This window comes from Lactuca serriola, chromosome 5 (assembly GCF_051521515.1).
Source record: "Lactuca serriola cultivar US96UC23 chromosome 5, Lser_US96UC23_V15, whole genome shotgun sequence".
NCBI lineage: Eukaryota > Viridiplantae > Streptophyta > Magnoliopsida > Asterales > Asteraceae > Lactuca > Lactuca serriola.
The window spans coordinates 292436278-292508366 of NC_136412.1; the positions used below are offsets into that span (position 1 = coordinate 292436278).

The 72089-nt window shown below is 36.5% G+C and overlaps 1 protein-coding gene across 1 annotated transcript; it reads left to right on the forward strand.

Annotated features, from left to right (window-relative positions):
• Nucleotides 1-47061: 47061 nt before the first annotated feature.
• On the forward strand, nucleotides 47062-51722 carry MKK2 (MAP kinase kinase 2). The gene is made up of 9 exons (XM_079002878.1): nucleotides 47062-47270; nucleotides 47374-47458; nucleotides 48277-48411; nucleotides 48811-49035; nucleotides 49109-49291; nucleotides 50065-50288; nucleotides 50403-50448; nucleotides 50886-50985; nucleotides 51569-51722. Exons 1-8 carry the CDS (start codon nucleotides 47194-47196, stop codon nucleotides 50973-50975), a joined length of 1065 nt encoding a protein of 354 aa, XP_078859004.1. The 5' UTR covers nucleotides 47062-47193; the 3' UTR covers nucleotides 50976-50985; nucleotides 51569-51722.
• The last annotated feature ends 20367 nt before the right edge of the window (nucleotides 51723-72089 follow it).

The window sequence follows — 72089 nt, forward strand, 5'->3', positions numbered from 1 at the left end:
TTTTAAAGTCAGATTGACATAATAGGTTTTTCCAGAGTGTAGTTTAGAGTTTTTTTTACATGGATTTATACTATAATTTGTCAATTTTGGGTTCATATTCAACGACTTATAGTCCCCCGAAGTCCGGATATCAATATGAAAATTTTCAAAGTTCAACCCACTAAGTAGAAAGTTATTACAAAAAAATTTTCAACGACTTACCCGGTTCCACCCTACCCACTTTGATGGTCCCAGGTTTTTAGGTTTTAGACTCACTTTACCTGGAACCAAACCAAAACTGGTTCCTATATATCGTTCTAGTTTCCGGGCGTACAAAATTCCATTAACCGATTTCGGGTTTTTTGGGTTTGGGTCCATCCGGGTTGGGTTTGGACTCACTTTCATCCCTACTTAGCCCTCAACTCATTTTTGAAATCATATTATACCTTCATCTTGAACTACAACACGAATGGTTGGGAAAAACCTGTATTAGAGTTGCATGCGATGTTGAAAACTGCTAAGAAGAACATTCCCATCAAAACTACTCATGTTCTATCAATCAGGGAGTGAGGAACCAAGAAACCCAAGCTAAGAACTCCAAGGCTAAGTTTGTTAAGGGTAAGGGAAAAAAAATTTCCCAAACACCAAAATCTAATAAAAAGAAGGAGAAGGTGACCAAAGAGGACACATGCTTTGAATGTGGTGTCATTGACCATTGGAAAAGGAATTGTCCTACATACCTTGTAGAGTTGAAGAATAAGAAGGCTGAGGTAGGCACTTCAGGTATCTATGTGATATACTTAGAACCAAGGTTTTAAAAGGCATTCAAGGAGTATGCCTCGAGGTGCGCCTCAAGGCGAGGCGGGCAAAAAACGATTATGAGGCTTCGCTTCTTAGGGGGAGAATGTGGCGCACGCCTCAGTCTTGTGAGGCGATAAAAGGCGGTCTGAGGCTGGGCGTTCCGAGGCAAAGGGTACGAGGCATTCTGGGTTTTTTTTTGACTTTTTGACCTTAGAAATCACGTGATATCTTTATTTGACCTAATTTTTCTCTAGCTGTCATTCCTTATTCTCTCATTTCTTCTTTCTTTTCTCTTCTCGTTTCTTCTTACTCCCCCTGTTAACTGTTGTTAGCAAAATCGAACATGGTCATCAACTTGTGAGTTAAAATCGAAGTTGTTCCCCACTTCTGCATCAAAATCCGAAGGTACTGAGTTGAAATTGAAGTTGGACTTCGAAGGTGGCTTGATATTGACTGTTTCAAATCAAAGGTTAGAAAAAAATTGGAAATTCTATCCACTTTACTGTGTTTTAATGAGTTTGTATCTTCTGTTCTTTTGGTAATTACACTCTCCTTTTGGTAATTACACAAATCGAACTAGACAACACAATGTTATCAGTTTGGTAGTTTCTCCCTGTAATGCTTTTGTACACTCACTTTATTATAGAATATTTATTAAGTTTTGGACTTAAAATGGCTTCTAAAGGAGCACGGAATGATCCAACTTGGGAACATAGTGAAGAGGTAGAAGTACCTGGAGAGGGTGCCAAAAAAGGTTACAAATACCTCAAGTGCAACTATTGTAGCAAGGTCATCAAAGGGGAGGTAAAACGAATGAAGGAACATCTTGCTGGATCACGAAAAGATGTTGCACCTTGTTTAAACGTGCCCGACATAGTAAAGGAAGAAATGAAACAATATCACTAACAATGTTATAGGTGCAAATTCCAGTCCTAGTGTTAGCACCAAGGGGGTTAGAGGACCGATAGACCATTATATGGAGATTCCACTTGATGGTGACCAAGGGACAGTAGCGGTTGAGAAGATGACACCAGCGACGGCTAAAGAACACCGCAATAGAGTTTGCTTGGATATTGGGCGATGATTTTATGAGAATGGGATGCCATTTAATATTGCATCGAGTCCGGATTTTATAAATATGGTGCGTTCAATTGGTAATTATGGTCATGACTTAAAACCTCCTTAAGCACACGAGTTGGCCACTTGGGTTTTAAAAGAAGAAGTTAAGACAACCACTACATTTGTTGATGACATAAAAGCTACATGGAAGCAAACAGGAGTTTCATTATTATCAGATGGCTGGTCCAATATTAGAAACATAAGCTTGATCAACTTTCTTGTGAACAATCAATATGGGACAGTCTTTTGAGAACTGTTGACGTGTCAGATTGCACAAAAAAATGCACAAAAGTTCTTTGATCTACTTAATGGTGCTATTGAGGAAATCGGTGAAGATATTGTCATTCAAGTGATCACAGATAATGCAAGCGCGTAAAAAGCTGTTGGTACCTTGTTGATGGAGAAGCGAAAACATTTATATTGGACTTCGTGTGTTGCTCATTGCATAAATTTGATGCTTGAGAAGATTAGAGGGTTGCCACAAAACAAAAATGTTTTGCTTAAGGCGAAAAAAGTAAGCAATTTTATTCATAACCATCAGTGGGTTTTGAGCTTAGCAAGAAAGTTTGCAAAGAAAGATCTACTTCGGTTGGCTGCTACCCGATTTGCCACTGCATTATTAACACTAGAAAGCATGTACGACTTGAAACAACCATTACATCAAATGTTTGTTTCAACTGAGTGGTCAAATTGTGCTTGGGCTAAGAAGTCGGATGGAATAGCTGTCAAGAAGATTATCATGGATGAAGTTTATTTTTGGCCAAGTGTGGTTTATTCAATGAAAACCACAAAGCCTCTGGTTCATGTTTTGAGACTTGTTGATGGTGAAAAAGAACTGGCAATGGCTTATATTTATGGTGCTATGGATGAATGCAAGGAAAAGATTGCCAAAATTTTGATGGGGATGTGGGTTCTTACAAGGAAATATGGGACATTATTGATGAAAAATGGGAGAATCAAATGCACCGTGACTTGCATGTAGCGGATTATTTCTTGAACCCGCGCTATAGGTGGAGTCCCAATGTTTCCCGACATCTCGAAATAAAAATGGGTTGGTATAGGTGCATGGAAAGACTCTTGGTTCAAGAAACTAATGAAAAGGTTGATTCACAGCTCGATGAGTTTAAGTACAAGAGAGGGTTGTTTGGATATAATGCGGCTTTAACATCATACTTTAAACGGCCTCCGGGTATAAACTAGAAGTATAATTTTATATACATTTTTCAGTTATTATTAAATATTATACTAATATGAATTTGGTTTTTCGTTTATTAATGTATTTGAATGATGGCATAACTTTGGAGAGAGTGTGCCCGAGCTCATGATGTTTACAACAAAAATATTGGGTCTAACTTGTTCCGCTTCAGCTTGCGAAAGGAATTGGAGTGCATTTAATCAAGTACACACGAAGAGAAGGAACCGGTTGACTACGAGTAAAATGAATAGCTTGGTGTACATTATGTACAACAAGAAGTTGAAAAGAAAGTTTGTCTCAAAGAAGAAGCTAGGACAGGGTGATGATCCCTTAATTGTTGACGAATTGCCATCTGATGATGAATGGTTAGCCAACCCAAGTATCGAAGACGATGAGAATAGTGAAGAAGTTGGAACCGATGAAGTTGCAAAAGAAGTTGGAACAAGTGCAAGTTCTAGTTCAAAAAGGAGGAAAGGTGTTCAACTAAATCCGGTTGATGAAGATGATGAGCTTGATAGTCAAATGGAAGATGATGATGACCTTCGTTTTTGTTGATTTGGCTTGATTTGAAGACTATTATGCTTTTGTTTTTACTAATTTGGCATGATTTTAAGACTATTATGAATTTTAGTATCTTTTTATTTTTGGGATGATGACATTAAGTAAGAATTTTATGTTTGGAATTGGACTATAGTATGTTTTTTATGATTAATATAATATATTATTATTATTATTTTATTCCGCCTTGAGGCTTACGCCTCGTGAGGCGAGGGGTAAACGCATCGAGGCCCGATTCCGTATTTTAAAACCTTGCTTAGAACTATATACTTTTTTATCTAACACTTGGGTAGTTGATACTGGGTGTGGAACTCATATTTATAACTCGTTACAAAGATTCAAAAGGAGTAGGTAACTAAAGACAGGAGAAATCATATTCCACGTGGGAAATGGAGCAAGAGTTCTTGCTCAACCTTTAAGAGATTATGATTTAATTTTACTTAATGGTCTGTATTTGATATTTAATAATGTTGTTTATGTACCTAGCTTGACTAGGAATATAATTTCAGTTGCATGTTGGAAATGATCTGGTTTTACTTATCATTTTAATGACGATTTTATTTTTGCTTATCAGAATGATATATTTTATTTCGAGGCTAGAACTCTTAAAAGGATATATGAAGTAAACCTAAATAGTTCAATTAATAATAGTTATATATACCATGCCAACACCAAGAAACTTAAACATGATTTGAGTGACTCTTATCTATGGCATTGTCGTCTTGGAAAAATAAACAAGAAACGCATATCCCAACTTCAAAAGAGTGGTATTTTGAAGGCAAAAGATCTTGATTCATTTGATATTTGTGAGTCTTGTTTATGTGGAAAGATGAGTAAATCTCCTTTCACTGGTTCACGTAAAAGAGCTAAGGATTTTTAAGAATCATACACACTGATGTATGCGGTCCTTTTAACACTATGTCTAGAAATGGTGAGAGATACTTCATCGCCTTCACTGACGAATTGAGTCATTATGGTTATGTTTATTTGATGAAACATAAACATGAAGCGTTTGAAATGTTCAAACTGTTTCAATGTGAAGTTGAAAATCAAGTCAATAAAACCATAAAAGTCATTCATTATGGTAGAGGAGGAGAGTATCTAAGTGATGAATTATTAACTCATCTACAGAGTCGTAGGATTATCTCACAACTCACTCCACCCAGAACACCACAACATAATGGTGTGTCTGAAAGGAGGAATTGAACCCTACTTTATATGGTTAGATCTATGATGAGTATAAGCACTCTCCCTTTAACCTTTTGGAGGTATGCCTTGCTAACAGTAGCATGTATCTTGAATATGGCTCCAACCAAGAAAGTAGAGAAAAAACTTTATGATATTTGGCATGGAAATTTTCCATTCGTATCTTACTTAAAAGTGTGGGGATGTGGAGCTTATGTAAGACTAGAAGCTTCTAACAAATTAGATCCTAGATCTACTAATTTCATATTTGTGGGATATCCTAAAGATTGTATATGATATTACTTCTACAATCCTAATGAAAGCAAAGTATTTATTGCTAGGAAGGTTGAATTCTTAGAAAGAAAGTTTTTACTGGATGAAGCCATTAGGAGGCATGTGGAACTTGAGGAAGAACCACAACCTAATGCACAAGAGGTTGGCACTAGTATCCAAAAAAAAGTTGTTGAACCTGAACAAGTCATTGATCGGGAAGTTAATGAAACACAAAGTGTTCACAAATCTGGTAGAGCTCATTTAGAACCAAAGAGATATGGAATTCTCATTGATAAGATTTTTCCTGTGGATTCTGATGATCCCATCCACTACCGGAATGCTATGTCCGATTCCAAATCTGACTAATGGCTTTAAGCCATGAACACTGAGATGCAAACCATGCATGAAAATCAAGTATGGGACTTGATTGATCTTCCTCCTAATAGTAAGAAAATAGGGAGTAATTGGGGTTTAAAGAAGAAAAATGACATGGATGGAAATCTACACACATATAAATCTAGACTTGTGGAGAAAGGTTACACACAAACTTAAGGTATTGACTATGAGGAAACCTTTTCTCTTGTGGTCATGATCAAGTCTATAAGGATACTATTTTCCATAACAACATATTATAACTATAAGATATGGCAAATGGATGTCAAAATGACTTTTTTTATATGGATACTTATCTGAAGATGTCTATATAGCTCAACACAAGGGTTTTGTTGACCCAAAGTATCCAAACAAAGTCTGTAAGCTTAAAAGATCCATTTATGGATTAAAGCAACCATCTCAAAGCTGGAACATTCATTTCAATGTGAAAATCAAAGGGTATGGCTTTATCAGAATCGAAGATGAGTAGTGTGTTTACAAGAAAACTAATGGGAGCATTGTCACATTTTTGGTTCTATATATAGATGACATATTGCTCATTGGAAATGAAATTCCTTTTTTGAAAGGAGTTAAAGCATGACTTGATAAATGTTTCTCAATGAAAGATTTGGGTGAAGAAACTTATATTCTTCGTATATATATATATATATATATATATATATATATATATATATATATATATATATATATATATCAAGACGACTTTTAGGTTTAAGTCTGTAACATCCCAAAAATCATGTATGCTTTATGAACCCTAATCTTTGGGCGGTTTTCTATTTTGGTCCTTGTCAAGGAAAAGAATGGAAGGCGGGTACGCGGGGCGTATTGGGGTGTACGCTCTGCGTACTTGTGCGCGTGTTTGATCGCGGAGGATTTCCCGGTATGCGGGGCATACCAATGTGTACGCAAGGCCTACCCGACCCAAAAATGAAACCCTAATCCCTTGTAAGCCACCTATTTAAAGAACATTATGGCCTCTTTTCTAGCCACCATTCCCAGAGACTTAACCTCCCAAACCCTAAATCTTGTTCTTGTTGCAAGAGTGTGCCTTGGAGAGCTTGTTGGTGTATTCTTGGACATTTGAGGTGAAGAGAAAGCTTTGGAAGAGAAGGAGTTAGAGCTCAAGCTTTTGGATCCGAGATTAGCAGTGGGAAAAGCTTCATTTGGAGGTAAAAAGCTTCAAGCTTTCCTTCTTTTCTGTTTTTGTTTTGTATGGGGATGTTTTAGGGTTTTGTCCCCCAAGTTGATAACTTTATGTGTTGATAAGCTCCAAGGACCCGAGATCTGTCCCATATTAGCTTATTTTGGGTTGCTAGGTCATAAAAACTCAATCTTGGTCATTAAGAGCTGACCATGCTTGAGTTATGGGCTCCTAAAGGTTGGAAATGGAATGATTTGGGTGTTGGTGACTTCTTCAGCCATGCAAAGGCTTAAAGTCACCAAATTTATGGATTAATTGGCTTTAGAATAGTCAGATCTAGAAGTTGAACGTGTGTCTTAACCGTTTAAGACCCAAAATCAAAAGGAGTATGAGACTGGGACTTACGCGGGGCGTAATCCCAGTACGCATGGCATAGGGGTTCGTGTTCCCCGATTCTGTGAAGTTGTCGGGTACGCTCAGCGTACAGATTTGGTATGCGCCGCGTAACCCGAAGGGTTAACTTTTGTTGAGTTTTAGGGTTTAGCCAATGTTTGGACCTTTGAGTCATGGGAGGGGTAAAATGGTCTTTTACCCTTCTGAGAGAACCTAGAGGAACATTAGCCTAGCCTTTGAGAGTCGTATTGATTAGAGTAATTATTCTATGTGGTTAGGCGGAGGCTAGACTAGTATTTTCGAGTTCCAGATTTACCAAGTTACCCGAGGTGAGTCTTCTCACTATACTTTACCTAGAGTGGTGATTAGAGTTATGTGATAGAGTATGTTGTATGTTATTTATGTGATGTGATGCACTGCATTATTTCTATGAGATTTATTCAGTGTGTGCTCCAGAGTTTATAGAGTTAGGATCGGAAGGTCCACAGAGTTAGGACCAGAGGGTCCACAGAGTTAGGACCAAAGGGTCCATAGAGTTATAGCCTTGACCGGCTAATATGTATTGTATTTGGTATTTTGGGGAACTCACTAAGCATTTATGCTTACTGTGTTATGTGTCATGTGTTTTAGGTACCAGTGAGGATCGCGGGAAGGCGCCGACATGATCAGTACACACTTCTAGAGTCTATATGTATTGGGATCTTGGGGTTTGTTTTAGTTGGATAATATGTAAAACATTGATTTGAGAATTTCTTATGAATGAAATTATGTTTTTAAAATGAAAAATTGTTTCGAAAATTTACGTCGTTACAAAGTCAAAGTGCATACATTGACAAAATCTTAAAGAGGTCCAAGATGGAGAGTTCTAAAAGATGATTCTTTCCAATACCACATGGAACTATATTGAGCTCGTCTCAATGCCCTAGTACAAAAGATGAGCTAGAAAGAATGAATGGTATCCAATATTCTTCTACAATTGGATCCATCATGTATGCCATGTTATGCACCAGACCGAATATATCGTATGCTTTGATCATGACGAGTAGATACCAACAAAATCTGGGAGAAGGTAATAGGATTGTTGTTAGAACATTCTAAAGTACTTATGACGAACAAAATAAATGTTCCTCCTCTATGGAGGTGTGGAAGAAGATCTTAATGTAAAGTGTTACACTGATGTTAGTTTCCAAACATGCATAGATGATTCTAAATCACAATCTGGGTTTGTCCTCATTATGAATGGTGGGGCGGTTTCTAGGAAGAGCACCAAGCAAAGCGTGGTCACACAATCTAATATAGAATCAAAATACATTGTCGCTTCAGAATTAGCGCACGAAGAAGCCTGGATGAAGAAATTCATTGAAGATCTATGGGTTGTCCCTTCCATTCAAGATCCCCTAGAGATATTTTATGATAATGAAGGTGTCATCGCTTTAGCTAAGGAACCCAGGTAAAATAAGAAAACCAAGCACATCCAATGAGTATTCAACTATATTCAAAATATAGTTGAATAGGGGGATGTTTGTATTCACAAATTTCATACATATCAAAACATGGCAGACTCATTCATGAAGCCACTACTACAAGCCAAGCATGAGCATCACACTAGATCTATGGGCCTTCGTATTTTTAAGTGGTTAGGTAGGACGATGTGTACAACCAAAGATTAGGCTGGTAAGGTATTTTGAAGATATTGAAGAATTTTATCTTGGTTTAGTATGCCCGAATTTCACCCGAGCCATGCTTAGATTCTCACCACCTATTTAAGATAGGTAGTTTTTTAGGGTCTAGAGTAGATAGTTAGATAGGTTTTGTTCAATTTATCTTACATTGATTAACTATAAGGTGGTTCCTCTAATTCATATTTTTGGGACCACAACTTTTTAGTAACACCATTTTTTAGTCATATCCCACCGTTTTATAGTAGATCTTGACTCATTATCAATCACCATTAGGTGTTCATGTTAGCCTCTATCTATTACTCCTTTTTCATATTATTGGAGTGTTATGTTTAATGGTGAAATTCCTTAGACCTTCAAAGAAGAAAGACAAGAAGAAAACAAACAAAAAATGAGGAAAATTGGAAAAGCAAAGAAAGAAACAATGAAGGAAGATTCAAGAAATGCAATAAAGATAAAGTCAATGAGGAAAGCAATGAAAAAATGAAGAAAAATAGCATCAAAAAAGAGATTTCCAAGTTCAAGATTTCTCTCCTTGTCAAAAAAATGAAAAAAAAGGAGAGAAATAAGAAGGCAGAAGATCGAGAAGAAAAAAGACAAAAGGCTAAAAATAAAAGCTCAAGGATGAAGATTTAGGATGTCTTGTGTCTATTTCTTAGATTGAGTTGTAATTTTTATTTTTGATTTTGGTGAGAAAAGGCAATGAAGGTGAGACGGTAGAATGTAAATGATTGTACAATGGAGAAACCCCCGAAACATGAGGTTTGCCCGGAGGTTGTGCTGCAAAACCCAATTTCGTTATGACACACTTAGCATAACCAATGTAGGAATCATCGTGTATGAAGAGGCGCATTTCCTTCATGCATTATGGTCTGCTTCATTGTATAATGCCCCTACCGGCCACATCCCCATGTGTCCTTTGTCTTGTACACTCTACTGGCTGCCACCTTCAAACGAGATCTATTTTCTCTTCAAGTTGTTCGAGAATGTGGTTTATGGCTCTAAAGTGGGGAACATTTGGAAGATGCGTAGGGTCCATACAAGATTGGTTCTGATCATGATGACTGAATTTGACTAACTTCTATGGTATCTTTATTTTTCCTTTTTAAATTAGCTCATCCCGAGCTCGTTTAATCTTGTTCTTACTTGAGCACAAGTAAGGTTTAAGCTTGGGGTGAATATTCATTCCATGTGTCCTATCAGGGTTGGTGACAGGAGGTATACACATTGTTGGCAGGATGTGTGGATTAGGGAGGCGCCTCTTGTTGTCACTTTTTATAGAGTTTTCGCCTTGGATACTGTCAAGCATAAAGTTAGAGATTGGTTAACTTTGGGTTGGGATGGCACTGCATTTAGACAATGTAACACCCATATCTTTGGGCTAGACATTGGTCGGTTAACTTTGGGCTGGGATCGTGCTACTTTTAGATGATGTAATGCCCACAATTTTAGGCTAGATATTTAGAGTATGATCACAAAATTATATATTTTATCGAACAATTAAAATCGTTATTTAAAATAATTGTTCTTCAGATGTTTTATGAGATAATAAAAATTCTCATGTACACACTAAGTGGACAAATATTCGGAGTACAAAATATTTTTATAAAATCTTGAATATAGAATTTATCACTAAAATGATAAAACAAATATTAAAAATAAAAGATTATTATGGATAAATAATCTTAACGAAAATTTTAGTAGTCATGACGATGATTCCGTGGATATAAGGAACGCCGAAATCTGATTTCATATGAGAAAATTATGATTTTTCTAAGTTTCACGTTCAAACTGATACGACAAGATGCGTCATTAAAAATGAACCAGAGATAGGTTGCTTTTTAGACAAAGTGATGTAAATGAAAATCGAATTTCTCGTCAACAGGACTCTGTCGATATAAAAAACGCCAAAATCTGATTACGCATGCGGAAGTTATGATTTTTCAAGTTTTGAGTGTGACAAAGTACAACATTGTGAGACACAAAAAATTGAAATCAAAATGGGTTGATTGTTAATCAAAACAATATAAATAAAAGTTGTAGTACTCTTATATATGAAGTTGACGATATAAAGAACATCAAAAACGGAGGTCATATGAAGAAGTTATGATTTTCGCAACATTACTTACAGTCCAAGTCTTTTCGGACCGTAAACAAAAAATAAAGTGAAAATTAGCTGACGGGGTCTAAATGAAAGATATAGTATCCATCGCTAGCTATGTGTGGATATAAAAATCATCGAAAATGGAGCCCGTATGCGAAAGTTATGAATTTTAGAAAATTAATTAATTTTGAGCGATGAGAGCACGACACGCATGACTAAAACATGGCAAGATCTGGAGCCACCCTTCTTCCCCACGACAACCAATAGATCGTTGACATGTGGAAAGGAAGCGACGCACCTAGGCGCAACGTGCCCTATAAATATGGTCTTTTTTTTCACATTTTTTGCTCAAACTCTTTCAATTCTCTCTCATACTTTCCCGAGGCCCGACCCTGGTAGTAGTTCTTAGGCGGTAGTAGCGAAGCTCTAGTGTAACGTCCTAAATATACCGATAAAGTTTTTTATTTTTAAACCTTTACTTCCATACAACCATTTGTTCAAAACCAGTCAATACTAGAAAAACAGCCTTTTACGACGCTCATTGCGTGTCGTAAAACACTCAGACGACGCGCAAATGCGCGTCGTAAAACACTCAGACGACGCGCAAATGCGCGTCAAGGAAGGCCATGTCATAACGAGAGACGACATGCATTTATGACGCGCATTTATGACACGTAATGCGTATCATTAAAGCCGCTGTCAAGAAAGGTCATGTCATAAATGAAGATGACACACATTTTTGCGTATCGTAATTTTTTATTTTTTTAAAATAAAAAAAAAAGTTGTTTATAGATTTACTAATTTTCAAATTAAATTTGCATTTCATGTCTCATAATATAAAATAAAATACCATATACAAAAAATACAATCTATTTCACAAAAGTTAATGTCATACAACATACAAAATAAAATACAATTAATAATAAGAAAGATAATTCATTGCACTAACATCTCAAATACAAATAATTATCCCTAACTATATAACCTAATACTACATTGCTATTAAGGGACATCATCATAACTCATTGAAGGTCTTGGAACAATGTTCTCGTCATCAACTCTTACACCGACCTTGTTTTAGTAGATGGTCTTGGAATAATGTTTTCGTCATCAACTTGTATATCTGCCAAAAACTTGAAAAAACAACAAATATTTAATGTTTATATATATATAACAAGAACATATTTAATGCATAAAATAAGAAGAGCTAATAGAAAGTCATAATATAAAAGGTCAAAATGCAACTTTCATGGTTTGATTGGGGAAAAAAAGTATTAGTGGTTCTCTTGTAGAAACAGGTCATAAGCAAAGGGGCCGAAACCAAAGTTTAACATAAATTGGTTGAGACAGAACACAACGAAGTTGATACCAGTGAGTTGTGGGTGCACCAGGGGCAGTCGTCAACCACCTTTGCACTGTGTTGTAATATAAGTCATAAAAAATTATTATTATTTTTTTTTCTCTAAATAACTAGAAAAAAAAATATATGTATATAATTTATTACCTTCCAATGAAGAGAACATCAAACCAACATGCTAAACCATGTATCCTTGTGCCCACAGAAGCATTGAATTTTAGAGGAATGTCAATTTCATACAAATCCTCTTCCTGTATATGAAATAAGAAGAAAAAAATATCTAGAATTCACATTCATTTAATAATATTATAAAATTTTATCCATAATGGAAATGTAATAAAAAAAAGGAATACCTTGACAGTAGTAAAATTGATGACATGGGAAACAGTAGGAGCCACTAATAATCTTGGATCAAAAGCATCAACCACTGGTTGAAAACATATCATCAAACACTCCCTCATCTTACCTATCCACCTGCAAAAAATTCCTCAAACTACCCAAAAAAAAAAAAAGTAGAACCACGCCTTATTTATTCTCATATCTAGAAGAAATCTACCTTTTAACCCCCAAAACACACGACTCGAAACTGTTCAAGTTTGTTCTTTCAACCACCAATAATGAATGAATCAGGAAGAGCCCATTGGTGGCATTCCAAATGGTGGCATAGGCGGCATCCCCATTCCACCCATTGGTGGTGGTGGTGGTGGAGCAAATCCTCCTCCACCCATACCTGATGTTTTATATACTTACCATGTTGAAACAAAGGCATGAACAATCCACTCAAAGATCACATATAACACAGTGAACATGATAAAATATGATATTCTGAACCAAGGGAAACATTGAATCAAGAGTGTTTCATTTCAATTTTTTAAGTTAGAATATAAGAAAAACAAAGTTATTGAAACAAATTAATGATGAAGAAATTTTACCAAGCTATTCATGGCAGTGTCTCCTAGCACCAAAACAAGATTAAGGGAATGAACAACAACTGTCAACTGGTTTTAAGAAACAACAACAACAAATTAAATCTTTAAACCCCACAAAAAAAACTCCCAAATCATGAAAAATGGTGTAAAGTAATTATAAAGACTTACAAAACTCATTTCATAATCTAAAATGTTAAGAAATGGGAAGATTATAAGCCAATAAACAGCATCAGTCAACATCACTGCCCCAGCAGTAATCTGTGAAGGAAAAATTAAGTTTCAGATGAGATTAGATTGGTTTCCAAAGGGTTAATTATTTAATATTGGCATATTATGTTAAAGTTAAAGCACCTGAAATACAATTTGAAAAATGTAGCCCCAAATGGCAGCAGTTTGTGAGAAATAACATTCCTATTGAAGATTTACTGGTTTCTCCTTTCCTGCATGATTGAGAGGCATATATATTCCAATTCCTTGCTCTGTATCTATTATGCTATGAGCATTATACATCTTCTTCTTGTCCTTCTAGAAACATCCGGAAGCAGATACCACTGATCCAAACTAAACAAAAATAAAAAATGACAAAACCAAGTCAAAGAAAATGATGACACTTGAATAATATTCATACTCAACCTACATGAATTGATTAACCGATAATTTAAATACTAGAAAATAGATTGTTGTCAACATCAAAGTCCACCTAAACACAAACAGAAGTTGTAAGTTAGAGAAATAATTATAAAAAAGCAACAACATACTCATTCTCATTGCAAGTTTGTGGTAGTAGTAGATGACTTACTGGGTATAATAGTAAAATAAGTTGGTGCCATGAGTAGCAACATCAGCAATGGAAGCAGCTAAAATCAAGCAAAATGAAATCATTATGAAACCCATTAACCAAAAAGGGCTTAGTCCTTTCAGACATGGCATCCATGATTCACCATCATAAAGAGAAGTAGCTCTTTTTGAGTTGTCTGAACCTTCATATTTCCATATCAGGATTGATGATACAATTGTGGAGGTAAACACTGGTAGTAAACAGAGCAAGAACTCCCATGTCAACCAGTAACTCAGGCGAGTAGTGTCACCGGAAAATGCAACCTCCATCCTACAGGACACATAACATAGTGTTTAACAATTTTGAGGAAAATCCTTACATTCATAATTTAATTTAGATTAGGGATCTGCTGGATTTGTTTTGGGAAACATTGTTTAATATTTGATTAATCTGATCCTACGTACCATATAACCTTCAAGATAAAATTATACCAGAATCTTAAATCAGATGGCAGGCCATTTATCCATTTACAAAAACACGTAACCAAATAATTCTATTGCGGGAATCTACATGCGATTACCTAAACCAACGCCATAGAGATAGAAGATGAGATGAGAAATTGAAAGCAGTTGTACGTACCTTGGAGAGGAATTAAAACAAACACTTGGACTGCATCTTCTAAGATGTTGAGCTATGTATGAATCAAAACCACCAAAAAGGATTTGTGAGTTTCGAGGACAGCTGCTAAATTAAATGCTAATGGTGGAAGAAAAGTCGGGTTTTAGATCGAAGAGATACTCTGTTATAAAATTAAGGACGCATAGCATATCATATGAATATGTATAGTCTTAACAAACAAACAGACCTGAAGCAGATATGGGAGGGCAAAATCGATCATATTGTTCAAATAGGCTAGCTCAAGAGCAACATCTGAACGGATTAGATCATAACAAACAAACAGACACCAAGCAAAGCATTCCTTCTTTCCCTGCAATGATGCATAACCCCAATTATGTTATTATAAAACAATGAATTTACCAATTGGCCCTCATAAATTCCCTCATATTCAACATACAACCCACCATAGTGAATAGGTTTGTACTTGGTCGATGAAATAAAGGAGTAATTCTTCTGCTAACTCACGGTCACCAGATTGTGAGGCTGTCTCCATGGCATCCTTGTAAACCTTGTCTTTCTTAGACAATGCAATTGACTGCTTCCATCTACCAGCCTTCTTGTAAATATATGCAGCCACATGCCTCATCTCAAGAAGCTCGTGTTTCTCAATCTGCAACAATCCATATGCATCAATCAATATCATGACATCACAATTCACTTCATTTAATAACAATAATAATAGTACCACAAACAAAGTACCTTCTGCGCAAGGCCAATCTGGTCAAAGTTGTCATGCAAATCAATAGACTCACGTAACCTATCATAGTCTTCCTCCTCCACATATATTTCATTCAATGCCTCATTTACAGCAGATACATTGTTGCTCTGAACTGCAACCATATATGGTTTCACAAGAGGAAGTTGTCCTGCCTGCAAATGCAATTACCAAAAACAAAATCTCCATTATACATACTTCCATGTGGGAACGTTCCAGCCCTAATAATCTCGTATCGGTATCTGGCGTAAAGGACACCCAACTCAGTGAAGATGCCCATGTGGGAACGTTCCAACCCTAATAATCTAGTAAAATTAATGTCATATGTTTTCTTGAAATCCTTCAAAAACAAGAAATTTAGCAAACACAAAAATATAAAAATCTGAGAAATATATGATTTGTATTTTGTACCTCTATTTCAGAAGCGCTAATCGATTAGTATCATGTAAAAAGGAAACATCTCCAATCACACAAAAAACCTGAATCCAAAGTTGTAGAAACATTAAAAATATAAAACTGAATATAGAAAATATTTCTATGAAATACTCACTTTTTTGTTGTGGTCCACAGCAAAACCAATAGCATTACTGAAGGCTTGCAATATAGCCACCAATAAATATATTCTAGTAGCTTTGACATTGTAGAGAAGCTTTGAGATTCATCCCAAATTGTGTTAAATACCATAATTGCCTGGACCTTCATGCCTACAATTATACTCAATGCTTGCTTCCACCTGTACAAATATGAAGAACTCTTGAAGTCAATGAATATAAATTAAACTCCTTATAAGATAGAAACATGTGTAAAAGGAACAGATACATTAGGATTGATACTAATTTCATGGACTACCTCATTCTGGAGGAATTTGGTGAAGAACCTCTTAGCTTCAATGTTGTCACCATAGCTTTAACAGTTTCACCACTTTTTTTTCTCTCTTTGGCATTTCTACAAACACTTTATGTGCATATTTCTTAAGCATGTTCTGAACCTCTACAACCTAATTGTTAGCATCATTCTAGTCAATTCCTTTCTTAGCAACCTCTCTGACTTCCTCTCTTGGGGGATCCAACATTCCAACCTTAAAGTAAACAAACAGGAACCCAACATTTTTGCTTTCTGATACAAACCTGTTACAATCATACATCATACAGACTAAGCTTTTTCCAAGCAGGTCCGAACAATCATAATATAATCACAAAATATGTAAATAAAGAAACAAAGATATACAAATAGAAAAATAAGGATTGTGGTACCTGTTCAGCCTTAATCACATGTCAATCGGAGTTGGGGGCTTTGAGAATTGGAATCGGACCATATTTGAGCTGGTTGACCATATTTCTTCTGGCATTTGTGTGCAAAATACTTGAAATTCAGAAACCCTAGATGTATAAACCACGCTTCGTGAACCCCATAGGAAAAGATAAGGAACTCATAATTCATGTGTGTTTGTGAAGGAAAGGGGGGGGGGGGGGGGAGAACGAAAGAGTGTTAGAATCGAAGGAAATATCTTAAAGACAAAATTTAGTAAATAACCTACCTGAGCTGCTTTGTACGAGTATATGGTAGCATCTTCTAATTCGTTTGCTTTGATTTTTCTTAGATCAAGTTTTTCTCCAAACGCTATTAGTTGTTGGTACCGATTTTAGGGTTTCCCATGGAATAAGAAAGAGGTGGTGATGGAGAAGATGGTAGGGCGGTGATGGATGGTAAGAATGGTGGTGATGGTCGATCGTGTTGAGGTTGCATGTGGTGAGATGTAGGTGCGACGGCCATGGTGGTGGTACAAGATAGTGGTGGTCTGTACCATGGAGGGGATTTGTAGAGAGAGAGAGAGAGAGATGATGGTGAGTCTGATGAGTTGAGCGTTTCTGTGGAATGAGGTGAGGTGAGCGTTCATGTGGAAGGAGGAGATGCAACAGGCGGGGTTTTCATTTTGTTGGCTATTAAAAAACGAAAACGCGCGCTCATAGTCTACAATTATAAAGCGACACGATTACACGTCACACTTTTTAGGATAGGTGCCCTCCGTGTTTTTTTTTCTTTTTTTGTTGGACACTAACTTTAGGGCGCCCAAAAAATGCGTGTCCACTATCCTTCAAATTTTGGAAAACTGACATTATATTTTACGGCACACACAAATGCGCGTCTTCTATCGGGGCGTGTCATTGTTTGCACGTCATTAAAGGGTTGTTTTCTAGTAGTGAATCAGAGTGAATTGTATCTTCCAAACATTATAGTAAACAAACATAATTAGTGAGAAAAAACCATCAGGGGATGTTGTACCGTCAAGCCGAACCCTTCCCTTTGGAATTGGAAGTACCTAAAAAAATGTTAAACCACAAAGCCTAAGCACGAAGCTTAGTGAGTTCTCCAAAATACCACATATCACATATATAAAAAAAACCCAATATACATACAAATGGGCCTAACCCAATTATGCAAATGGGTTCAACCCAACATACCTATAAATAGGCCCAACCCAACATACATACAAATGGGCCCAACCCAACATACATATAAATGGGCCCAACCAAACATATAATAAATGGGCCCAACCGAACATACACATAGAAGTGTAACAAAAACAACTAGCATCCTACACAATATAGTGAGAACACTTACCTCAACCCTGAAGACAAGATAAAACACCTACTCGAGCTGACGATATTAAGTCTCCTCTTGATAAACATATCCATAATACAACCCTAATTAAAAATTAAAGAAATAACTAACTGACGTCAGGTCTAGGCTCACAGTTAAACCGCATTTGGGCAAAAGACCATTTTTCCTTTCCAATACTCAGTCCCAACATTGTTGACCAAAAGTCAACGACCAATCTTCAATTGACTTACACTCAACGTAGCACACTAATCTACGCCCAGCATAGAGCTATGCTCAACATACAAAAATATACACGCCATGTAGAGCTACGCTCAGCGTACAGAAGTCTACGCCCATCATAGGGCTACCTCAGCGTATATATGCCTACACCCAACATAGAGCCCCTGATCCCAAAAACTTTATTAAGCTCTTAATACAACAATCCAAACTCTCAAACTCCCATATTTGATCTAAATGAATGTCGTAATGAATAAATTCTTTGTCTTTATCCCTTTGCATGGCCAAGATGAACACAAAACCAAACTCTATGTCCATATTGTCACCTTTTGCTCAAAACTCATGCATGGATGGATAAGAGTGCCTAAGCTCTCATTTTTATGACGTTACAACCTCAAAAACATCAGAAGGAGGCATTTAAATGGTCTAGAGTTGTCACACCCCTGGCCGAGGCAGCGGAACACGTCCGGCTGTGCGACTAAGTTCATGAATCACATGTAAATTGAATATATAACACAAGTACAACAATAAATAAAATAGCATTCATATTTCATCTTGATGTTTGAATACAAGGTTCTTAAAAATAATAGTACATCAATTAAGTTAACATATAGGTAGATAATACAACAACTAGTAACTATGTCACCTGTAATCCAATCCGTCTTGAATGTCAGTTTAGCGATTTCCTGAGAGTACATGTAATTTTGAGGGTCTCCACAAGGTTGGTAAGAGTTACAAGTTTTTTGATACTAGTAGTAACACTTTTAAAAAGTCTAAAAAGTATTATCTTTGTATGTATAACAATAGTTAAAACTATGTTTGCAAAGAGTCTTTGAAAGCCAAAATGTATCTTTCTATATGTAAATCCATACTTAAAATCGTGTTTGTAAAGAATACTTGAATATACCTGAAAAACAAACTATATTGTTTCATAAGTAATTCCATACTTAAAATAGTTTTGAAAGCCACCAAGCCTATGTTTTATAGTGAGAGAGAGAGAGAGAGCGATTCCAGTTAATGTTTATAGCGAGTCCTATAACCAAGCTATGCGATTGAATGTACTCCCTGCAACGCTTCATTGGACGTTGTATAACAATTGTAGACAATTATCACCCGCTTTGATTGATCGGTCGAGGTTGTAGCTAGCAACCGCAGGTGGGATGTCAACCATGTATAGATCTATACATATGTATCTTGCTCCGAAGATTAACGATTATAGTAGTGTGGGTATGCTAAGTGATTAGACTCAAATAATGAATATAGTCTCACTAAAAAGCCCTTAACTAAAATATGTGAATAGCTCGCAACCCTAACTTAATTGTGTTTAAGTCACTAGGCATAATGAATTTCATTGTATAAAGTTTATAAAAGTCGAGAATGCTTGGTATGTATGTAACAGTGTAGTGTACTCGCTTTTATAAAGATGTATGTTTCAAAGTAATGAACATATGTACATGTATAAATTTTAAGTTATAATCTTTATAACTTATATACATATATATTTAAACATATATACATACATGTAGGAAATAAGTTTGGTCTTTGAAATACTACAAAGGTCACAGTGTCACATATCATGTGTGTGTGTGTGTGTATATATATATATATATATATATATATATATATATATATATGAAAGACAAAACGGGAAAATTAATCTAGAATGTCAATTCTGGCCCTGTTTTAGAAAAATTATCGAAAAATCATCGAGAGTCAGAATTAGGATCCGTAAACTCTCAATGTTTAAAAATTGAGTCTATCTTGTCCCTATTTTTTTCCTGACTTAATATGAACCCTAACTAAAGTGAAAATGACCATTTTTACAGACTGGTCCGAAAAAAAGGTTGTAATGCTATGAAGTTTTGTAAAAATGATAATGAATTGTAGAAAAACTGTATGAACGTGTGCCAATAGTCCTTGAAAAGGTATTGATGTGAGATAATTACATACAAAACAATTTTGCAAACCATAGTGTTCAATATTGGAAAACATGTCTTGAACAGACCATAATTTTCATATAACATCATAACATTTTGTAGTATGTTTTTCAAGAGTGTTTTTTCATATATGAAATATTTGAGCACATGTATTCCTCCGAAATATATAAAACTATAAAAAGGGTCCTTAAGCACTCACCTTAATGCGTGATTCGTGAACTAGAGTCGAGAGTGCGGTTATCTTTGAGAAACACTTCGAGAAAATATGAACGAGCAACGTTCTAAACCGAGGCTGTTTTGGACTTTATTTGAATGCACAAAACACAATGAAGACTCAATTATTGAACTAGGAAACACCAAAAAACGATAACAACACAAAGGTGGCACAAGGTGGTGGTGGTTGTTCGTCGAAAATAGGGGCAAAAGGAGGTGGCTATGGTGGGGCTTTTCTAGCCAAGAAAAGAAGGAAATGGAGAGGGGAGAGTGAGTGAGGAGTGATGGCTAGTAAATGGTGATGAAAATGAGAGGTTTGAGGCTTCTATTTATAGTGAGGAAAGCCTCTCACATGACCATGCAAGGCTATACTCTCAAATTGAGTCAAACACTTCAAAGGGCCATCATTTATACTTTAGATGAAGTGTATACTCCAAAGAAGTAAGGGAAGGGAAAGGGAATGAGTATCCTACGTGGGAAAGAGGGGAAGGAGGGTCATTTGGTTGATTTTGGTTTTGCCATGCATGGTTGGTGAGCCATGGTGATGTCCCACATAGCAAAAAGTCCCAAAAGTCTGTAACATCCCAAAAAATACAGGCCAAAAATTTCATTTTAATTAAGTTATTATAAAACCAACAATATAAGAAAATATCCATAATAACATCTCATGTCAAAACCAAAGTGTCAGTAATCAAAACATGTTATCATAAAATAATATCATAGTGTAATCCCAAAGATCTCATGTGCGGAAAACCATAGTGTGATGCGTTGCGATCGAGCCAACTCCTTTCCTTTGAAAAATAAAGCACCTGAAACCAAAACTATAAACCGTAAGCACGAAGCTTAGTGAGTTCCCCCATCATACAACATACCATACAATCACATAGCATACATACTGTCGGGCAATTCTGGGGTGCCCGACCTACCCCGTCCGACCATTATGGGGTGCTGACCTACCCATGTCAAGCCATTCTGGGGTGCTGACACACCCGTGTCAAGGCATTCTAGGGTCCTGACCTTACCGTCAGTCTATTTCACCCGACTACCGGGGAGTATTTCACCCCTACCACTACCATGCAATAATATAACACACATATACTGCCAGGCAATTCTAGGGCACCTGACTTACCCAGGTCAAGCCATTCTGGGGTGCTTGACTTACCCGTCGGTCCTTACGACCGACATACGAGGACTATTTCACCTCTTACTACTACCACATAATATCATAGCATAAACATACTGTCAGGCAATTCTAGGGTGCCCGACCTACCCTTCGGTCCTAACGACCGAACTTGGTGACTATTACCCTTCTACTACCACTATCACATATAACATATCATGCTAGCACATAAACATATTAGGTAGTAGCAAATCTAGATGAGTATCACAAAGACAATCATCTAACATACAACTCCTACTGCTAGGCCGACATTTTGGCCGTAGACCCACCACTACTAGAAGGTAACTCACCTCACACTGCTGAAGTCCCGAAGACACAACCCCAACTGCTGGATGACAGAATCCCGATTTGTCAATATCAAAACATCACCCAATTAATAATTGTGTTCGGCTACATAACCATAAGTACATACTTTGGATAATTACTACATTACCCCAAGCTTGGCTTATTCAAGCCCAAGGCCCAATCCATAGGCCCAAAGTCAACTAGGAATCAAAGCCCAACATATGGCCCAATTTTCCAAATTAGGCCCAAGCCTATTCATGGTCTTGTTCTAGGCCCAACACCATATAGTCATTAAGGTCCAAACTATGGCCCATCAATGGCTCAATTTTCCAAATTGGGCCCAAACCCCTTACATGTGCCTTACCCTAGGCCCATTAAATTATTTTAGCCCATTTACTTGTTCTTGGATGGCCCATTATTATCCCAATCATCAAAGCCCAATGGAAAAGCCCAACTCAAGGCCCAAGTGAAATTAGGGTTTCACATAAAATGATGATTAAGGTTAAGTTTCCTACTTAACCCATTAAGGACTTAATCCATTAAGTCTCACATGGCCTTAGGTTAATTTGCAATGATTATTAATTAATATTTAAATTCGTTAAATAATTCTGATGCGGTCCCGATAAGTCCCAAATCCAAAAATCCAATATTAGGGTTTTCTAAAACCTAATTAGGGTTACCAATCCCATCTTAGCCCAATAGGCCCAAAACCAAGTCCTTAAGCCCATTAGGGTTTTCCTTAGGTCAATTAGGGTTTATTACACCCATTAGTCACATATTTGGGCTTTTGGGTCCATTAGGGCTTCATTGGGCCCATTAGGGTTTAATAGGCCCATTAGGGTTTTAGTCATTTGTCCAAACATCCAAAAAGCAATCCCAACCCAACTAAGCACATCGCCACCCGACACGGCGGCCGGTGGCGACAGGAGGCGGTAGCCACCACCCTAAGGTGGTGGTTTTCAATTCCTTTTATTATTCCAAGTTGTAATTTACACTTTACAATGCTAAATATCAAAATAAACACACACTAAACAAAATAAACACACACACACACACAGCCACCCTATGGTGGCTGGTGGTGGCGGTGGCTTTTTCGTGAACTCCAACTAAACACAACACCTAAATACACCCGAAGTGCATGGCTGTTCTATGATCGGATATGTTATGGCATGTTATGCGTGTATGGTATTTATGGTTGGTATTTTGGGGATATCTCACTAAGCTTTCGGGCTTACAATTGTGGTTTCATGTTTTTCAGGTTCTTCAGGAGACTGTGGCAAGGCGAAGGCGTGATCGTACCGCTCCTCATGATTTTGTAGCATTGTGATTCTGGGAACACGTTAAATGTTTTGTATTGAAAACCTTTTTGTAAAGATTTAATGGAATAGAGATGTTTTTGAAAAAGTTAAAATTTGTTGTATTTTTCGGTCGTTACAAGTTGGTATCAGAGCCTTGGTTTGAGTGAATTGGAGGAACATTCATGTGACTCCAGTTTCAAATCGAGGAGAGTTTTCAAAAGAGTATTTAAAATGGTTTTCAACATGAGTAAAGGAGGACGCGGAGGTACGATCAGCCGGAGCCAGTAAGTAACCCCAAAATACCATGCATGTTATTTGTTTTTGAGCTTTGATAGAACAGCATGCTAGTGATAGGCTAGGGATCTTCAGGATTTCAGGATATGTTGCCTGATTTGTGATGCCTGTAGCCTAGGGTTCCTTATGGGATATTTTCAATGTTCCTCTAGTAGTGAGGGTTGAGAGTTGTTATGCATGTTTCTCTAGGGTGTTGTGGTAGTACTTCATACAAATATGGGTAGGTGTGGAAGGTAGTATGGGCCCGTACTACTGAAAGCACAGGACCCATACGCGTATCAGGGAAACCATGATCTCTAGGGTTGGGTGGAGAGAGTTGGATCCCAGGATGGTGGGAAGAGTCTGAGATTTTGTGTGGTGTTTCTTTTCAGTATGGAGATTCCAAGGCATGATGAGAGTGGATCCGGGTCAGGATCGGGAGCTGGAGAGAGAGTTCCGGGCGGATCGGTGCCGCCCGAGGTTATCGGTCAGATGAGCACGAGCGAGTTGGATGCGAGGATTCGTGAGATCCTGCGTGATGAGATTGCTGAGTTGTTCCGGGCTGAGTTGCCAGAGTTGTTAGGGTCGGTTAAGACCGCCATGGTTGAGTATTTTGATGAGCGCTATGCAGCTCTCACTGAGACGGCTGCCGCGGCAGCTACAGCGGCTGTAGCAGCGGCAGGGGGAGGAGCTAGTCGGGGTTTTCAGTATCGGGACTTCGATAATACGAAGCCTCCCACGTTCGATGGAGTTCAGGACCCGATTGTTGCTATGAGGTGGTTATCAGACGTGGAGGGGTGTTTCTTCACATGTTCATGCCCTGCTGATCAGAGGGTGAGGTGTGCTCTGAACCTGTTGAGGCTCGGGGCGAAGGATTGGTGGAGATTGACCACGGGGTCATACTCAGATGCGCAGAGGGCTGCAGTATCATGGGATCAGTTCCGAGAGATGTTCATCACTCGTTATGTTCTGCAGGTTGAGAGGGAGAGATTGGCTCAGGAATTCCTTGAGTTGAAGCAGGATTCGGAGTCGGTGACTGAGATCACCAGGATGTTCACTGAAAGGGCGATGTTTTGCCCAGAGTTCACTTCGGAGCAGGCACAGATGTCTCGATATCTGAGCATGCTCAAGAGGGACATCAGGCAGTTTGTGTCTGCGCAAAGGTGTGGGACATTGTTGAAGTTGCAGGAGGCCGCTAGGCGGCGTGAGTTAGAGATTGAGTTGCAGTTGCGTGAGCTGAGGCAGGCTCCGGTGCAGTCGCAGCCGGCGCCGAAACGGTCCAAAACCGTTGATGTTAGAGTGGGGGATCTGAGCAGCCACACTTGTGGGAAGTGTGGGAGGGGTCACACCGGAATTTGTAGGTCCGGTGGTGCATGCCGCAAGTGCGGAAAGGAGGGGCACTATGCGAGGGATTGTCGGCAGTCAGCGCCAGTTCGGGATTTGAGGATTTGCTATCATTTTCATCAGGTTGGGCATTTGAGGGTCAACTGTCCACAGCTTGTTGCAGGACCGGTGCAGGCTCCAGCACCGGCCACTTTGAGGATCACAGGTGGAAGTCAGGGTGGAGCAGAGCCCCCAAGGGCTCAGGGTCGTGCTTTTCAGCTTGTAGCAGAGGAGGTCAGGGCAGTGCCGGATGCAGCTGTGGGTATGTTTCTTTCTTGATGTCTTGTTATCTTGTGATTATTGTGGTGTATTGTTTTGAGCTGGTATTTTGTTTAATTTTCGATGTGGTATTCGTCATTTTGCGGTTTGTGGTTTTAGTTATGGGTTGTTGTTTTAGGAATTCTGTTGGTTATCATTCATGGGGGTTATTAGTGGAAACCCGACATTGGGTTGCAGGCCGGGTAGCATCTGCTTTCTGAGGAGTGGTTAGATGCAGATTGAGTTTCTTTCGAGCAGGTTGATCGGGGTTGGTGTGAGATTTCGTTGAGGTTGTTTATGCTTGTGGGAAGCAGTCCGCGTGTAAGTGTTTTCTCTGTGCAAGAGTAGCTCTGGGAGGTCGGTGATGACCGGTGGTTGATGGTTAGTGCCCAAGTGGGGGAGAATTGGCGAATTCTCCGGGAGATTGTCGAGCATTCGAGAGTGTTTAGCTGTTGGGATTCAGCAAGTGTTCTGTCAGCCCAGAGTATAGGCTGATAGGAGTAAGTGTCGAGCATGAGGGGCGGGATACAGACCTAGAGTATTTGATTGTGGAGGGCCTGGGAGCAGGCCGGGATCGAGTATGAATGATGGAGTTAGAGTTTGGAACCCCTAGAGGGCTAGAACGATATGCATGGGAGGATTTCCGGGGGAATAGCCTGAAATGTTGAATGCTAGTTGAGCGATCCGGATAGACTGAAGGCCGGTAGGCGTACCTGTCAGGCCGAAGGCTCGGAGAACGGTCCAGTCAAACTGAAGGCACTGAGAGCGGTCCAAATTGGCTGAAGGTTTTGAGAGAGTGGTCCAGATGGGCTGAAGGCCTGGTGAGGCGGTCCAGTCATGCTGAAGACTCTGCAGGTATTGTAGGATCAGTTTGAGGATATGGATTGTGCATGTTGCAATGTGATTGCATTAGAAGGTCTGGCCCCGGGTAGTGATCTTGATTAGTGGAGATAATGCATGGGCTTGAGAGTCCTTGCGATGAGAGTCAGAGTATGTATGTTGGATCGATAACGGATACGCTAAAAAGGGTGGTGTAGCGTTGAGCGAGCACCGCGGCACTTGTTGGGTGGCATGCGGCCAAGTGGATTCCTTGGAAAAGGAAGTAAGAGAGGTGTGTGACTCCGAGAGGGAGTGCAAGTTCACGGAAGTGAAAGCGGCAGAGCAAAGTTATGATTAGAGTAATTCGAGTATGGTGTTTGAGCAGCGTGTTTGCGGCAGTGGAATAGGAGCTCATCTGGTTTGGGATGTCTGCTGAGGTTGCGGAGGAATTCCGCAGATGTAGAGCCAAGAGACTCGGAAGGGATGCAGGGAGAGAGCCTTGGGCTCTCAGTGTGATTCTGATCAGGGTATTGGATATGTATTAGTGATTCATCCTGGGGGATGTTGGAGGATATCATCAGTGTATCAGGTTTTCCCAACCTGAGGGTGCTAGAGAAAGTTCAGCATGTGTGTGTGTGATTGCAAGAGGAGAACTCGTGGGAGTTGCTCTGAGATTGAGAATGGGTCTTTCCGTCGTCGCGGAATAAATAGAGTGGGATTCGGATCGGGGATCCGATGGTTCATGGCTTTCTAAGCCCTTATGGGTCGAGTGATTGTTGAGATTTGGGGCAGTGATGCGTCATGGGTAATTCGCGGTTGTTGAGGGTGATTATCAGAGGGTACAGCCGGTGCCCGGCTCGAAACGGTGGTCAGGACACCGTAAGGAAAGAGAAGGTGTGTTTGAGTTTCGATGGGTATGCCTTGAGGGACTTGGCCCGGTTAAGGCCAGGTGGCGCGTTGTGGGAGTATCGTTGGGATAGAATTGCAGTAGGCTTCGAGGACGAAGCCTAATTTAAGTGGGGGAGAATTGTAACATCCCGAAATATCAAGAGTAGAGTAGAAGGGTTAAAAGAGTAAATTGGGAAAGAGTGACTCGGCGAGTCCATGGGTGGAATCGGGGAGTAGAGTCGCGACTGGGACGCGTGTTAAGTAGCCGACTCGGCGAGTCAGTAAGATGGACTCGGCGAGTAGGCGCTGAGTGGAGAAAACCCTAATTCTCGGGGTTGAGCCCTATATAAAGAACATAACAGCCCTCTCTCAGCCTCTTTATTCATCCTCAAGTCCAGAAACCCTTAGCCTTCGTGTGTGAGTGATCATATCTCATTTGGGAGCTTGAAGGAGGTGTTTGTTGAAGGAATTTTGGGAGTTTGAAGGCTTGGAGCAAGGGGCTTTGCTTGTATTCGCATTTCATTGCAGTTGGGGCGTTCCTTGGAGGTAATATCTCGTTCTTGGGCTGTTGTTATGTTGTTTCTTCATTTTTGGGGTTTGTGGGGAGCTTGTCCTTGGATGTAATTGGAGTCTAGAGGTTAGATCTGAGGTTGCTACCTCAGATCTGGAATGGAGAAGGATCAGAGAGCATGAAAGTCCCTGTATTGCAGTGTTTAGTGGAGCCATCATGTCCCAAACCCTAGCCCAATGTGCAAAAGGCCTAGATCTCTTTGGATTCACATAAAGTTTGCCACTTTATGTGATGGATGGGTTGTAGGAGGCTAGATCTATGTTTTGGATCAATTGCATGGCCTGGAGTGCTTCTGTATGGATTCAGACCGGTGGTACTCGGCGAGTCACATGGGTGGACTCGACGAGTTGATTGAAGATGAGCTGGAACTCGACAAGTTGGAAGAACAACTCGACGAGTCGGATGAAGATGGCCTGGAACTCGGCGAGTCTGCTCTTGGGCTCGGCGAGTCTTGTCGAAGAGTCCCAATATTTTCTGGTCGAGTCGAGAATCGGTGAGTCAAGGGATGACTCGGTGAGTTGTGTGCGAGTGGACTCAGAGTTTTGGAACTCGACGAGTCTCGGGGTGACTCGGCGAGTTAGGTCGCGGATGGAGGGAAGTTCTGAGTATGGGGACTCGGCGAGTCATCGGGTTGACTTGGCGAGTAGAGTCAGTCAGGGGTTGACTTTGACCTTGTCTTTGACCAAGGGTTGACCAGTGGTTTCCAGGGGGCATTTTGGTAATTGTTGATTATTGTTTTGAGTTCAGTGCATTGGTGGTTGTCCAGTAGTGGAGATCGTATCAGTGATCGGAGCAGCTTGGGTTATCTGTTCAGTCGGCAGTTTCGAGGTGAGTTATCCTCACTATATCAACAGGGTCTAAGGCACCAAGGCCGGCCCTTATCGGATTGAGATCCGGATAGTTGTTGTTATGTTGTTGCTATGTTATGTTTGCATCCTGTGAGTTAGGATGGTATATGCTAGAGACCTGATTGAGATCGGTATCCTGAGAGATAGGGAGATGCTATGCTAGCGACCTGTTAGGTCGGTATCCTGGTTAGGATGATGATATGCTATGCGGTCTGTTTGATCTGCTTGTTGACTGTGAGTTGCTATATGATTGTATGTATATGTGCACATGGTTGTTTGGACTGGAGTTGGGTTGAGGCGGGTCCTGCTGCGTGCTGTAGGCCAAGATACCCAGGGCAGACCGGTTGTCCCGAAGGCCCAACGAGCGGTCCGGATAGGCTGTAGGCCCCGAAAGGGCAGACCAGACGTGCCGAAGGCTCGGAGAGTGGACCAGATAGACTGAAGGCCCGGTGCGGGCGGACCAGTCATACTGTAGACTCAGAGGGTGGACCAGGTGTATTGAAGGCCCGGGAGCGGGCGGACCAATCACACTGCAGACTCGATGTATGTGGATAGACTCGGAGGGTGGACCAGGTGGACTGTAGGCCGGTGCGGCGGACCAGTCACACGGTAGACCCGAAGTGCATGGCTGTTCTATGATCGGATATGTTATGGCATGTTATGCATGTATGGTATTTATGGTTGGTATTTTGGGGATATGTCATTAAGCTTTCGCGCTTACAGTTGTGGTTTCATGTTTTTCAGGTTCTTCAGGAGACTGTGGCAAGGTGAAGGCGTGATCGTACCGCTCCTCATGATTTTGTAGCATTGTGATTCTGGGAACACGTTAAATGTTTTGTATTGAAAACCTTTTTGTAAAGATTTAATGGAATCGAGATGTTTTTGAAAAAGTTAAAATTTGTTGTATTTTTCGGCCGTTACAAGCGACATGGTCACGGTGGTTCGATGGAGGTGACAATAGCGTTAGGGGTTGAAGAGATGCGAATGGCGGTTGTAACTCCCTGGCGGACGGCAGCAACGATCCAGGGCAGCAACCACCGGTGGCCTTGCTTACTTCTGACGTAGAAGAGTTGGCTCCGACAGCTGGAAGGGAGCGGTGGCAGAGAGGCAAGGGTGGGGAGGTGGCGCCAAAGATGGGACGTATAAGGGTGGAGAGAAGTGGCGGCTGTATGGTTCTATAGGGTTAGGGTTTCATAAACCTTTATACCCGGTCCCACTTATAAGTTTGCCATAATGACATGATAGGTCCCTCCCATCCGAGTTCCTTTCAATATTAGGCCATAATTTACAAAGCAGCCCCCCGGCATCCAAAATCCTTTCACAATCAGTCCATAAGTTACCATTTGAACCCACCATCTAAAACCCTTTACAAATTAGGTTCGAATGATCAAACTTTAGCCATGTTAAAAATTTTAGTCCCTCCTCCTCACATCCTTTTCAACTTAAGTTCCAATAATTACCACGGAGCCCCTGACTTCAAAAATTCTTTATAACTAATCTGAAATTATATTTTTAACCCCCTAAACTTTCAATTATTTATTTTAGGGCTACTATTCGCTCATTAATTTATTTATTTATCTAATAAATAAATGGGGTGTTACAAAGTCCTTATAGTTTTGTGTGCCAAAATCCCGAAGTCTAATATTTTTTTTTTCGAAAGTGTCGAATGATAGAGTAGAGATCAAGAATTCTAAAAACCCGAACAGATTAATTTTTCAAGTTATAGAACTCCGGGAAATCGTGTTTAAAGATTTGAGTCTAAATGACCCAAACGTCCGATTTTTCGACTTTTGCAAATATTTTTACTAAAAAATATTCCGAGTTGAAATTAAATATAGACTATAGTCCGAGTCCAAAAACGCTTTGGGAATTTCCATCTGAGGTCTGCAAGTGCCTCAACGGATAGAAACAGTTTTAATAGTTTTAAGAAAATCAATATTATATTGGTTTGGATTCTAAAAACTGTCATATATTTTGCATACGAACTCCGTTTTGGACGTTATTTATATTTTTGGAAATATGGAAATATGTACTACGAGACTAGAATGTTTTCTTTGCTCACAACTGCTTAATACGAAATTTTAGTTTTTTTAGATGCATTCCTAAGGTTGCGGTTTGAGTTGTTTGATTCGTTTGTCAGTTTACACATTTGGAGGTAAGATACCATCTGATATCTTATAATAGTTGAAATGAACTCATTTATTTTTCAGAAGATGCACTAAAACGCAATGAATCAAATTACAAATAAATTTATTGTGAACTTGACCGTTCACAATCATTGACCTAAATTTCGGGATGTCACATGAGTAACCCATACTCACAAGTAGGCCTGGCAATCGTGTCGTGTTCGAGTTGGCGTGTCGCGGGTTGGCGGGTTGGCGGGTCAAAATATGCCAACCCAAACACGACCCATTTAAATATACAGGTCATGGGTTGGCGGGTCACGTGTTGGCGGGTTTGGAACATAAACCCATATATGACCCGCCAACCCATTTATTTATACGGGTTCACAGGTTGGCTGTTTTGTGGGTCAGATTTGGGTTTGTGGGTCCGAATTTTAGACATTTAAGTCTTAAACATCCAAATGAAAATTATAAACATTCATAGAAACATGTTACAGACTTAGCCTTATAGGTTACGACTTACGACCTTAGACCATTCACCACGAGTCAAAATGTCAAAACAGTCAAATGGTCTATGAATCAATGATATATATTATATAATACTTATTAAATATTCATACTTGATACATAAATACATTTAAAAATAAAATAATTTTTTATTAAGAATATAAACGGGTTGGCGGGTCAACCCGTTTATTTTTTGAGAAACCCATATATGACCGGTTTAATAAACAGGTTGGCGGGTTGACGGGTTAGCGAGTTGGCGGGTTGAAAAACTCAACCCAAACCCATTTATTTCGTGTCGTGTCGCGGGTCGTGTCGCGTGTCGTGTCGAGAATTGCCAGCCCTACTCACAAGGACCAAGATTATGAGGACAAAAGCATAAAACTCATAACCATACTAGATCTAACACATAGAATAATCAAGATGAAAGCTTTATACCTTCCAGAGTGTGACAACCCAAAATTTCCATTATGTATAACATATCAAGGCAATAGAAGTTAGAACAGTTGCAGTAAATTTCTAGACTTTTGGTATAAGTTTGAGTATTTCAGGATTTACACTTGAAGAGATATCAGAAGAGAGGATGCACTAGGGTATTGTGCAACTCTGTTATTCCAAAACTCGTTGATATTAGAATTCAATGGCTGAATAAAAATATTTTCTGCCAAAAACCCCAGGAGTATATATATGATTCTGAGCCATAATTATTCATTAGTTACATTTCCAACTAGAGAAAAGTCGAATTCTCTCTCAAGGATCTTCGGACTTTCGTCCCAAAATGTGAGTACTTCTATCTAGTTGTATTATAGAGCTTATTATGTGCTTAATACACTAGAAATCATAGGAAACCATCAAGATTAAAGAGTTTACGACCCAAGAACATCTTGGACAGTAAACCCTTCTTCAAGGGGCAAAGAGTGCCCTAGTCCCTTCCTCTTGCAATGAAACTAGTTTAGACTTGTACCCTAATGTGTTTAGGACTAGAAAACACCCCTAGAACACCAAGAGTAAGGTGTTCATGGCCCAAGAAGTTCTTGGACCGTGAACTCCAAACAATAGGGCCAAAAGGTGCTTTAAACTCTCCTAAAGCCTTAGACACTAGCCTAGATTAGTTCTTAGTTAAATTAGGGACTTGAAATCACCAAAAACACCCTTCCATGGTAGATTGCGGCCGTAATCTCCAAGGGGTTTGGTCCCAGGGTCGTCAACTCCTCAAAGGAGTTATAGGATGCCCTAAACTCTTCCAAAGACCATGCCATTAAGTAGAAATGCTTCTTAGGGTCTTATAAAGCCTCAAAACATCAAGTGGTCAAGTAAGTAGGAGCTTATAGCCAAAAACCCATGAGTTTACAACCGTAAACTCCTTATTTGATGACATTAGGGCCGTGAACTCCATTAAGGAGTTTTCCTTGAACCCTACACACACTAGCTTGTCCTTACAACACTTAGATGCAATCCTAGAGGCTTAAAACACTTGTTAAAGGTGTTTAACATGTCCTAGGGTGTCTTGACTTGTTTATTAGTTGTTCAAAGACTAATTTGATACATATATGTTAACTTGGATCTTAGAGTGTGTTTAAGACTTCATTTGACACCTAGCAATCCTACATCTTCAGTTCATCCGTACCACTCACAACAGGTGAGTTCATACCCCTTAATTAATGTTTTAAATGTTTTTAAATGTTTTATGGGGGGATACAAGTAGAATCATGCTAGTTATTATATCAATCACATGTGATTAATAAGCAGCATTCAAATGATTTACTACTCATTAGTTGTTTTACCAAACAGCTTTCTTCACATGATTTTCATAAACGTTTTATATGTTTAAAACTCCTTATTAAGCTATTCATTGTACACTGTAGGTTTCGTTTCAAACTCATTTACGATTATGTTTCAAACAAATGTTTCTTTATACTTAGACTGTTTTATCAAACAAGTACTTCAAACCCGTTTTATAGGCTGACATCATGTCGACCTTTTCTTAGATAATAATCATGTTCAAAGGTGTTAAAAATCTTATTGTATGCTTTTATACTGTCAATTGCATGCCTATATATATATATGTATAGTTATATAAGAAATGTTTAAAGGACTTAGGAAAGCTATCCGCCTTATTTCCTTTTCGCCGTTGAGATGTGGTCTGGTGGGGTATCGGGTATCAGTCCGAAGGTCGTTTAAATATTATTTATATATCATGTGTACATATATAGTCATAAAGGTTCTTCCAGTCCATTCAATACCCTTGGGTAGCAAGGGTATACTTCCATGTTCATACGTACCAGTTACTTCACTAATAAGTTACCATAGGGGTAGCACAGGAGGATACTAATACTATTACTAGAACAATGAAACATACCATGAGTCAGTTCATTCATGAGTCAGTTCGAGTAGTACTCACAGTACATTACTATACATGCTAGATAGAGAGAGAACACACATTACAGCTAGTACACACAGTACATTATTATACATGCTAGATAGAGAGAACACACGTTACAGCTAGCACACGCAGAACATTACATTACATTACTATACTATTACATAGATATGTTTACAGGATTACGCTTACATGAGTACGTTTACATAGATACGTTTATATGAGTGCGTTTACACATACGATAATAGGACAGACATCACTAGGTGCTATAGCATGGAACGATTTCAGGATCTAACTATACCAATGAATCACAAAGCATTGTGATAGTTATATTGGGTATACATGATCATATTAATGTGGATGTTCACAACTTGCAAATATGTAGGGGTCGTGTATGCGTCCCAAAATCCCTTTGACAGGGGAGTGTCTAGCCTGGGATCTAGCCATCACATTATGCCTTATCCCTCAAATAAGGCAATATTAGTACAGAAGTAGTCACTTATTACAAATACTACAGTACTTACAAGATTACAATAGACTTAAGGTAGTTACTACGGTTGTAGTTATTTAATACTACACCATAGTACTATTTCATTTTCCCATTACATTCACTTCATGGACATTCACATGATGCACGGTAATGTAGAAACTATATTTTTGGTTAATGATAGTCAGATTTGGGAAAATACACACTCTTACAAGAGACACACACGGAGATACTAGATGCCTTGGTAGAAGGCTACTACCAGTAGGAAGCATAGGGTTTTCTAGGATGTTCAAAACAGTTTCATACTTACAGTTCATATACATTTTCAATACTTACAGTTCATATACATACAAATACTTACATACAAATTAAAACACTAAAATACTTATGATCTCACCAGCTTTAAAGCTGATACTCTCTTTTAAAATAACTTGTATCCTCAGGTCAACCATAGACAGGTACCGATGCAAGGTTCAGAGAAGATGGTGCTCGTTCAAGACTCATCTTTCATTTTGATTTATACTTTAGTGTCTATTATAATTTGACAGAATACACTTGTATTAAAATTATATTATTAATGCAATGGATGTTGTTGTTGCTTGTTTACTACTTTTCATTGTTGTGATACTGTACATGACGTCCTCCGCCCCAGAACATTTCCGCCGTTCATGGTTTTGGGGTGTGACACAGAGATAGATGTTGGCTTGCAAATCCTAAATCTACACACCTTGTAGCTTCCTACTAGATTCTACAAACACTATCTTCCTTCAAAGAGCACACAAAACTCTCTAAAAGCTCTAAAACTCACGATTGGTGGCTAGGGTTTCAAAGGAATGATATGTGGTGATGGAGGTTGGTCATTAGAAGGATTCCAAGAAGTTACTGGCTTTAAATAGGGCTTAAAATCTTAGGGTTAAGGTTTTGGTCAGCAGTGGCTACACCCCGCGTAACATAACCTACGCTCAACGTAGGTCATTAAACTCGCGTCCGGAATTCAACATCTACGCCCAACATATATTTCATATGCATAACATAGGGAAAAACTCCTAATTTCCAATTCAACTTCAAACAACCATAACTTCTTCGTTTCAACTCCATTTTTGGTATTCTTTATATGGACGAAAAGGTATTGACGAACCCCACAATCCTATCTAGTTACCTTTGGCTTAAAACAGGTCGAAATAAAGTCATAATCCATGAAATGATCATGACATATAAAATTTCCCATTTTACCCTTTGGTTCCAACACACAAATCAAGGGCTTAGGTCTCATGATCAATATTATCAACATTTAATAAGGTCTAAACTTTATTTCCCCAATGCACAAAGCCTTTACATGATCGAATTACGGTCCAAAATCATGAATTAAGAAACGTCCTGGAATATGGTGTTACATCTAGAGCGCCAGAGAGCTCCGATAAATGAAGCTTTTGCTTTTGATGTTCTGCCCATGTAATGTCCGATTTTTTTTTCAAACAACATGTAAGTTGATTTATGATTACCGCACTTTAAGGATAACCTATATTTATGTTTATAATAATTATTACGAACTTATAAATAAAATTTATCAGTAATAGCAGTCGTTATATGATTGGTCTACTTACATGAATAATGACAATGCTAGATCTATGAGGTGTTTCAAGTGGATTTTTCAAACAATATGTCTTTATATACCAAATGGATCCTACCTCCTATACGATCTTACCTAGTTGTTTCTTATCCGCTATATGTTAGTGTTTAATTTGTGATTATTAATAAATCTAACAAAAACTTATAACGATTATACATTATATATACGATCAAGTACTAAGGCTTAGTAATATTCTTGTTTAGGTCATTTTAAAAGGGAATTTGAAGTGTCAGTCAAACATCTAACTTTCCCGCGATTCTTCCACCTAAATCAAGTGAGTGCATAGTTACTTTCATGAACATGATTTAATACCAATAATTATTAAAAGGTATTAAATATATTTTGAAAGTTTATATGTGAAATTAGATGTTTATTATTTGAAATATTTGTTAAATGTGTATTTGATAACATGTATTGTGTGAACCAGTTATGGTTAATTATTTGTTAAAATGTTTATATGATATTACTACCTGATAATCTTAAAAATAAGTATAATTACTTAAAAGATTACTGTATGTTAAAATACACTATGTGTTAAGAATATATACTATGTTACGATAAGTGTCATTTAAACAAAAGTTAATATTAAAAGTCGATTACAAGGATTATAGTCTCGTCTAAGTTCTAAAGCAAGACATATAAAGAATATTTAGATCCAGTTAAGTTGGATAAAAGAATAGTCATATACTATATTGCGATAGTATGGTATAAACAGGAAAATGGTTTGGAAATCCATTATAAGCATTATAGTGTTGCTTAATTTTAACTAAGACTTATAAGATCAAAGTAAGTTGGAAATCTGAATAGTCTCATAGTTGGGTAAGGTGTGAGATTTAAAGCGGAGTGCAGTAGTCCCCCTCTTTTTGGATAATCAGTATTGGTAGGTCTAGATCTGACAGCCGAAGACAACACTTGATTATTCTAGACGGTCTTGTAAATTAGGTTTATAGTGTGGATTTATAAACGACAAACGTAGATGAAATGGGATATCATCATTCATCAAAAACTATGACGGCTTAAATGTCTTTATGACTTATACCAACCAAGGAGCCCCTAGCTGTGTAGTCAAACCATTGCTCTAAGCGATCCATCTGGTAAGTTGATTCTTCCTATTAATCGTGGACTGGGATTTGTGAGAATCAATTTGGATGAGTATGTATGAGAGTAATGTTTTATAGATATCTAAGTTATGATATATATATATATATATATATATATATATATATATATACATATATATATATATATATATATATATATATATATATATTGTTTGGTAACAGTTGGTTTTGCAGGTTTGACAATTATAAATTATTATCATAATAATATTGTGAGATTGAAAATCCTATGCGTCTCACTATGTTTCCCAACCCGACCCAATCAATTTATATGCATCACAAGTAACAATGATAAAACTTCTAGAACTTGTTTAGGATGCCAAGTGATTTAAGAGATAACCTGCAATAGTGTTCATGACCATTTGGTCTTTACGTTGTAACAATGTTATGTATTAATTATAATGTCATCCTTAGAGTTTTTGTATTTTGAAACAACATATTTACTCAAATATATTTTAATGAAATGAAACAGTTTCAGCAAAATGTTTTATTATACAAAGTTTTTCCGCAAACAAAATACTATGATTTTAAAAGCGTAAATTTTTTTTTTTTGGGTTCTGAAAAATAGGAGATGTCATAGACGAGGTCATTGAAGAGGTATTGAGTAGGAGCAGTGGGATGGGTTCCTTTCTCTTTTGTAGGATTTTTACTTGCAGTCAATTACAGATAGATTGGGTTGGATTGTTGATGTCTCTGACACCTTTTTTTGTTTCTTCTGCTTTTCGTTTTTTGTGTGAGAGTATGCTTTTCTCTGGTCTCTGGAGGTTTTGAGACTAGATGGAACATTTGGGGTTCCCATAAAGCTCAATGTTCTTTTATGGAAGATTCGGTTACTTTGTATTCCCACGAGAGAGAGAGAGAGAGAGAGAGAGAGAGAGAGAGAGAGAGAGAGAGAGAGAGAGAGAGAGAGAGAGAGAGAGAGACTCATATGGGAATCATGGTGGAGTCGATTTTATGTCCTATTTGTTCCTATACGGTTGATATAGTTGATCACCTTTTTGCAAGATGTAGTGAGCTCTTTGAGATTTGGTCACACATTACTATTTGGTGGAGAATTCAGCTTCCGAGTCAGATTCCTGCTCCATTACTTATCATGTGGTCTAACTCTGTTACGTTGAGAAGGTGTAAACGGCATGCCTTTGATGCTGTGGTTACGACTTCTTTTTGGTGTCTCTAGAACTTCTGTAATTCCGTGATTTTTGCTTTTTGATGATGTCGTTTATAGATCATTTTTTTTTTGGATTTATAATAGGTATAGTAAAGCCAAGATTATTTGGGGTTCTTGGTTTAATAATCCTGTTTCCATTACTTTATTATTGTCATGATTTTTTTTTCTAGCTTTTTGCTAGATTTTTTATAATAAATATAACCGTTCCAAAAAAAAATCTTAAATTTTTTATAGTAATTTCAAACAAATCTAATAAAATTTTTTACATTGATATGGAAGGCAAACATATAGAAAGTTGGGCCGCTAACAGTTTATAGATTGCAAAACTATTTTTAAAAAAAAAACTTCATTTCTACATGTTTTTCCATAATTCGTGTTTACAATTATATTATTTATTTATTTATCTATTTTTTTACATATTTTCACAATCTGGTTTTACATGTTTTTCTCAATTATTTGTTGCAACTTTATTTTATTTTGTTTTGCATGATCCATTTTTTTAACTTTATTTTTTTACTCCGCTGTAAGAAAACATATAAAAAAATAAAGTTATAAAAAACATTAAAAAACATGTACATAACGAAATAAGAAATAAAGTTGTCAGAAAGATCGTGAATAAAAAACATCATAAAAGAAATAAAACATGAAATTGTAAAATCATATTGTGAAAGAAATTATAAAACGAAATAAAAAATAAAGTTAAAAAATGAATGGTAGAAAAACATATATAAATGATATAAAACTGATGTCGTAAAAACATATAAAACAAAATAAAAAAATTAAATTGCAAAAATCAATTATCAAAATTATCAAAAGCATATAAAAGACCTTAAATAAAAAAAGTTTAACTACCATAAGTAATAATAAAAAATTGAATAATAATAAAAAACACAAAAGGTGATGATTATTATAAACAAAAAATAATGAATTCATAACTTTAAAAAAAATAATTTTAAGGTAGAATCCTGTATATATATTTTTTTAAACATCAAAATATGATATTTGTCCAACATAATTTTTAAATATCATATTTAAACTTAATAAAATTTTAAAATCTCTCTTCTAATAAAAGACTCTTTTACTTGACACTTGTCATCTTTTTAAACCCAAAACATACCACATGTCACTTTTAGGAGCCTCTACGTTATGTTTTCCCGCTCATGGACTTTCCACTCAATCGGGTGTTTCAATCAATCCATAATTAATCTTCACAATCTTCAATCATATCTTGCCCCAAATCTCGCCCCAAAATTCGATCCTTTGAATCGGTCTACAGTTTAATTTCGAAATCACTAAATTCATTTGGTTGTAAAATACATAGAACTTACTTTTTCTCCATCTCAATCTCAGTTGCTGCAAAATTCAAGGCGAAGCAGTTGCTCATGGCTGGCCCTTCCCTTCCATTCCCTTCACATTCACTGTAACCTCGATTCAGGTACGCTTCATTGACCCTGAGTTAAAATCTACGAACCTTGCTTCATCCTTCATTTTCTTTGAATGAATCAGACATTGAAATTCAGATTTTGAAAACACTTTCATCTTTTTTCTCTCTCAAATCTTATAAAGATTTTGATTCTTGGTTACATCAATTGATACACGTTAAGGTTTCATTCATAATAACAACAAAGGATGATTTTTGAAAGAAAAAAAATATGGGTTCAAGTTACTCTATAAATTAACAAATATTCTTTGAAGAGAGGTGAAATCATATGGTTTAGGGTTTGAGGTTTCATATATTATTTACCAAGTCTGACAAATATGTTGATTTTTTATTTAGCTTCGAGGTAACGCTTATCAACACAAATTGTCACTGTCTTCTCTTCTTGAACCCCCTATGTCAATAATTTTTTTCTTCTCACAGGGATTTCTTCTTGGATCCGGTTCTATACCATGGTTTCACAATCGGGTCTCTATCTCTCTTCATAAAATTTGTCTAATAGTGTTGTGTGTATGTGTATGTTTTTTATGTGTTTACAACTCCTTAAAAGAGAAGACATTGAAGATGGAACTGTTACGTCCATACATGCTTCTCCCCTGCTCTGCCTTCTCCTCCACATACCACCTCCTTCACCACCATCACACTTATATGATCATCATGGGTTTCTGAATCATGGATCTTTTTAAGATATGGATCTGAATCCGTGAAGCAAGACACTTTAAGAAGGTACCATTTCTGATAATTACTATGTACTTCTTGATCTATATCTATATTGTTAGTAGTTATGGATCTTAATACCTGTCACAACTAGTAATTTGATGCCTTGTAAACATTAAACAATGATAACAAATGTGAGCCAACAATGTGAAAGCATGTATGATGCTCATTCAGAAACAACAAAACTTCATTAAATACTTCATGTCAACAAAGAATTGGAAAACCCATAAAATCCCGGGTTAAGTCCATTTTGGACTAGGATTTTCCTATTGGACCTAATGGACCATTAAGCTTCCAGTTTAATTAACTTGAACATCGAACTCTCAAATGGGCCCAAAGTGGACCCATATACATGAAACTTAATATTTTGAGCCTTATAAGCCTAAAATAAACTAGGTTAGCTTTAATGGGACTTATTGGGTCACAACCAATTTAATTTAGCCCTAATAGGTCATAAAAATCATTCATTGAGTTTTATTGGGCCAAAAATCATCTAACATAACCATAAAATGGGATTAAGCATACAAGGCCCAATTCCTTTCTTTTCCCCTCTCCTTTTCTCGGCCTAACTACACCAAAATGGAAGAGGGTTGACTTCCATTGCTACCTCTTTATTATCTCTTGGATCTCCATGCAAAACTCATGTCCCCATGCACACATCACCTCATCCACTCTCTCTTCTCTCCTCTCTTTCCTTCTCTCAGCCGAACACAACACCAACACACACACATTTCACTCAAACTCTCTCTCAAAGAAACTCTCTCCATTCTTCATAAAAATTTCGAGATTTAGAGCTTGATAAGGAGTTTCTTCCATAAAAATCATCATTCAAGGTAAGTTTATGTTTAGATCTATGATCTAGATTCTTTGTTTTATCAAAAATCTCTTCTAAATCTATTCAAACTTGTGATCTTGCATCCAAGAAGCCACTAAATTCGAGATTTACCAAGAGGACTTGCTAGGATCGAAACTTTCTTCCTTTCTCTCTTCAAAACCAAAACTACAGCTCAAGGTGAGCTTCATACCCCTCTCTTTTCGGTTTTCATGTGTTTTATGGGGGAGAATACAAGAAAATGTGTAGATCTATGTGTATATGTATGTTATGTGTGATTTTATGCATGTATATATATATATATATATATATATATGTGTGTGTGTGTGTGTGTGTGCGTGTGTGTTTTTGTGATAAATATGTAACTAAAAAGGGGTGAATCTTGAGATCTATGATATGAGAAGAGAAACAAACATAATCTAAGTTATTTTACACTAAACAAGTCAAGGATAATAACTTATAAGATTATGATAAACATATTTCCACATAAAAACCCATTTTTGGGCTTAAAATGTCAAATATACAAAACTAGGGTTAAAAATGGTCAAGTCACGGTTTCTTAAGGGCCAAAAGAGTCAAAATAGTTTCCATAATGGTTTTTCTGAATAATAAAATTTTCAAAGGACTTGAAATGTAAATTTTTAGCTTAATGGGCTAATTTTGGGCTTTTTAGCCCAATAAGCCAAAAATTGTGAAAAATGACAATTAAAGGGGCTGAAATGAAAATTTCTTCAAAACAGGGGATAAATAGCGTAATAAAACTATTTCAAGGGTCAAAAATGCTTTTCACTATAAAAAAGGACCAAAAATGTAAAGTTTTTGGATTTTGGGTCAAAACTGTAAAAGTTGCAAAAAATGGGGTTTTAACCGAGAAATACCATTCTGGAAGGGTTGAATCTGTTAACAAAATAAATTTTGGGTTAAAATTGTCTTTTCAACAAATTGATGATGCAAAAGTGTCAAGAAAATGTTTTAAGGACTAAAAATGAAATTCTTTTATATAAAGGACTAAAGTTGTTATTTTTATAAAAAGAAAGGTAGTGAAAAGGTCAAACTTCTACTTTTAAACAAATTAATTCATTAAATCAAAATACAAAATCCACGACTACTGACAAAATGGAAAACGAATACACGTTTAACTCCAAATATCGTTATAAACGAATTGATTCGGTCTCGAATCAATACAAAAACAACAACCGTTAAATCAAACACTTCAATAGATACACGATAACTACGATGAGTAAAGTTACAAACTTTGGGCTTGAGAGTTTCAAATCATGCTTGATGGATCTTGCAAGTCCATCAAAATGATCTTTAGGCCCAAAGGGATAACGCTTATGTGTTATTGGGCCTCCTATGACCCAATTCCGTGTGAAAAGGACTTTCAATAGCTTTTATGTGCTATTAGGCCCTGGTGGCCATTAGTAAGGCTAGTAAGGTCAAAGTAATCAAATGCGAGTTGGACCATCGTGTCTTTCGCATTCCCGACAGCCTAAGGTACTTACGATAGTAGTAGGACATAGTGCTCCTCTTCTCTTCGTTCACTAAGGCTTATGAGAAATCAAAGTAGACGAAATTAGGACGATATACAATGTGGAGTAATCAATATTCATTCGATATGACAATATAAAAATCAGTAATCACGGATACCTGTCAGCATCGGAAAACATCGGGTTTTCCGGGGAATTCAATACTACTCGCTAGAAATTTTTATAACTGTAATACAAAATACCCTTCATATATACCTGTTTTTGAAATCATTCATGCATCAACTTATGGATCTTCATACTTTGATAAACAAAAGTCTTTTCAGAAAATATCAGATTTTATGGGTTTTACAAACTATATAAATATATTTTATCACAACATTGCTTATGAACTCACCAACATTTCATATGTTGACGTTTTTCCAAAATCACTTATATTCTCAGGTAATAGGTAAGCGGAAGAGTAATAGGAAGTAATGTTAGGATGTTATGTTGTTGAAAACACTCAAACAATTGATGTTATGAATGTAACGTTAAAACAATGTATTTGATGTGAACAATTCTAGTTGTAATATATTGATGCATGGTGATGTTTATATTATGATTCATGTATATTCATTGTGATGATATTCAATTAAAGTCACACGAGCCCTCAGACGTTTCCTTCGTCTGGTTCGGGGGTGTGACAATACCTATTTTAATCCTACACGAAAATCACTATCTTTAAATACAACTTTGTTGTTGATTTTATTCTCTGTTTCAGTATAATAATGGGACCAAAACTCAAGGAAATAGATGAAGTTATAAAATTGATTCACTCCAAGTATTATCCAGAATCGAGAAAGTGATCACAAATTATCTTGGTTTGTATTTCTTTTTTGAAACATGTATCAAACAATATTTTCTTGACTTGAATGCCAATTGTATATGTATAAACTTGTATTTCTTGATTTATGTTTTACTTGTAGGTGGTTGTTAGTGATCATCGTATGCAGGAAAATGGTAATCTGATTACCAACCTATTTCATTCATTACAAGGTTTGAAATTTTTCCTTAAGTAATTCACAATGAACTGAATTCATTGCAGTTGTTAAGGTTACTTCAAGCCCAAACGATTCATTCCACATTTGAAAGTATTTTGTATCAAATTGTTAAGAAATATCATGGTTATGAAGATAATTTAACTTCTAATAGTTCAGTTGATAAACCAACCTTTTGTTTATGTGGTGCATATCTACATCTGATTGGTGCATTTTTGTTTACTGAAAAATTATTTCTTACGTATTGCAGGTCCAGTTGTTATGCATATATCAAGATATTCTGAAAAAGGCTTAAGGAGAAAGCTTGTAGTCCAATCACTTTTCGAAAAGATGTTATATCTTTCAGAGTTAAAAATTAAAACAATCTTCTTTTACTTGTACGACTCTATAATCAAGTCATCTTTTAGCTTTTGAAGTTCTTTAGCATACTCTTATGTCATTGCCACTAATATTTTTGTTATTTTTATTGTTCCTATGATTGATGTTACGGTATTCTTACTAATACAATGGGAGATAAGTAACAATTGATTGTGATACTTACTTTCTGTTTGGCAATTAGATTACATGTTCAAGGTTTATCTCAGATGGCTTTTTGTCATTTTCTTAGGCTGAATGTTTACGTTACAAGCTTCTTGGAACGATTGTTGTCTACAGGTTTTTTACACATTATGAATATCTCAACTTTTTTCATTTTTTCTTTTACCTTTTTAAAATGTTACATTTCAGTTTTATTTGCCGCTAAATGATAAATTTGATTTATTTTTTATGTTAAAATGTGGTTTGATAGTTATGTGGAGTGGTGCTATCATGATAAGATTTTCTATCTATTTTGTTTTTCTTATAAAAAACAAAAGTTAATTTAAATATTATTTATTTTTATAATTGAAATTTCTTCGGTTTGTGCCATTTGTTACAAGCTTATAAAACACATAAATCAACATTGATGGGAAGCTCTAACTTTTACATATTCAGAAATGTAATGATGCTACAGTGAGGCCATGGTTGTTTTAATATTGTTGTCAAGTATTTGATGGTGTGTTTTTTGTTTATTGTTTTTTATTCTTTTTTCAAAAATATGCATTTTAGGCAAGATTTCTAGAAATAATATTATTTTTATGTAAGATTTTGGAAAAATCAAGTAACTGAAATGCCTTAGGCTGGAAATATGCCTTCAATCGTGTAACTGAATATGAATCCGAAAAAATCAGGTCTGCATAATAGTATTTACCTTTTTACATCAAAAAAGCGTTTTGACTCTCATTAGATATATCTCCATCGTCCCTCTTCTATGTTTCTCACTATCTTCGTTTTCTTCACGTCTTCAACCACAATAACACAAAGACAAACAGCAAGCAACAACATGTTAGTACTTTGATGTTTCGTTTTTAATGTTTATAATAGTTATCCTTATAGTTTTTATTCATATTTTCATTAAAGCAATTGTACTTTAAAAGTATAAAGAACAATTAGTGTTTAAAGAACATACAATAATTTATTTACCTGTATAATCAAATTTTACTACCAAATTCCAATTTCTTTGCTTTAAACTCCAATTTAAGAAGCCATGTGAAAGTATAATTTTTTTTTTCAATAAATAACATAGTACTTTCACATGAGTTTAAGATAAAATTGACCTACCTTTTAATAAATGGCATTCTTTTTTGCTTCACTTTAAATGGTCAAATATGATTTTTTCTTCTCATTAAGAGTCGGTGTTCAATAACACACTTCTATAAAGTACGTTTCTATTTTGACAACTTCTTAAAGCTATAAAATCCAATAAATAGCAAAGTACTTCAGATGTACATTGCTATAATTTATACGAAGCTAACCTCTCAATATTTAGAATATTCGAAACACAAAGAAAAACTAATAAAACAAAAGAGTTTACATCCTACTTTTATTATAGTTGAATACAAGGACAATTTATGTAGTTTTGAGTTTAATAGGGACCATTTATGTATATTTTGTAATGTGTGTAGTTTTAAGTTTAATAAGGACCAATCATACACTTACTTTATGTAGTTTTAAGTTTAACATGGTCACCTATTCATATACCAAATTTGTATTTTTCACATTAAATGGTCAACTACGTATTTTTTCTATCATTAAGAGTCGTGTTGAAAATAACATCGTACAAATTGCCAATTTTCTATCTTTTGGGAAAAAATACGAAAATAGCAGGTAAATAGATAATCTGAAAAAAATATATAAATAAAAACAAAACAAAAACAAAATGGCATATATCTCTTATTAGAAAAAAATGATATTTTTATTGTTTTTGGGATATAGTTAATTAAAATGATATTTTTCTTGTTTCTTTATTGCTTAATGGGGACATAATTAAAATTTTAATCTATATATGTTTCTTTTTCACTTGATGCTAAAATAGCAAACGAATAACTTAAAAAAACAGTGAAATGAGGCTTTCTATTAAGTCCTAACTTCTTTAGACTTCTTTTTTTGAATTTTATTAATCATTTATTGGAATCATGAAAATATATCATAATGACTTGCATCCAAGTGATTATAAATCGTATCTACTTGAGAGTTGTGTGAACCAAATGTTATGACAGAGCTACCAAATAAAAACAAAAAGATATCATAAAGTAAATAGAACTCTACAAAGTTTTTGGTTGATAAAATTAGGCAGTCTGTTGATCACTACTTCTCAAGCACCTCACCCTTTACACAATTGAAGTAAAAAGAAAACGGATAGCCTGGTGGCTATGGATGTTTTTGAAAACTAGCTTCTAGCCTTCTACACATACACACTTTTTAATCCATCCATAAACATCTTATGATTAAAAACGTTCAGAATAGGGATATGTTTATGTTTATGTCTTTAGTTCACCATTTATTTGCTTTTAGACCTGTAAAAACTTGTGTGTTAATATGTTATTCTTGCAGTGAATACCAAATTCCCACACTTTTGTTTTATTTTTTGCTTTTTTTTAAATGACCAAACAACCAGGATTTTGTGAATTATAGCAATGTACTTTGAAAGTACATTGCTATTTTTGAGTATTAAGACATCTTAAAAAAACATCGTTGTAATAGGAAGAAATGAAACTTTAAATTAATCTAAATACATTTTTAACAAGGACATGACTATTTTAATTCCATTTGCATATACTATAAAATATTTATTTGTTATTTTTACTGAAAATTTAAAAATGTCTTATTTTTTGGAAAATTTATTTTTTTTCCTTTTAATTAAATAAATCCAAAAACATATTGTATCGGGCTAATATTCTTATGCTACAATGCATTATCCGTAATCAAATTACCTTTTTATGCGTTATGATATTTTTGAAGTATAGAATTATCTTTAATTTGCCAATACAATATATCAAAGGGTATAACTAGGAAAACATGTATAAGGAATCTTACAAGCTTCTTTCCCCTATCCTTAAAGACATTTCCTAGGCCTGGAGCACTTGAGTCAAACCTAATTACGCTACAACTTTTTGTTGACATTTAATATATATCTTTATATATAATAATTATAAACATATGAACCGTGGTTTCCACGGTTATAACCTAGTATCATATATGCTATTTTTAAACATTATATATATATATATATATATATATATATATATATATATCATTTTTAAATATCAAAATATCAATGATAATATCTAAAATATCCTTCGTCTACCTCATGACAATATTCAATGACAAAAACAAAACATTCAATGTATAAATTATATGGAGAGGGCTGAAAATATTCGAACAATTTAGAAATATAAGTTCTATTATTATAAATATAGGAATAATATTGTTAAAATTTTTAATTATTATAATAAATTTAAGATATAAAAAGTTTATTATAAACTATTAGAAATATTGTAAAAAAAGATGTCGACAAATATTATATTTTTAGGGTTTATAAAGATATTTTTAATATTAAAAAAATAAATTAAACAATTAATGTTTTGATGTTTAAAAATACAAAATTCTTTGTTATTCTTTTAATAGTTCACATTTTAACCCTACAAAAATTAAATTATCAAATTCAATGCTGCGTATTTTAAAAATGAGTACGGCAAGCATGTGTTGTTGAAAACCCCTTTTGGTTTTCATTTGGGGAAGACGACTTCGCAAGGACTTTTCACAACCTCAATAGAAAACCCAAAGAACAACATTAGAAAGCTTGCATCTTTCTTATTTCTGAAAATAAGCATTTTTCAGCATCATGAATAAGGGAAATTTGGCCCCTTTCCTCAAGCTAAATCTCCCTCCTCCTGATGAAACTTCTCTCGCTAAATTCTTGTATGTATCTTCCTCTTTGCTCTCTTTATTGTGTTTATTTATGTGGGTTTGATGTAATTACTGTATCTTTATGCCCTTTTTTTGTGTTGAATGCATATTGTAGGACCGAATCTGGGACGTTTATGGATGGTGATCTGCTAGTAAACAGAGATGGTGTTCGAATTGTTTCGCAAAGCCAATCTGAGACTGTAAGTTTCTTGCTTTTATGGATCTGGGTTTCTTCGCATTTGATCTTTAGTTCATATCTTGATTATACCTTTTTAAGTTGCTTCCTTTTTAGGGTTAATCGATAACGATCATGAACTTTGTGAGTCTTGATTGATCCAAAATTTCGAAATTGACACTTAAATTGTACAGGAAAATGCTAAGAATTGATATGTTTTAGGTTAGAATGTTGGTTTGCCTGAAAATATGTAAACAAGATGAGTGAAATTGTGCAAACGGTGGATGTAGGGCCCAAATGATGGCTAAAATTAGGCCATTTTAGACATCTTTTTTATTTAAACGTATCATTTAGTGTCAAAATATGATGTAAAAAATGGATTATTTCGATTAATGTAAAATTATCCAAATCCCTAACTTTAAGTAAATGGTTATCCAATCAGTTTAATCCAAAAGTTCAAAGCTTTATTTGATATACATTTATTAGGTATGCATCACAGATTTGATTCGCTATACATCACAAGATCAGAGCTTTATCTGATATACATCACAAAGATCAAAGCTTTTATTCAGTACACATAAAAAAAAAACATCAAAAATTTATTCAATATACATCAAAAGGTTCAATGCATTATTTGATATAATCTTAAACTTCAAAGCTTTACTTTTTACAAACCACATAATTCAAAACTTTATCTAGTTCTGATTCTCACTCCTTAAAACATTGTTATTATGGACTTATGGTATCATATATCAATAGACACTCGGATTTTAGTTAGAATTCAACACTTCCATTTGTGAAATAATTTAATTTTTTCTTACTGTGATATTATTTTTGGTTCAGCCACCTCTTATTCAGCCATCAGACAACCAATTAAGCTTAGCTGATTTTGATGCGGTTAAAGTTGTTGGAAAAGGAAACGGTGGAATCGTTCGATTGGTTCGACACAAATGGACAGAACAATTTTTTGCTTTGAAGGTAGTCTTTATCAGGTTCATTTCTAATTTGTTTAATCAAATATACCTTAAAAAGCTTTGTTGGTACTTCCTAAAAAGTTTGTAAAACCACTATACCTTTTTTAAATTGATTATTTTTGGTTCATTTTGATTGCGAAACCTATAAAATAGTGATGTGGTTTTTACATCGTTTTTTGAAAGTTGGATGGAATTTAGTCATTTGCTAAAGGGCTGTTTGATAGTTGCTGATTGAGTCAGATCTGATTAAAGCCTTCAAGTCAGATCTGATTAAGAGGCATATCAAACAGACAAACAACCCCTAACTTCAGTATATCTTAAAAATTAGAACAACTTTAACAAAAAAGATTATTTTGATACGCATGAAAGGCTTTCAATAACTTTTTTTTAATTCAATATTTAGGTAATCCAAATGAACGTAGAAGAATCAGCAAGAAAGCAAATTGCACAAGAACTTAAAATCAACCAATCATCACAATGTGCAAATGTTGTTGTATGTTACCAATCTTTTTACGATAATGGAGCTGTTTCAATAATCTTGGAGTACATGGATGGAGGATCTTTAGCTGATTTTTTAAAAACCGTTCGATCCATTCCCGAACCTTATCTTGCTTCCATTTGTAAACAGGTAAAAAATCTTCAATTTTTTTAATAAAAGATAATTCTAACTCTTGATCTTTATAAAAAATAATGAAATTTAGGTGTTGAAAGGTTTGTTGTATCTTCATCATGAGAAACATATTATTCATCGGGACATGAAACCATCAAATTTGCTGATAAATCATCGAGGTGAAGTAAAGATCACTGACTTTGGTGTTAGTGCTATACTCGCGAGCACATCTGGATTGGCTAATACATTTGTTGGTACTTATAATTATATGTCGGTGAGCAATCTTTAACCATAACTTCTAACTATTTACAAATTTGCCATCATTTACTTTTTCTCCCCAAGTGCGCTGTTCTTTGCTCAGATAGATATTCCTAAACATCATTAACACTTTGGGTATTTTGATGTACTAGCTAAAAAGCTAGCTGTTATATGAAAAGTTAGCATATAATATTTGACATTTGGTAAAACTGGCTGAAAGATATAAAATGACATAAAAGGACATTTAAAAGAATATGTTTTCTATAATTAATTAAGGGGTATATTTGATTTTTTTTTTAAAACTCTAGTCTAAGACTTTGTTTGGCATACTAGCTGAAAAGCTAGCTGATAGCTGAAAAGCTAGATGTTAAATAAAAAACTAGTTGATAACTGAAAAACTAGCTGTTAAAAAATAACGTTTGGTAAAACTAGCTGAAATATATAAAATTACGTAAAAGGACATGTAAGAGTATGTGTTTCTATAAATAATTAAGGGGTGTATTTGGAAAATTTTAAAAAGCTCCTAAAAAGCTAGTCTAAGTAGCTTTTCAAAAAGCTAGCTTATAAACCACTTTTTGGCTTACCAAACACGACAACATAAAAAAGCTCGAAAAATAAGCCAGCTTATCAGCTAGCTGTGGCGCGCCAAACACAACCTTTATCGAGATAATGAGTAGAAAATAGAAACAAAGGCCATATGAGTATATGGGTTTGGTTTTTTTTTTTTTTTTTTTTTTTTAGCATGGATCAAAGTTTGATGAAATTTGGTTTTTATTTTTGTGATTTAAGCCGGAAAGAATTATTGGTGGAAGCTATGGTTATAAAAGTGATATATGGAGCTTGGGTTTAGTTTTGTTGGAGTGTGCAACGGGTCAATTTCCATACACTCCACCACAAGCAGGTGAAGGGTGGGTCAATGTATATGAGCTTATGGAAACCATTGTTGGTCAACCACCACCTCGGGCACCTTTTGGTCAATTCTCTCCTCAGTTTTGCTCCTTTATTGAAGCATGGTAAGTTATAATCTCTCTTATGGTATATGGGCTTGGGCCCAAAGGCCCAATCCCTTTTTTGGGCCATGTCCTTGTTACCTCTATTATTAACTAGTACAAAATTTGGTATTTTAGTGTGCAGAAAGAACCCAAGGATAGAGCATCGGCTAATGAACTTATGGTACATTTACTGAATTTTGCTAAATGAAAAAAATAATTTTGAAAAAGTAAATTACATTTTTGATCCTTAAAATATATATATATATATATATATATATATATATATATATATATATATATATATATATATATATTTGCAATTTTGGTCTGAATAAGTGACTCCTTGTATGTTTGGTCATCGTTAGGGTTCTTGTAATGTTTTTGGTTCATGTTTGAAGTAAAATAACTATTTTTGGTGACGAAGTTACAGTAATTTCTTGGAACATGGACAAAAAAATGTTACAAAAATGTCAATGAGGACCAAAATTGCATGAAAAAACTATTTGTGACCAAATTTGCAAAAATCAACTACACTTGGTTATCAAAAATGTAATTTACTCTTTTTAGAATCATTCAAGATATGATATGACACAACTTGTTTTCTTTCTTATTATCCAGTCACATCCGTTCATAAATATGTATGATGACATGGCGGTTGATCTCGCATCTTATTTCACTGAAGCGGGATCCCCTCTTGCAACATTGTAATGAACCCATGGTACGTAAACACTTTTAAAAAATATTCTTAAGACTAAATTACAGAAATAGTCCCTGTGGTTTGGTCGAATTCTCAGTTTTGGTCCCTAAGTTTTAAAATTTAATAGGTTACATCTCTGTGGTTTGATATATATATATATATATATATATATATATATATATATATATTGTTAAAAGAAAAAGAAAAAAGAAAGAAAGGGGAATTTGGTCTTTTTATATGGGCCAAGGACCAACAGTGTAATTTTCACAAACCACAGAGATGTAATCTATCAAATTTTAAACTTTGGGACCAAAACTGAGAATTCGACCAAACCACAGGGACCATTTCTGTTCTTAAAAAGTTATTTTTATTTTGTAATTTATCCCCCAAACTTTTTGATTTACGTAAACACTTCCAAAAAATATTCTTAAAAAGTTATTTTTATTTTGTAATTTGTCCCCCAAAATTTTTGATTTAATAAATAAAAACATATAGATAAATAGTATAAGTCTATTCAATTAATCTATGAGTAATCAATTGAGTAGTCTTTGGACCCAATGTTTTATTTTCGTGACCTAAAAGTTGTATATTTTGCCATATGCAGAGTGCTAAGTAAAGGGCAATAGATTTTTCCTTTTTGTTGTATCATGACTCCGGTTTAAAGTTTGCATCTAGTTCGAAGGTGAAAACTTCGCCTTTTGGTTGAGTTCTTGTAAAACTTCGATTCTCAATGAATATGTAACACAATTTTATCTTTACCTTTTTACATACGAATTTGGTTAGATACCAATACATTTTGCACCTATTTTTTTTGTGGGTTTCTATTAAAATTGAACATATATCCATGAACACTCTAAACTACTAATTTGACTATCATAGGAAGATAATGTTTTCATTTCTGTTTTTTATTCATCAATGTAAAAAACAAGGTAGTTTATGTTTATATCCTTATTTTAATTAAAGAGAAAGAATCATGATGAAAAATATAAAAGGTCAAATCTTATCGTTTTTAAGTGGATGAATAAAAAGTATAAATGAAAATATTAACTACCATATCGAAGGTTAAGGACTTAAAAGAACTCTTTGGTCTTACACATTTTTTGCATAAATTTCTGAATGCGATTTTGTAACTTCTGTAACTATAAAAAATTTCGTAAACGTTGTCCACTTTATGGATATCATTAGTATAAATATGAATTCTATTCCCTTTTTTGATATTCCGAAGATTTGGAACAACTTAATTACGAATCCAGTTTTTGTTTAACTTATTACGCTTAAGATTTTAAGTGTCCTGTTGTACAAATATCTTGCAAAATTATCTGGGGATTCCTAGACAGAAGAAACAATTTTTTTTAAGGAAAATGATAACAAGATCTTTCAGCTATCCAAAAAATTAACCATCAACTTTCTTTTTTCACCCAAATTTCCAACAGATAATTCACCTTTATCAAAATTCAAATTTCACCAAAGACAATATCACCTATTAATGTGATATTTATTTAATTTATGTTTTCCGTGTTAAACGTAGGTCATAATCTAGTAAATAATTACAACAAATTCTTTTCTATATATATATATATATATATATATATATATATATATATATATATATATATATATATATATATATATATATATAATGAAACGAATTTGAAAAGCTTTATTTATTTGTTTATTAAACCTGAATTTTGTTTACTAAAATATTTTAATGGAACGTTTCAAGATTTTTAAAACACAAACTATCTATTGATATTTATATCTGTTTTCCAAACAAAACTTATCTATATATTATTATTTACCAAAAAGTTATACTCGAACACCGTAGGGTCACGTCATTTGAAGTTTAATTGAAAACATCTGTGATAGAATGTAAAAATTAATTATGAAAGCAATATTTATTAATAATAAAGTGTTGCACCCCACACGATACAACAAAAACTACATAAAAGATTATAACAGTGTAATTTGTTTTGAAATTGGATGAAGTTTAATAGTTTATGATATAGGTTTAACAGAAAATGATATACAACAAGTCCGTGTAACTTCATATCTCATTAGTATGATATACGAAGAATGTACTCTATAACAACATAGAAATCATAATTTGTCGGACTGAAACAAATTTATATTATTATGTAGATAAATTGAGATGGTCTTAATGATATATTTAGATTTATACCAAGTATTACATAATAAATGTTACGGTAGAATCATAGAAATCACACTAAGCAGCTTAAATTAATTATAAAAATAAAAAATAGAAAAATAATATTATATTTTTTCTATCTCAATATTTTTAAGGTCGTTATTATATGACCATACAATATACTAGTCAATTGTCATTTCTTACATATACAAGTATTTTGTTAATGTATGACCATAGAATATACCAGTTAACTTCATTTTCTACATATACAAATATTGAAAATAAATATTGAAAATAGACTAAACCCTCCTTGCAAGTCACTTAATATATGTGTTCATCCATCTAGTATACCCTCCAAGGAACCTGATTCAATGTCTTAGACTCTTAGCTAATAAATTATATAATTGGTTACTTCCGTCACCGAATGCCACCAGAACAAATTGATTAACACTACCTTTTAGAACATGATTCAAAACAAATTGTACTGTATTTGGAGGTATACTAGTTACTAAACTAAGAAAGTATATAGTATCACTATCCATTAATAATCTTCATAACTATGTTTGATTGATTGATCCATGATATTGAAAAAACAAATGGATCTTATTGGTATGTAACATGGATTTCGAAATAATCAACTTAATCAACCCAAAAGAGTTGATATCATTGATGAAATCTTCACCCTACCATTTGTAGTCTAAAGCAATATATTGCATATAATCTTTCGTTCACATTGTCCCCCGCTACAAAAATGAACCAAACAATTTATATATCATGATTAAATCTAAAAGTTAGTTTTGTCCCTTATTTATCATACTTAGCCGCAAACTAAGGTTGAAATTGTATTAAAACTTTTCCGTCATTTGACTATTACATAAAAAAAAATCTATAAATATACGTTAAAAGACCATTTATCTAATTTGACAATTGTAGAGAAACCATTTACAATGTTTACTATTCGTCTTGTCAAATCACCATTGATATATGAAAAGTACATATAATTGGTTCATAATGTTATAGGAACCACTTTTATGTATGTTATTATTTGTGATGTCAAATCACCATTGATATATGTATAGTACATATAACTGGTCCATGATGCTATTGAGAAATGTAGCTTGCACACAAGAAAGTAATTGATTTTGCCTAAGTCATTAAGGGAATAAGTTGAGTGCGATTAATGAATGAATCAAGTACGCAACAAAGATAGAAAAACTATCATTACTGATTAGAATGTGAAGTTTGTGAACAACCTAAAGTAATAGCACATAACTAAGATGAGAACTTGAGAAGCAATATGATGCACAAGTAAGAAGTATTTAAGATGCTCCAAGCAATATAACTTCATAAACCATATGGGCACCGTGTATAATATTGTACCTACAACTTGCCTAATATAGTAATATTCTACCGACATGAATACACTACTGAAAGCACCAATCGAACCCTTAACCAAATGATTACATGAGTGGATCATGTATAAGCATCAACGTCCTATAACATTTGCACTCAAGGATGGAAAATCCAATACTCATGTCCTTTTAGAAATAAATTCAGAAATAAAGCCAATCCAAACATATATCATGCATCTCAACCAATTAAGCTAAACATTAATTTTGGATTTCTATCAAAAGTCAAAACCGACACTGCAGATTCAAAATATGTGTCTTAAGTCTTAACCAAATGTGCTATAAGTAATTTATACTTCTATATATGAGAAATACATTATAAATATTAAGAAGTCGTCTGACTTTATTTAAAATACTGTTTGAAGTAGAATATGAGAGTTTCCAAAAGCGGACAAGGGTCTAAGGACGTAAGGAAATGAATTTTGCAATGACTAATAATTGATGTTAACGGCAATTCAACCGACTGATGCAGCTAATAAACAGTTTTAAACAAGGTTTGTTTTAATTAAACTTATTCTAGGACCATTAAAGAGAGTTGATATTATGCTTAGATCCACAAAAATACCTATCTATTATTGTAACAAACCAAAGAGATTAAAAGTTTGACATTTAAACACAAGAGCTAGAATTTAATCCGATGTTATGTTACAAGAGTCAAAGGATCGATAAAGTCCATCTAAGGGCACATGGCTTAGGTGAGGTCATTCTTCAATCTCCTACAACCAAAAGTTTTGTTTGTTGAAAGTCCTAAATGGACATATTGTGTATGAAATCTTCGCATAAATTCCTACACTATGGCTTATAAAATAAAGCATGACATGCTTTGTTTGAATTTTAGCCTATAATTAATATTTAAGCTAGTTACTTGACTGTCAAAATATAATGATCGAATAATTAATATTAATATTATTAAATATCTAGTTGTTATAACGTCGATAATTTCCATCACAATATATAATAAACCTAATTATTATTATTATTATTATTATTATTATTATTATTACTACTACTACTACTACTGATTTTGGTCCAAAAATCAGAATAATCTTTCATGATCGGATATGATTATAACAATTATAGAAGAAAACTCTCTTCGGTTATTAGACTAATTAAAATACAAGATAGAAAAGTAAAACTAGCCTGAAGATTAGAGATTTCTAGACATGTAACTTCATGGAAAAACTCATGTCCTTAAAAGAATTTACACGCTCGAAATATTGTAACCGTCAACATAATCTCCCAAGATATTGTGCAGATTATCGTTCGTTCCAATAGTTATGGAAGAACCGATAAACACAAAGTTATTATGTGTAAACAAGAAGAATGCAGAGACGCAAAGGGAGAGAGGATAACCAAGATAAATATTTATTTTTAGTGTTTGGAACACGACTCCATGAGGGCTATGTTTATAGTCGTAGAAATCTTATAAGGCATTCCACAGAAAGTGACAACTGCATCCTCATCACGTTACACTATTTTTTACATGTATTGACTCGGTCAAAAACTCTAGCGACGACACCTTGCTCTCCAACAACACTTTCCCGGAGGCTTCTAGAGGCTTTTGCGAGCTTATCCGTGAAGTCAACATGTGGTCAACACATTGACTGAATCGGTAAAACTCAATCCGACCCAAACCCTGCTAAAAATAAAAGTATAACACCCTATTTCTTGTTTATGTAAACGAGTTCAAATTTATAATTTTGGATAAAAATTCTAAAGAATTATATGGGTGAATAGAACGAATAAAATACATTCGATAAATCTTTAGTGATTAAATAATAAATAAATAAATAAAATAACCTAAATAAAAATAAAATCAAATAACATTAAAAACAATAATGATAGATGTTATTAAATTTAAGGGTTGAAAGTGTGAAGCACCTCTTTAGTTTTGTGCACCTCTTTAGTTTCTTTGGTTGCCTTCACATCAGAATGTGAACTAGGGTTATGTGATGACGAATTTTCTGAAGCATTTTCTTCTAGATATGCTATCATCTTCTTACTTTCTTCAAGTTGCCAGCAATGAACCTCTAGCTGTTCTTATTTCAGACTTATAACTTCGTCTTTCAGATCTAGTTTAACCTTGACGCCTTTAACTGTAACACCCCAATTTCCAGGTATGAGAATTTTACTCAAAAGGAAAAATTCCCTTGGAACTCGTCGAGTTGATGGCCTTAACTTGGCGTGTTGAAAGGCCTTGAGCCGCGCATCTTTTTGGACAAACTCGACGAGTTGGAGAGGCAAACTCGACGAGTTGGTGGTTGATTATGAAACCCTAATTTTTAGGGTGTTGCACCATATTTAAAGGCCTTAAGTCCCATGAATGGTCTCCCTGTTTGCCTCCTCTATCCAAAAACCCTAAATTTCGTGCATCCTCTCCCAAGTTGAGTGTGTGAATTTGAACAGTTGGTCCTTTTGAAGGAAATTGTGGTTGGAAGTGTCTAGATTGAAGGGAAGGCTTCAGATCCAGAAACTCTTTGAGTATTGCAGTTCTTTTGAGGTAAAAAGTCGACAACATGCTTATCTATTGCTTAGATATCTTCCTTGGAAGTTTATTGTCATATGTGGCTCATTTTTGGGATTGTTCATGGGTTGAGTATTTCATGAAGTTATCACTTCATATCTGGACGTTTTGTGGCCTCATTGGACTTAAAGTTTCAAGCTTTATCAAGTTATAGGCCTCCTTCGTGCTTTAGGTCCCTTATTAAGCCTTCCTTGCGTTTTGGAGCCTCTTTGTGACATGGATGGACATAAAGTTAGCAACTTTACGTGGTTTTCCAGCCCTTGGGTATCAGATCTACATTTTTAAGCATTAGACTTGATGAAAAAGGACTGAATATGTTAAGCTGGGAAAACTCGACGAATTTTCCAACCAGCTCGACAAGTTGGCTAGGGTTTTCCCGATTCTCTGAATATTGTAGGAACTCGACGAGTTAGTAGGTGCACTCGACGAGTTGGGTCAACATGGATTGTTGACCTTAATTTTTACCATGGTTGACCATGTTTGACTTTTATGGGCATTTTGGAGTTTGCTGGAACTGGTCACATGGTGGTTGTAGGCATTTGAGTTAGGAGCTGAGATTTGAGAGTTGGATCTTATCCGTCAACACTGCTTATGAGGTGAGTTTTCCTCACTGTACTAATAGGGTCTAAGGCACCAAGGCCGACCCTATGGATTGTTATCCCGTTTTATCGTATGATACTATGTGTAGTGTTATGTTAGATCCGTATCCTAGTATATAGTATAATGCTATGATTAATGATTTGTTAGGCCTGTATGATTGTCTGTGCATGCTAGCTAGTGTCTGATATGATATATGATGATGTGTGATAGCGGGTGGGTTGAGGCGGTCCTGCTTTGTGCTGAAGGCCAACAGGCCCAGGGCATCTCGGATAGATTGAAGGCCAGTGGGGTGTACCAGTCAGGCCGAAGGCCCAGAGAATGTTCCAGATAGGCTGAAGGCCCGAGGTGGCGTACTAGTCATGCAATAGGTTTTGTGAGCGTACCAGATATATTGTAGGCCGATGGGGAGTTTTAGTCAGACTGAAGGCTCTTAATGCATGTTGTTTGTGTTGTTATTTTGGGTTTTATATTGTGTTGGTATTTTAGGGGAGCTCATTAAGCTTTGGGCTTAAATTTTGAACTATGTTTCAGGTACCTCAAAATATCGCGGGAAGGCGAAGGCGTGATCGTGCACATCCTCATATTTTGTTTCATGATTTCTAGGATTTCTTTGATGTTGAACTTATTTTGACAACAATTTGTACACAATGATGGTTTTTGGATTTATATAAAAGTTTTAAAATTTTCAAAATTTTATAGTTGTTACAAGTTGGTATCAGAGCCTTGGTATGATTGAATTAGAGGAACACTCATGTGAATCCAGTCTCAAACTAAGGAAAAAGATTTTAAAAATGAATTTTCAAATGGTTTTGAAAATATTCGAGGAGGATGTGATGTGTACGATCAGTCGGAGCCAATAAGTTTTAATTTTATTTTTTATTTATTTTATTTTATTTTTATTTAATTTTTATTTTTGTTTATGTTAATTTTAATTTTTAAATCCTCAAAAGATTATATTTTTTATAAAAATTTGGAATTTGGACTGTGCCTTGTACTGTGTGGAAGACATGTAAAGTTGTCAAGGGTATTTAAGGGAGTTTACAGCCGGAAACTCCTCCACTTCTCATTCTTTCCTCTTTCCGGCCATAAACTCTCTCCATCCTCTCTCCTCTCGAAAAAAATTTCTCTCGTTTCGCGAAATCGTTCAGTCCATCTGAAAGGTACATCAAAATCGACTGTGGGAATGTGTTTTATTCATCAAATCAAAGGATTTTGGGGCTAAAATCGAAAAAAATAGGAATTGTCGGCGTTTATGGTCGAAGCTTACAGGCAGGAGTTTACGGTCGTAAACTCCGTTTGCGGCCAGGAGTTTACGGCCGTAAACCCAAAGTTGACCGTAAACTCCTTTTGGTCAAAATTATTTTGGGGCCCAAATTAAATTGATTAAATAAGAGAACCATGAAACCTTAATTGCTTTATTATATTTTCTTTCTCACTTGGTTCGTTTTAGTGCAGATCAATTGACTAACTTGAGATTTGCAAATATGCACAACTTGGCCATTGTACTGGCAGATCCCCCAGTTGCTCATGGAGAATTCAGGTCGATGATTCACGGGGTGAGAGAATGCTGCCTAGCTTCTGCTATCACTATGAATACCGTGGTCTATCAGAACATCATAAGGGAATTCTGGAAGACTGCTAAGATGAAGAGAGATGACAATGGAGCAGTCACTTTTGATGCAACTGTTAAAGGATGCAAGATTGTGATCACTGAGAAATTCATCAGGGATACGTTGCTGATTAATGATCACCCTGGTTTTCCTACTGAGACCGGGATTGAAGATGCCCAGAAGATTCTCAAGAAGATGGGGTATGAAGGTGACTCTCCTTCTACTGTGAAGAAGCTTCTACCACCCTATTGGAGATTCTTAGCTCATGTATTTGTGAGCTGCATCTCTGGGAGAAGGTCTGGGGCTGACGAGATTTCATTAAGGAATATAGGAGCCATCACTTCACTTGCCGCAGGAATAAAATTCAACTTCTCAAGATTTATTCTGGACGAGTTCGTGGTGAACATCAACGCTATAACCCGGGATACTTTCTTGATGTATCCCAGGTTCATTTAATTATTTATTAACAGACAATTTCCCGAGATGGTCAAGGAGGGAGAAACCCTAGACATGAAATCATTAGGTCCTCACATCGTTGGGCTTATCAAGCAAAATCGCAAGGGAAAGGTCGTTTTCCAAGGACTGTATCCACTTGTGAAGTTCGGAAGATTTGCTGAGCTTAATGAGGCATCCGAGTCTCATGGATCCTCTGATAAAGTATCCTCTGAGCCTACTTCCTCAGAAAGAGTGATTTCAGAAGAGGATGTGATCACTATGTTAGACCAAGAAGAAAGAGAAGAGACGGTTACTCCACATGTTTCTGTAGTAGAGGAACATGATTTAGACTTTAGTTCAAGTCCAAAGTGACTATAATGAAGGGTCTTCAAAGAGTGTGACTGAGATTGATCTATATGAAGACCTTGATCTTATGGGCTTTTATAAGGATGAAATTCTGACAAACTTTGGAAGTAATGAAGATTTTTTGTCAAATGTCAATCTCAATAGGCTACTTGACAATATTAATGATGTTGCTCATCCAACAACGGAGATACGGGACTCCGATGACGTTCTTGAGTCAACACCCCTTACTACCGAACAAGTGGTTGATACGACGAATCCTATGGTGACAGTGTCAGGGATTCCTCCCCTTGATGTTGTTTCACCTACCACTGAACCACTTCAAAGTGATGATGCAACAATCCAGACCTTACAAACCTCCTTCAAAGAGAAGAAGACGTGATCCTAGACATGGACTTCTGGATTCTGATTTATCTCAAGGCCTGCCAATTACACCAACATCCACTCCTACTATTGTCTCATCAGAACCTTTCAGTGAAGGTCCTGGCACCACCTTTGAGGCTGGTGGATCTTCTGCTCAAGCAGGATTTTCTCCTCCCATGCCAGATCATGATGCTGCCTCTGTACGGCTTGCCATGCATCTAGCTCAAGAACAAAGCACAATGCCTTCTCCTAGAGCAAAAGGAATTTCTTTTAGAGAAGGTCATTCAGGAGAAGATAATCCATCCATTGATGAGCTTCAGAAGAGAGTAAATGTGCTTGATCAAAAGAACATTGAGCTCAATATCCAAGTTAATGATCTTTTGAGCGAAAATGTACAGCTGACAATTCAAGTTTCTGATCTTGAAAAGGACAAAGCTTTGAAAACCAAGCAGATTTCTGACCTCCAAAAGCACTTTAATCTCCTCACTTCAAGTTACTTTGATTTGAAGAAAAAGCTAGAAGAGGAACTTGGTGACATGTTCAAGACATCCGATGATGAGTCAAGGATCAATCTGCACATCCAAGCTCACCCCATTGTGACGTTTGCTCAAACATCACATGTTGTTGATAGATTTGAGGAAGATCCAGCTCAAGCTCTAAGTGTTGTGGCCTTGAAACGTGCCAAACTGGCCAAATCTGCTGAGAAAGGTCAGTATTTGTTTAAGAGGAGCTCAGATTAGAATGCTCTTGCGGATCAGCCCACCATCACCTTTACATATCTTGATGAGGATCGCTTTAAAAATGTATATGGTGATAGGCTAGGGATCATTTCATGGGGATTTCACGATACTCTAAACATGTGGATCGTGAGACGGAAGAGTGGCAACACTAAATTGTATAAAGATGCTCATGACTTCAACTCTTGGACCAGGTTTAATCTTTCAGAGTTATCAAAGGCTCCTTTTGCCAATCCCTCTCAGAATCCCATGGCTACACGGTTCAATCATTTCTTGGATGATCAAGTGCTCAAGGGTTTTCCTTCAATGAAGACTGCAGAGTCTATTATTAAAGTATACCCAAGTGTAATTGATCCCAAAACCAATCAACCTCTTCGATCTGTGATGTGGCCTGCTACCAATCAAGTAAAGCAGATTCCTATCCTTCAGAATCATCCAGATGGATCTCTACGGTCTATGCTGTACTGGGTGTTTGATGAAACTACTGTATCTGCTATCATCAAACTTGAAAAGGTATGTATCCGCTTATATGACAGAAGAGACCTGCTGCAGTTTGGAAAGTGGGATATACATCAGCTGAGCCTAGGGATGAAAGTGGGTCCAAACCCGGACCCAATGGACCCGGACCCGGAAAACCCGGAACCGGTTAACGGGATTTTATAGAACCGGAAACCGAACCGGTATATAGGAACCGGTTCCGGTTCGGTTCCGGGTATGGTTCCGGGTAAAGTGGGTCTAGAACCGGAAAACCCGGAAACATCAAAGTGGGTAGGTTGGAACCGGATAAAGTGGGTTTAGACCCGGAAAACCCGAAAAAACCGGAATTTTTTGGTAATTACTTACAACTTAGTGGGTTGAACTTTGAAAATTTTCATATTGATATCCCCACTTTGGGGGGCTGTAACTTATTGAATACGAAACCACAATTAACAAAATTAGAGTCTAAAATCATGTACAAACTCTAAAATACACTCTGGAAAAACCCGCATGTCAATCCGAATTTAAACGAATGAGATATACTTGTGTTAATATTTTCACATAATACAAAGTACAAAAACAAATAGCTGAAAAGTTGAAAATTTTCAGTTTTGATATCCCGACTTCGGAGGACTGTAAATCATTGAATGTTAAACCAAAAATGACAAAATTATAGTCTAAACTCATGTACAAACTGTAAACTAGAAGTTGGAAAAAACCACATGTCAATCCGACTACAAACGAATTAGATATGCAAGCTTTAAAACTTTCACTGAATACAAAAAAACTAAAAAACTAAAAACTTTCAGCTTTGGTATCTTAACTTTTGAGGACTGTAAGTCAATGAATATAAAACTAAAAATAAAAAATTTATAGTCTAGAATCATGTACAAACTCTAAACTACATGTTGGAAAAAACCGTATGTCAATTGGAGTTGAAACGAATAAGATATGCATCTTGTAAACGTTTCACAAAAAGTGGTTCCGGCCCTAAAAGTGGTTCCGGTTCCAAAAACCGGTTCCGGATTTTAGACCCGGTTTACCCAGACCCAATGGACCCAAACCCGGATTACCCGGAACCCGGATAAAGCCAATTTTTAAACCCGGAACCGGACCCGGTTCTATATATTCCGGTTCTAACGAGTCCGGTTCCGGTGCGGTTTTCCGGTTCTAAATCTCATCCCTAGCTGAGCCATCATCAGATTAAAGTTGCAGAAGACATCTTTAAGCCAACTGTGAAAGAATATACGACTATGGTTATTGATATAATCAACAAGCGGATGTGGAATGGAGCAATGGGGAAGTCAGATGTAATGGTGGTCGATAAAGACTGAGCTCAAGCTAGCACCAAAACACGGGGGAGATTGAACGGTCTAGTTAGTGGTTTGGTCTAGGCTTTCATTGTAATAAGTTCTTTTGAGTCTTTATCATGTTTTGGTAGGTTGTTAGGGTTTTTACGGCCCACTAGTGAGTTTACGGCCGTAAACCCAATTTCCGGCCCAAGTCCATTATATATAGGGGTTGTTTAGGTTATTATTGGTTGTTGATGCTAGACAGTTCACGGCTAAGTTTAAATGAGTTGTACCCGGCGTTTCAAGTAATAAAACGTGTACAAGATTGTTTCAACTATTCTTCTACTCATATTCTTGTTTCTGTGATTGTGTGATTGCTTGATCATTGGTAAAGATTCGTTTTAGGACCTTACACACCCCAGTTCAGAGTATGAGGATTTGCTATCATTGTGATCAGGTCATATGTTTGTACCTCTGTTAGGTATGTTCTTAGTGAACTCCTTGCCTGCTCTTGTATTGTTTGACTCAGGTGCGAGTCGGTCTTTTGTCTCTCGTTCCTTTAGTATGGAGTTTGCTTTTCCCATATGAGAGTTGGAGTGTCTGATTGCAAGTTTCTATCGCCAACGAACAGAGGGTTTCTGCAACTTCGGTGTATCTGGGTTGCATCCTGTAGATCTTCCGGGTATCCTTTCCGATTGATTTGACCCGTAATCCTATGGGTGATGTCTACGTGATTATTGGTATGGGCTGGCTTAGTCGTTTTGGTGTTATGATCTACTTTGAGGGTCAGCATGTGGTGGTTCAAACCCCCAGTGGGGGAGAGCTGGTTATTTATGGAGAGGACACCAGGATGGATTTAGGGTTTTTTTTGGAAGCCAGGGCTCGATAGTATATTTAGCACAAGTGTGCGAGTTATTTGGCGTGTGTGGTGGATATGCGGGAAAGGGATCGGGTTTCATTTTTAGATATTCAAGTCGTCAGAGAGTTCGCTGATGTGTTCCCAGATGAGTTACCCGGTGTGCCTCATGTGAGGTAGGTCGAGTTCAGGATCAACCTTGTGCCAGGTGCGGCCACTATTGCCAAGGCGTCTTATCGATTGGTACCTCCTGAGATGCATGAGCTATCATCTCTGCTACGGGAGATGTTAGGCAAGCAGTTCATCCGTCCAAGTAGTTCTTCGTGGGGAGCATCGATTTTATTTGTCAAGAAGAAGGATGGTTCACACCGGATGTGCATTGATTACTGGGAGTTGAACAAGTTAACAGTGAAGAACTGTTATCCCCTTCGCGGATTGATGACCTCTTTGATTAGTTGCAGGGAGCATCTTGGTTCTTCAAGATAGATCTGGGGTCTGGATACCATCAAGTTAGGGTGAGGGAGGAGGAAGTGGAGAAGACCATGTTCCAAACTCGTTATGGGAATTAAGAGTTCTTGGTGATGCCATTTGGGCTCACCAATGCGCCTGCTATATTTATGGATTTGATGAATCGGGTATGCAGACCGATGCTCGATCGCTCAGTTATCGTGTTTATTGATGATATATTGGTGTAATCCAAGACCAGAGAGTAGCACGAGGAACATCTTCACGAGCTTCTAGGGGTTTTAAGGCGATAGCGATTTTATGCCAAGTTCTCGAAATGCAATTTTTGGTTGCGAGAGGTTCAGTTCCTTAGGCACCTCGTTAACCAGGATGGGATTTTGGCCGATCCGGCCAAAATCGAGATGGTGATGCAGTGGGAGGTTCCGAAATCTCCCTCGGATATCAGGAGTTTCTTGGGTTTGTCAGGGTACTAACTGAGATTCATTCAAGATTTCTCAAAGATTGCAGTACCCCTCACTCATCTTATAAGGAAGGGGGTGGATTTATGGTGGGGCCCTGAGCAGCAATCAACATTCGAGACCCTTCGGCAGAGACTTTGCGAGGCCGCAGTTTTGACCCTCCCCGAGGGAATCTAGGATTTTTTGGTTTTCTGTGATGCATCCATCACTGGGTTGGGAGCGGTCCTCATGCAAAAAGGACGAGTGATATCTTATGCTTTGCGGCAGCTAAAGCCGCATGAGATGGGATATCCCATACATGATCTTGAATTGGGAGCAGTGGTTTTCGCCCACAAGATTTGGAGGCATTACCTTTATGGGGTCCGCTGTACTATCTACACGGATCATAAAAGTTGGAGGCATATTATGGATCAACCGAACCTGAACACGAGGCAACGTAGGTGGCTGGACGTAGTCAAGGATTATGAATGTGAGATCCTTTACCATCCAGGTAAAGTGAATGTGGAGGCGGATGCTCTGAGCCACAAGTCAGCTGGATCTTCTATTCCAGTGACATGTATGAGGATATTTGTAGATTCTCCACTTATGAGTTTGATTAGGGAGGCTTAGACTGAGGGCATCCGAGAGGAAAAATGGAAGACTGAGAGGATCAGGGGTGAGATTACCATATTTGTCTCGGACAGTCATGGGTTTTTGACTCGTTGCGGTCGGGTATGGGTTCCTTTGTCTGGTGGGGTCAGACAGATTGTGTCAGAGGAGGCTCATAAGTCTTGTTTCTCTATCCATCTGGGGGCCACCAAGATGTATCAGTATTTGAGGTAGAGTTATTGGTGGCCAGGCATGAAGAGGGAGATCGCCTGGTACGTTGAGAGGGGCTTGACCTGTAGGATGGTTAAGGCCGAGCATTAGAGGCCGCATGGGAAGCTGTAGCCTCTAGTGGTTCCCCTGTGGAAATGGGTGCATATATCGATGGACTTCATTACCAAGTTGTCGAAGATGGCAAAGGGTTTTGATTCTATTTGGGTCATCGTGGATCGATTGACCAAGAGTGCCCATTTTCAGGCAATTCGGGAGAGCTCGTCGACCGAGAAGTTGGCCAATGTGTTTATTCGCAAGATCGTTGCTCGCCATAGGGTTCTAGTCTCTATTGTTTTAGACCGTGATGTTCGGTTCACCTCCCGTTTCTAGCAGAAGTTCCATGAGGAACTAGGCACGAGGCTGCATTTCAGAACAACTTATCATCTGCAGATCGACGGCCAGAGCGAGTGGACTATTTAGACACTCGAGGATATGTTGTGAGCCTGCGCTATAGATTTTGGTGGGAGCTAGGACTCCTACCTACCTCTTGCAGAGTTCTCTTACAACAACAATTTCCACTCCAGTATTGGTTCCTTGCCTTTTGAGCTTTTGTATGTGCGGAGATGTCATACCCCAGTCTGTTGGGGGGAGGTTGGTCACAGGGTCATGGGTCGGATTGAGGTGGTTCTACAGACTACAAAGATGATTTAACAGATTAGTCAGAGGTTGTAGACTGCTCAGATTCGGCAGAAAAGTTAAGCCAACTGCTGCCAATCTAAGTTGGAGTTTTAGGTCGGTGACATGGTGTTGCTGAAAGTCTCACCTTGGAAGGTGTGATTCATTTCAGGAAGAGGGGGAGATTGGGCCCCCGATATATCGGACCATTCCGGATTGTTGCCAGGGTTGGCAAGGTTGCATATAGATTGGATCGTTCGGAGGAGCTCAGTTAGATTCATAGCACTTTCCACGTTTCGCATTTGTGAAAGTGTGTATTGGATGAGGATGCAGTGGTATCGTTGTATGATATTCAGATTAATGAGTGCCTGAACAATGTTAAGAGGCTGGTAGCTGTTCTAGAAAGGAAGGTAAAGGTCATGTGTAGCAAGGAGATACCTTTGGTAAATGTATAGTGGCAACATCAAAGGGGATCTGAGTGGACCTGGAAGTCGGAGGCCAAATGCGGGAGCATTACCCGGATTTGTTCACCACAGCAGGCATCGAGGACGAAGCCTAGTTCAAGTGGGGGAGTGTTGTAACCTCCTGATTTCTAGGTATGAGAATTTTATTCAAAAGGAAAGATTCCCTTGGAACTCGTCGAGTTGATGGCCTCAACTCCACGTGTTGAAAGGCCTTGGGCCGCGCATCTTTTCAGACGAACTCGACGAGTTGGAGAGGCAAGCTTGACGATTTGGTGGTTGATTATGAAACCCTAATTTTTAGGGTGTTGCACCCTATTTAAAGGCCTTAAGTCCCATGAATGGCCTCCCTATTTGCCTCCTCTGTCCAGAAACCCTAAATTTCATGCATCCTTTCTCAAGTTGAGTGTATGAGCTTGAATAGTTGGTCTTTTTGGTGTTCGTTTGAAGGAACTTGTGGTTGGAAGTGTCTAGATTGAAGGTTAGGCTTTAGATCCATAAACTCTTTGAGTATTGCAGTTCTTTTGAGGTAAAAAGTCGACAACTTGCCTATTTGTTGCTTAGATTTCTTCCTTGGAAGTTTATTGTCAGATTTGGATCATTTTTGGGATTGTTCATGGATTGAGTATTTCATGAAGTTATCACTTCAGATATGGACGTTTGTAGCCTCATTGGACTTACATTTTCAAGCTTTATCAAGTTCTAGGCCTCCTTCGTGCTTTAGGTCCCTTATTAAGCCTTCCTCGAGTTTTGGAGCCTCTTTGTGACATGCATGGACGTAAAGTTAGCAACTTTACGTGGTTTTCCGACCCTTGGGTATCAAATTTACTTTTTTAAGTGTTAAACTTGATGAAAAAGGACTGAATGTTTTAAATTGGGAAAACTCGACGAGTTTTCCAGCCAACTCAACGAGTTGGCTAGGGTTTTCCCGATTCTCTAAATATCGTAGGAACTCGACGAGTTGGTAGGTGCACTCAATGAGTTGGGTCAACATGGATTGTTGACCTTGACTGTTGACTGTTAACTTTGGCCATGGTTGACCAAGTTTGATTTTTGAGGGCATTTTGGGTTTTTCAGAGTTTGATGGAACTGGTGAGATGGTGGTTGAATAAATTTGATTCAAGAGTTGAGATTATGGAGTTGGATCTTATCAGTCAGCGCTGGCTATGAGGTCAATTTTCCTTACTGTACTAACAGGGTCTAAGGCACCAAAGCTGACTCTATGGATTGTTATCCTATTTTATTATATGATGGTATGTGTAGTGTTATAATAGATATGTATCCTGGTATATATGATGATGCTATTATTAATGATTTTGTTAGGCATGTATGACTGTCTTTGCATGCTAGCTAGTGTCTGATATGATATATGATGATGCGTAATAATGGGTGGGTTGAGGCGGTCCTACTTTGTACTGAAGGCCAATAGGCCCAGGGCGTCCCAGATAGATAGAAGGCCAGTGGGGCGTACCAGTTGGGTCGAAGGCCCGAAGAACGTTCCTGATAGGCTGAAGGCCTGAGGTAGTGTACCGATCATGCTGTAGGTTCTGTGAGCGTACGAGATAGATTGTAGGCCGGTGGGGAGTTTCAATCAGACTGAAGTCTCTGAATGTATGTTGTTTGTGTTGCTATTTTGGTTTTTATATTGTGTTGGTATTTTGGGGGAGCTCATTAAGCTTTGGGCTTACAGTTTTGGACTATGTTTCAGGTACCTCAGAGGATCACGGGAAGGTGAAGGCATGATCGTGCACATCCTCATATTTTGTTTCATGATTTCTAGGATTTCTCTGATGTTGAACTTATTTTGAAAACAATTTGTACAGAATGATGGCTTTTGGATTTATTTAAAAGTTTTAAAATTTTCAAAATTTTATGGGTGTTACGTTAACATAAGAATATGGATCTTCTTTTATCAGATATGAAAATTAAGGCAGAGGAGTAACAACATTTTTTTCGTTCATCTTTCTTCCGCATCTTTGAAATAGTGATCAGATCTGGTTGATGATAAAATAACGGAAATTTCTTCTTTTTCTTTTGATTTTCATGGTCTCTGAAAAACAATTTCAAACCTTCTATGAATAGATCTTAGAGCGAAAATTCTAACCAACTATGATAACTTGAATGTATCAGAAAGCCTGCTCTGATAACCAAATACAGGTTTGTATAGATCGGATGCATTTCAAGTATAATAAACAATAACAAACTAAATAATCAAAATAAAGAATAGAAAAGTAAAGAACACAAAGAATTCACCAAATTGTCTTTCACCAAGAAAAGTTTTGTTTTCACCAAGAAAATAGGGTTGTCACAAAGACATGTACGTCACCAAGTCGTAGGGATCCATTAGGGTTTCACCCTAATGATACTAATATAACCAGAATCCCTTTAATCAAAGGATTGTATCTAATCTACATATAAATAGATCAGTATCACCAAGATATTGGATCTGTTTTCTATTCTATATTTACAGAGTATAACTACGTAATATACAAAAATAACTTCCTAAATGATGTCTTCCTAAAGTACAAAGATCACTAAGATCATGGGATCATGCTGACGCTGATTATTCTGTAGCTGACGCTACACTGGTGGTGACGCTGGCGTTGATGCTGGTGGTCAGCATGTAATTGTGTTTGAGTCATGAGATTATAAGGTGTGTCCTTTCAGAATCATCAATTTAGGGAAGTGGATATTGATTTTTGATGGTTAACTAATTTAATTCCTTATAGTCAATGCACATCTAGAAAGATCCATCTTTCTTCTTGATAAATAGAACGGGTGCTCCCCAAGCAAGAAGCTTGGTCTGATGAACCCTTGTCAAGAAGTTCTTGTAGTTGGCTGGAAAGCTCTTCCATCTTTGACGGTGCCAATCTATAAGGATACTTTGCTAATGGGGAAGTTCCTTGAATTAGATCAATCTAAAATTCAACTTGATGTGCTGGTGGTAATCCTGGTAGATCTTCAAGGAACACATCAGGGTAATCGTACACATGAGTTACTTCCTTGATCCTTCTCTTATTGTCTTTCCTATCGACAATTTGGGCTAGCAAGGCATAATACTTTTTTTGCAAGTATTTTTTGGCCTTCATGTAGGAAATAATCTTAAGGTCTTTACTAAGTTTGCCTTTGTAGACGATTAAGAATTCTCCGCTTGATATGGGTAGACACACTACTTTCTAAAAGCATAAGTCGTTGACGTGGTTAGGGGATAACCAATCCATGTCGATGATGACATCGACGCTTCCAATGACAACATGCATGAGAGTCACGGGAAAAGTATGATTATTTAACGTTAACGTACAATTATTCAGTACTTCCTGGGTACAGTCGACTTCTTCGTTAGCCATCTCTATTCTATAAGCTTCCCTAAGTTTACTAGATGAATGGCTTAATAACTTCCTAAACTCAAGAGTAATATAGCTTTTATCGACACTAGTATCGAAAAGTACATTTTCATATAAGTCATTGATTAGGAACGTACCCGTGATTACCATTAGATCCTGGATGGCCTCTTTAGCTCCTATTACAAACGCTCGACCTCTAGCATTTCCTCCCTGTCCTTTCAACTTTGGAATTTTTTTTTGATATGCCCAACATCTTTTCACTCAAAACATGCTCCACCTTCTACTGCTACTGCTGTTGGTCCTTGGTTTGTTGGAGCTATGCGTATATTGGCAAGATGACCTTTTTTGCCACAACTAGTACAAATCCAACAAGCTTCAGTATGATGATATCCGTACCGATTACACGCCGGAAAACCTCCTGATGTAGTCCATGCTGGGGTTGCTGTAAGCACTTATGCATGAACCACTTCACGTATCTTTTCTGATGATTGTCTAGTTTTTCCTTTGGAATTCTTTCCAAAGTTTCCCTTTTACCCTCTGCCTTTGGGAGATCAACCTTCTGGAACATTGTGTTGCAACGTATCTCTTGATTCATCCCGATGAAAGCTAGTCTCTTAGTACGATCATACGTGGTTGGCTTTGAGGCTGTAACTAAACCTTGAATGGGCTAGGGTAGACCCCAAATGTATCTTTATTCCTTATTTTATTCCAGAGTGACCATTCCTAAACACAGGGTAGCTAGATCATTAAAACAGTTCGTGTAGGCATTCATACAAGTTTCTTTCATCTCCAAATTCCATAGTTCTTGTTCCAACTTCTGTCTCTCCTCACGCGGACAATATTGTTCTTTCATGAGCTTCTTCAGTTTTCTCCAAGAAATGGCATTAGAAATGCTAACACCCCTCCTCTTCACATAACTATTCCATCAAGTGAGACTTTGTAGTCCTCTGCACATAATCTACTCTCAAAGATATATTCCATTGAAGTATTTCAGTTTTCAGTTCATAAAATCCTTATATGAACAAGCTCCGGATGGACCTTGGTTTTCTCTATGAGAACTTTCTCATCCGTTACCTCCTGAACTAGTTTTCGCGTTGGTTTCTAACTTCATGATTGCATTAGCGATACGTTGGGCCACTAAAGCATCAACCGCAACCAAGTTCATGGGTTCAGGGTTAGTTTCTCGTGGTCCTGGGTTTCTTCTTGTGCGTAGCATTACTTTATATCCAGGGTATGTGTTAGTTATTATGATCCTTATAATTTGTTGAGATTTTTTTTTTGAGAATTAGTTATAAGAGTTGACTAGATAAGGAAAAACAAATCAAGTGTACGGTAATTTCATAATGCAACAGGATCATATTTTCATTAATTTTCATTAATTTTGGTTACATTTTTACATCAAGATTTCCCAAAAGTATTCAAAAGGGTGGTTTGAACAAGAAAAGTATCTATGTTATAGACAAAAGACAAACCAATATACTATAATCTGCTAACTTTTCCATTCTCCAAACTTAAAAATATAGTTCCCAACTTTCCTAGCTCAAACTATCTATCATATACCAAAATAAACCACTACCAATGGTATTAGTTGTGCTATATGATACTATAGGTAAACGATCATCACCTCTACAGTAATCGCAATGATCTCTACACTATCACCCTCTTCTCTAACTCTCCCACACATTGCTCCAATCCATTTATCTCAATCTGTTGAAGTTGAACTTGAGAATGAGCCTCCTCCAGATGGTCGTATGCATGAAAGATCCTCATATATTAGCATCCCTACTCTGTTGTAACTTCTACACTCTATCATTCAACATCCTCACATCCCTCCTCAACGTTATCAAATCTATCTCTGTACAATTTATACTGTCATCATGTCGAGCTACCCGTAGAACCTACACTAAAATCGGCCTATCAGTAGGATCCTCTAGAATGTGGTCTTGTAGTGGTGCATGTGAGGACTCTCCAATGTCATAAAATCCAACGTTCCCCTCCTCAATCCATTCATCCACTTGAGGGGTCCATTTATGGGTAGGGTATGGCTTTTTGATGCCCTTGGTGACGATGGAGATGATGTTGTTCTCTTTTAGGATGAAATGGGGACAAATT

What these genes read in the sequence shown, in the direction of transcription:
- MKK2 (XM_079002878.1), top strand. Translation starts at nt 47,194, where the DNA reads ATGAATAAGGGAAATTTGGCCCCTTTCCTCAAGCTAAATCTCCCTCCT. An exon ending in GTACTTATAATTATATGTCG is followed by an intron (nt 49,292 to 50,064) that starts GTGAGCAATCTT and finishes TTGTGATTTAAG; the next exon opens with CCGGAAAGAATTATTGGTGG. An exon ending in TGCTCCTTTATTGAAGCATG is followed by an intron (nt 50,289 to 50,402) that starts GTAAGTTATAAT and finishes TTGGTATTTTAG; the next exon opens with TGTGCAGAAAGAACCCAAGG.